Raw genomic sequence first — 67,303 nt, forward strand, 5'->3', positions numbered from 1 at the left:
TGACAGATGACATCTGAGGGGGGAAAAACTGTAAATCTCATTTTTCAACTAATTTCTTCAAGTTGCATTTTCCCTGTCATGAAATACTGACGACTGCGACAGTCTTGAGGGAGTTGGGTAATGAGTGATACTGCCTTCTGTTGTCTCTGTTTGGAGTGTCAATCTTCGTCACTGGATCAGACATCAGCACATGGAAATTGCTGTCTGCAACCATGAAAGCCTTCAGGATATTTTGCAGAGAAACTGATGCACTTTTCAGTTCCAGCTCGCCTCCTCCTCGCTCTATCTTGCTCGTCCCCCTGAATGTATTGACTCATAATTTGATTATTTATTTGGCATTAAAACATTTACGTCAAAAAAATTTGTTGCCTCATAATCTGACTCAGACCATTCAAATGTTATCACATTTTTTTTATAATGTTCGCACAATTACATTGTCCAGGGTGGTTTAATGTGGAATGTGGAGAAACTTTGAGTCAGGACTGCTCACAGTGGAGGTGATAGGAACCAGACATCTGAAGAGTTTAATGCCTTTAAAAGCTTATTCAAGGAAAGTTATTATACAAAATGACATGGTTTTTTGATAGTTTTAAGGTAAGGGTTTGACCTAAAAGTTATTTCAATATACCCCAATTCCAAAAACGTTAGAATGCTGTATAAAATGTAAATTAAAACAGAATGCAATGATTTGCAAATCTCATAGAACCATATTTGGAAATTGCACCATCTACAGTATATAATACCAATAAAGGATTCAGAAAATCTGGAGAAAACCCTGGGCGCAACTGCCCAGGCTGACGGTCAGTACTGGATGCTTGTGATCTTTGGGCCCTTAGGTGGCACTGCATTAAAAACAGGCATGATTCTGTACTAAAAATCACTGCATGGGCTCAGGAACACTTCCAGAAATCATTGTCTGTGAGCACAGTTTGCTCTGCAGTCCATAAATGCAAATTAAAGCTGTATCATGCAAAGAAGAAGTCATATGTCAACAATATGTCAGAGACACCGTCTTGCTCTCTGGGCCAAAGCTCATTTAAAATGGACTGAGGAAAAATGGGAAACTGTTCTGTGGTCAGATGAATAAAAAATTAAAGAATTAAATTCTTTTTGGAAACCATGGACACTGTGTCCTATGGACTAATGTCCATGGTTGCCTGCATCTCTGATGGTGTGGGCGTGGCATGGGCAGCTTATACATCTGGAAAGGCAGTATTAATTCTGAACAGTATATAGAGGTTTTAAAACAACATGTGCTCCCATCCAGATAAAATTTCTTTCAGGGAAAGCCTTGCATATTTCAGCAAGACATTGCTAAACTGCATCCATCACAACAGCATGGCTTTGCAGAAGAAAAGTCACTGTGCTTAACTGGCCTGCCTGCAGTCCAGACCTTTCACCAATGGAAAACATTTGGCGCATGATGAAAAATCCTAGAATCCTACAGCAGACAAGAATGGGACAACATTCCTCTCTCAAAACTCCCGCAACTGGTCTCCTCACTTCCCAGATGTTTACAGACTGTTGTTAAAAGAAGAGGGGATGCTACACAAAGGTAGACATGGAGCTGTCCCAACTTTTTTTGTGATGCATTGCTGCCATTAAATTCTAAATGAGTTAGTTTTTCGTGAAATGGTAAAATGTCTCACTTTCAACATCTGATATGTGTTCTATGTTCTATTGTGAATAAAATATGAGTCTATGAGATTAGCAAATCATTGCACTCTGTTATAATTTACATCTACATACGGGCATTTTAAAGCAAAGTAGTGAATTTTTTCCTAATTTGTCACTCTATTACTTTTACCAATAGACTCAGAACAGCAGTTTCGGTTTTTGTTTCGGACAGCAAATGAAACAGTTATATTTGTATTGTAGACATAGCAAACCCTGGTTCTTATAAACTCCACTGTAAAAAATTCTGTTGGTTTCTCTGCAATACACCATTTTATTTCAGATCACTCTAAATGACTGCTTACATCAATAACTGAATTAAGCATATTAAAAAATTTACTAAATTACTAATTATCACTGCTCCCACTTCTCCTTCTCTTAAAATGATCATTATTCTGTGTTTCTCTCTAGGGACTAAGGGAAAGGCTTCAGCAGGTTGGATCATGCTGCTTGCCTGAGGCAAGTTGTAGGGAAGTCTTCTTTCACTCAGAGGCTCCATCTCCTCATCACTGAGGAAATGGCAGACGTGCTCATGGCTAATGCTGGAATTATGTAAACCTTTCTCTTAATGGGCAGTTTTGCGTTTGTAAGAAGTATAAGGGTTTACTTGAGTAGCATTACGGGCCTATAGCAGCTAATGGAAAACTAACTGTGTAAGGAAACGGAGTATTGTGAATTAGAGGGAGAAAGTGGATGAATCAATACACAGCCCCATTCTGCCATCTGCTGCTTATATCTGTACTGTGCAACTACAAACTGTTGCTCAGTGCATTTAAAGTTAATATCAAAGAACTAAAGCATGTAATTTGCAAATGCATTTATCTTGTAAGATGATATCATATAATATATGATATGAAGATCTGTCCTTTTTAAGCACATGTACGTAGCTCACACTGTTACATTACAATCCTAAATGTCAGCTTAACTAGGCCCTAATTTTAGTTCATTTTTAATAGCTTGACAGATGTATCTTACTTGCTAACCTTGAGATGTCAGAAAGGGGGAGCTGCTGTCGAGATCCTCCAATAGCACCTTTGGACTATGACTAGGTCTCTGCATTCTGGTGACTTTTTATGTATGAAAATCACAAAATACACCAACAGCAAATGCTTTTTTCCATTTATTTATAAAGAAAGCAAGAGAAGCCATGTAAAAAAATGTAAATGTAAAAGCCAACTTACTCTACTGAGATTAAACATAAAATGGTTTCTTCTCACAAACGCCACTACAACTCATACCAAACATGCCGGATGGTGTCCATCACTCCAGAGAACACAATTCCACTGATCATCAGACCAGTGATGAGGGGGCTGTCAGTGATGGTAGATGAACTCATTAATAAGAAGAGGTGTCTGGATACTTTTTTACACATAACTAGTGGAGTATAAAGCAGCTCAGCATGGGCTATGGAGTAATGGAATTCTGATCTCTTGAGTGATGGACTTTGTGATCCAGAACTAACTCATGTGGCTGTAATTAAATCCATGTCTCCCAACATGTAGAGTAAAGCCCTCCCAGAATGGGTCTATATGGCTCCCGAAAAGGTACGTTTTTTATTAAAAGCTTGTCATCATAATCACAGAAGAACCATTTTGGGTGCCATACAGAACCATCTGCAGCACATTCTCTATCAATCTGAAGAACCCTTTTATAATACAAAGTTTTTTTTGAGTCGTCATAGTACTTTACAGAACCATTTTCTTTACTAAAGAACCCTTGAATCACCATCTTTTTTCAGAGTGCGCTTATATTTCACACCCACATTACCATGGTAACAGGTCTTGACAGCTGTGGCCCCGCCTCTTTGTTCCAGATAGTTTTCGGGTGGCCTGAACTGAACGCATGTGCTGCCTGTAGTAGGGGCACAGCCGCTGGAGTTCACCCGGATACGGCCGAAGCTGACCCTCCTCATGGCCAAAGTACACGGCGGCACGTCGGGCTGTAGGGCCATCGTAATGGCAGGTCAGTTTTTGTCGAAGCCCTCTCCGCTCGCTCAGCAGCAGAACAGCGGACAGCAGAGGTTCGCGAAACTTCAGCGGCGCATGATGTCGGCTGGCACTGCCGGGCAGGGCAGCAAGACCCCGGTGTGGACTCAGCAGGAGGCGCCCAGCTCCGTTGCGCAAACAGACCGCAAGGCTTGGTCCAACCGCACGCTGATATACCGGGACGTTAAGGCTTTTCTCAATGAAATTGGCGGAGATCCTCGGGAAGCTCGTTACTGGCTGACGCAATTTCAGCGAGCTAACCGGTCGGTGGCGCCTGCTTTCGCCGTGGTGGAGGTGAGCGGTTAGCTCAGTTAGCTAGGTTAAGTTAGCTTCGGCTCCCGTGGAGTAAACGAATGAATAAACGGGTTAATACATAGATGAAGCGAAGTTGCCGAGAAGTTAGCCTGATAGTGGAAAATACAGCTTTACTTTATGATATATATCATAGTAGCTTGAAATCTGTATAAATGTTCTATTAAAAATGATTCTGTTGATCAGTCATTTTTTGTATGTGTGATCCTTGACACTGACCAAGGGCCCCACTGGGCTGGTTTGTAAGTGATACCAAAGATAGACAGATGAACCTCAATAACATTTTGAACTGTCCTGTCAGATTGACCCCTCAGTGTTCAAGAGTCGTGAGATGGTGCAGGGACTGGCCTTCGGTCTGTCTTTCCTGCAGCGGATGGATATGAAGTCGGTGGTGGTAATGGGCCTTCCTTCTGAGCTGATGCAGAAGGACAGTGGAGCAGATGGGCCTATTTCCTCTGACTGCAGGAATCTGTTGGTGAAGGATTGCCAAGCTCTCACTTTGGCCCTTCAGCACAACTCAGCCAGTGTCATGCCTTTCTTTAGCGCAGAGGCGCTGCTACAACTTCAGGAGCCTCAGCATGGTGGTAGGTAAGTCAGCCCACCCATCAGGGACCCAATTAAAGATGAAAAACAGGCAAGCTTGTGTCTTTTAATATATCTGTTAAATTAGATGTCAACTTGGTGAAATTATACACAGTGTTTATTGTCATAATGCAGAGTAGGAAAATCATTTTTGGGGCATGTTATACAACCCCAATTCCAATGAAGTTGGGACGTTGTGTAAAACATAAATAAAAACAGAATACAATGACTTGCAAATCCTTTTCAACCTATATTCAACTCAATACACTACACAGACAATATATTTAATGATCACACGGATAAACTTTGTTGTTTTTTGCAAATATTCACTCATTTTGAATTTGATGCCTGCAACACGTTCCAAAGAAGTTGGGACAGGGGCAACAAAAGACTGGGAAAGTTGAGGAATGCTAAAAAAAACGCCTGTTTGGAACATTCCATAGGTGAACAGGTTCATTGGAAACAAGTGAGTGTCATGTTTGGGTATAAAGGGAGCATACCTGAAAGGCTCAGTCGTTCACAAGCAAGGATGGGGTGAGGTTCACCACTTTGTGAATAACTGCATGAGCAAATAGTCCAACAGTTTAAAAACGTTTCTCAACGTGCAATTGCAAGGAGTTTAGGGATTATCATCATCTACAGTCCATAATATCATCAAAAGATTAAGAGAATCTGGAGAAATCTCTGCAAGTAAGCAGCAAGGCAGAAAAACAACATTGGCCCGTGACCTTCGATCCTTCAGGCAGCACTGCATTAAAAACCGACATCATTCTGTAACGGATATTACCACATGGGCTCAGGAACACTTCCGAAAACCATTGTTAGTGAACACAGTTCGTCGCTCCATCTACAAGTGCAAGTTAAAACTCTGCCATGCAAAGCGAAAGCCATATATCAACAACACCCAGAAACACAGCCGGCTTCTCTGGGCCCGAGCTCATCTGAGATGGACTGGCGCAAAGTGGAAAAGTGTCCTGTGGTCTGATGAGTCCACATTTCAAATTGTTTTTGGAAATCATGGACGTCGTGTCATCTGGACCAAAGAGGAAAAGGACTGTCCGGAGTGTTATCAGCGCAAAGTTCAAAAGCTCTCTGATGGTATGTGGGTGTGTTAGTGCCCATGGCATGGGTAACTTGCACATCTGTGAAGGTACCATTAATACTGAAAGGTACATACAGGTTTTGGAGCAACATATGCTGCCTTCAAAGCAACATCTTTTTCAGGGACCTCCTGCAAGACAATGCCAAGCCACATTCTGCACGTGTTACAATAGCGTGGCTTCGTAGTAAAAGAGTGCGGGCACTACACTGGTCTGCCTGCAGTCCAGACTGTTCTCCCGTTGAAAATGTGTGGCACATTATGAAGCACAAAATACGACAACAGAGACCACGGACTGTTGCGCAACTGAAGTTGTACATCAAGCAAGATTGGGAAAGAATTCCACCTACAAAGTTTCAACAATTAGTGTCCTCAGTTCCCAAACTCTTATTGAGTGTTGTTAAAAGGAAAGGTGATGTAACACAGTGGTAAACATGCCCCTGTCCCAACTTCTTTGGAATGTGTTGCAGGCATCAAATTCAAAATGAGTGAATATTTGCAAAAAACAATAAAGTTTATCCATTTGAACATTAAATATCTTGTCTTTGTACTGTATTCAATTGAATATAGGTTGAAAGGATTTGCAAATCATTGTATTCTGTTTTTATTTATGTTTTCCAACTTCATTGGAATTGGGGTTGTACAAAAATGAGGGCACTTTGCAAAAGATACTGGAAAGCAGTAAGCCTCTCAAAGCCGTGCATTACTTTGATTAACAGGGAAGTGGGTTTTAGACGCTCCCTTTAAAATATGATAAAATACACAATTTATTTGAAAATTATTCACATTATTGTTACCAAAAATCAACATAAACAAAGATTCTGCCAACACTTGTAGTTCTTTTAAAGTATGGCTGTTGTTGTCAAACAAATATGAACTGCTGAATTAGGGAAAGAATGTTCGGTCTCCAACTGTATATTGCAGTCATTTCATGATTGCTGTAACATAGCACTATTTAGTGCAAAAAACATTGTTTATAAGTACTTTTTGGGCACCAAATTACTTCCGTGAGTCCTATATAGTACCAGTCCAACAATGCTCCTCTTACCACACTGGGGCTGAATCTCAAATAAATCCCTGCTCCTTATGTAGTGCACCACAATAATGTCTAATATAGCAAAAAATTAGTCATTTGAGATTTAGCCACATCCATAGTCAACAATTCATAGACTGTTTGACTATAGAAGCTAGAATTTCAGAACTTACAAAGCACACTATTTAGGGACTATGGTGCCATTTGAAATTCTGCCTGAAACATGGACATTTGAACTACTAATGAAAGACATTCAAGTGACATTCATTAGTACTTTATACTGCAGTTTTACAGTGAATCATATCATAAGTGCTTTAATTCAAGCCTGTGATATTAATGATGGAGTTGTTTAGCGTGTTAACCATCTTTTGTCTCTGTACAAGAGACAATAGCACTTATGAATACATTCTTCAAAATATTTAGCTACAGTCAACTGGAGCAAATCTATAATTCTGCCAATCTCCAAAGGTGGCCGTAATGGTGTACCACAAACCCTATTCCCTGCCTTCACCATTAGCAACATTAAATACCTAGGCATCACTATATGCTCCAAACTGTCAGAGCTGTTTACTCTTAATTCTAGACCACTCCTGAAAACCATATAAGAGATCTGTAACGTTGGATGCACTTACTCATTTCATTACTTGGTAGAATAGCAACTATAAACATGTGCATCCTCCCAAAAATAAATTACCTATTTACAATTACCCCTGTTCAACCACCCACTAGCTGGTTCAAGTCACTAGATTCTGCAGTAACAAAATTTTATTGGAAAAATAAAAACCCTCTCTACAGTACAAAAAAGCAAAGAACTAGGAGGACTTGAAGCATTCATTTTCTATACACATTATCTGGCAAGCCAACTGCAATACACACACGCACATACATACATACATACATACATACATACATACATACATACATACACACACACACACATATATATATATATATATATATATATATATATATATATATATATATATATCACACACACAGGCCACTTCATTAGGTACACCTTGCTAGTAAAAGGTTGGACCCCCTTTTGTCTTCAGAACTGCCTTAATTCTTCATGGCATAATTTCAACAAGGTGTTGGAAACATTCCTTAGAGATTTTGGTTCATATTGACATGATACCATCACATAGTTGCTGCAGATTTGTCGGCTGCACATCTATGATGCGAATCTCCCGTTCCACCACATCCCGAAGATGCTCTATTGGATTGAGATCCGGTGACTGTGGAGGCCACTGGAGTACAGTGAACTTATTGTCATGTTCAAGAAACCAGATTGAGATGATATGAGCTTTGTGACATGATGCATTATCCTGCTGGAAGTAGCCATCAGAAGATGGGTACACTGTGGTCATAAAGCGATGGACATGGTCAGCAACAATACTCAGGTAGGCTGCAGCATTTAAACAATACTCAATTGGTACTAAGGGGCCCAAAGTGTGCCAAGAAAACATCCCCCACACCATTACACCACCACCACCAGCCTGAACTGTTGATACAACGCAGGATGGATCCAGGCTTTCATGTTGTTTAAGCCAAATTCTGACCCTACCATCTGAATGTCGCAGCTGAAATCGAGACTTGTCAGACCAGGCAACATTTTTCCAATCTTCTATTGTCCAATTTCGGTAAGCCTATGCAAATTGTAGGCTCAGGTTCCTGTTCTTAGCTGACAGGAGTGGCATCCGGTGTGGTCTTCTGCTGCTGTAGCCCATCTTCTTCAAGGTTCGACGTGTTGTGTGTTCAGAGATGGAATTCTGTATTCCTTGGTTGTAACAAGTGGTTTATTTGAGTTACTGTTGCCTTTCTATAATCTCGAACCAGTCTGCCCAGTCCTCTGACCTCTCCCATCAACAAGGCATTTTCGTCCACACAACTGCCTCTCACTGGATATTTTCTGGACCATTCTCTGTAAACTCTAGAGATGGTTGTGCGTGAAAATCCCAGTAGATCAGCAGTTTCTGAAATACTTAGACCAGCCCGTCTGGCACCAACAACCATGCCATGTTCAAAGTCACTCAAATCACTTAAAAATAAACTTTCTTCCCCATTCTGATACTCAGTCTGCACTTCAGTAAGTTGTCTTGACCACATGCCTAAATGCATTGTGTTGCAGCCATGTGATTGGCTGATTAGCAATTTATGTTAACAAGCAATTGAATTGTACCTAATAAAGTGTGTATATATATATATATATATATATATATATATATATATATATATAAAAAAATCTGGACACATCCCAAACAAAAACTATCATTCATGGTTAGAAATAGAACAAAAAATATCTTTATCAGATCTTCCATTTATCGCATCTACATCATGTTTTTAAGGATAACACCTTTATCTTGTTTGAAGATTTGGTTCAGATATTCAGTATCAGGAAAGATCAATACTTAAATATTTACAAATAACCATCTTCACCCACCCAAACTAACTGAAGACATTAATAAAACAAAAACTAATAAGAAATAGCTGTCAAAATTCTATAAACTTCTCGCTAATTTGGAAAATACGGTTGTACTTCCAACTCTAAAATGGGAAAAATCTCAGAATCTCTCCTGGCATTGACTTCTGGACAACTAATAGTAATGTCCAGCTGATTCAATATAAAGTAATTCACTGATCACATATCACACAACATAAATTGTATAAAATGTACAAACGGTCACAGACATATGCTCATACTACACTATAGTCACATTTTCAAGCTCAACCTGTACAACGATTTTCAAGCTCAACCTGTACAGCGATTCTGGCACTCTGTCATCGTCTTTATATCAGTCACTCTGGAGCATTCCATTATCCCCTCTGCTTTGTTTGCTGGGTGACTGCACCATTTTGAACCCCCACAACCATTACACCACCTCCATACTCATTGCCCTCACTATAGCCAAGAAAATTATCCTTATACACTGGAAGACCAGGAACTCTATAAACATTACACAATGGTAAAAACTACTTTTAATGCATATATCACTGGTGAGATTAAATGCTAAAGAAATATTCAACAATTCATGGTTACTGTTTATTAAAAATATCGACCCGTTAGCACTGTAGCACTCCACCCACCACTGTCTAAGCCTGTAAATCAATCTCATTTCAGTAAATACGTAAATACTTGCAGTAGTTAGTTCATATATCACACCAACTTTTATAACCACACATATGACATGAATATGAAATATTACATTTTGTTTAAAGCTTTCTTACATGATTACATTGAAAACATTCAATATACATACTGCCTACTCTTTCATCTGTCACACTGACAATACACACACACACACTTGCACTGTCCATCTAACCCCACTCCTCAGTTGTTTATTATTTTTGATTATGATCTTGGTTATACTTGTTAAAAATGCTATAAGTTTTAAAAGTTGGTAAAAGTTGAATGTTATCCTTTTTTAAAAATGTATTTATTTAAATGTAACTGTATAACAAAAAAAAAAGTTGTCCTCCAAGGGGGGGTGTGTGTGTGGGGGGTGTGTGTGTGTGGACTATCTTTTAGCCTGTTAGCTAGCTGACCAGCCTAGTTCTAGTTAAGAAATGAAGTTATCAGTCGCTCAGTTTAAACAAAAAAAAGATTCTTACTTCATTAGTACACCCTGTGGTCCGTGCCAGCGGCATTAGTCTAGGATTAATCCGTTAACAGCACAACAATTTTTCATGGTGCAGTAATACAGAATTCAGTTATTGTGAAGCTGTGATAGATATGCAAATGCCATGTATTTTACAACAGCTTTGAACGCAGCTCACTCAATAAAATCTTTGGAACTATCAGTTTAATAAAATATGTTATTACTTATTTTACAAATTACTAATGCTAACACTACCTAGCAATTTCATCTCAACTGCAGAAAACATTTTATCTCACAATACCAAGTCTTTTTTAGTTTTTAGGTAGTTAAATTACAACCCCATTTACAAAAAGGTGGGGCACTGTGCAAAATCTAAATAAAAACAGAATGCAAATGTGCAAATCATATACACCCTATATTTAATTGACAATAATACAAAGACAACATAGCAAATGTTTTTTGAAAACTGTATGCCCATTTTGAGATTGATGCCCGCAACATTCAAAAAGGTTTGGAAAGGGGCAACAAAAGCTGCATAATACTAAAAAACACCTAAAAACCATCTCACAATTAGCTGGGTTAACTGGCAACAGGTCAGTAACATGAGTATCCCAGAGAGGCTGAGTCTTTCACAAGTTAAAATAGGGAAATGGGTAAAAAACACAAATTTGCAATATAAAATAATAGAGCACCTGGCTATTTCATCATCTACATCACATTTCATCAATTGTGTGTGCAATAACTCAGAGGGACACTAACTTAATTTAAATAATTTTAATAATTGTAATTGCTTTATACCAGATGTTTCACATTACTATCACAATCACCGCCACCTTACTATATTCTGAAGTACTTAAATCTGGTGTACATACTGTAAATTCTCTATATTGTCTTAAATTATTAGTAAAGTGTTTGTTTTTACATAAATGGCTGCAACTGTAACAACTGCAATTTCCCCCTGGGATCAATAAAGGAATCTGAATCTGAACAGACTATCATTAAAAGCTTCAGAGCATCCAGAGAAATCTCTGTATGCAAGGGACAAGACCGAGACCCAGTATTGGCTGGCTGTATTCTTTGGGCAGCACTGCGTTAAAACAGACACAATTCTGTGAATACAGTTCGTCACTGCAACCACAAATGCAAGTTAAAACTCTACCCTGCAAAGAGGACACCGCATATAAACCGGATCCAGAAACGCTGCCACCTTCTCTGGTCCCGAGCTCTAAGATGGACTGAGGTGAAATGGAAAAGTGACCTGTGGTCTGATGAATCAAAATGTGAAATTCTTTTTGGAAATCATGGACACTGCATTCTTCAGGCTAAAGAGAAGAGGGGCCTTCCAACTTTTTATCAGTGCACAGTTTAATAGCAAACTTATGTAATGGTATGGGGTACATTAGTGTGCATGGCAGGGATGACTTGCACATCTGTGAGGGCACCATCAATGCTGAATGATATATATACAATATACAGGGTTTAGAGCAATATATGCTGCCATCCAGACAAGGTCCTTCTCAGGGATGGTCTTGCTTATTTGAATAAGAAAATTCCATAACACATTTTATACAATAACATAATAATGCATCCGGGTGCTAAACTAACCTGCCTGCAGTCCAAACCTGTCACACACTGTAAACATCTGCCACATTATGATAGGGAGAATACGACAAAGGAGACCCTGAATGGTTGAGCAGCCAAAATCCTTTATCAAGCAAGAATGGAGAAAATGTTTCACTTTTAAAAACTACAGTGTGGTCTCCTCAATTCATGCCCTGTCCCAGCTTTTATGAAAAGTGTTGCTGGCCTATGGAAAATGGGCATATATTTTTCAAGAAGCAATATAATTTTACAGTTTCAACACTTGATATGTTGTCTTTGTAGTATTTACAATTAAATATATGTTTTGAATGATTTGCACAACTTTGCATTCTGTTTTTATTTACATTTTGCAAATTATATTTAACCCGTCTCACTTCCAATTCTCAGCAGTAGCTAGACTGCTTTATTTAACGTTTGCAGTATTGCATTGCACTGGTGGTAACTTTGGCTGCGTTTACATGCAAAGATTTTTGCTAATTCGATTGAATACATTCTGATTATAGATTAATTGAGGTGTTTATATGCTCACTCTGCCCAAAAATCATAAACTTCGTCCTCTCTGCAGACCAGTTACTCCTCCTGCCATGATGAACATTATAAACTCTTGGAATGGCACAAACATACATGCGCAGAGCGTACTTAAACTTTCCAATAGGGAATGTAATCAGATAGATGTGTTTACATGGCTATTATTCTTTTATTGTTCAATCGAATAGAAATTGTATGCCAACTGGCCTCAGTTGGACTAGTCTATTCCCGATTGAGGTGTATACATGGACACATTCTATTGTGATTGAGCTATTAGTCGAATTATTAACAGATTATTATTCTGAATGTAAATGTGGCTGTTGTTTTTGTAGAGGTTTCATTTCTCTACAGATGGGCACATTTCTCCTGTTACGTCAGGATTAGAGGGGTATGAGTACACCCCTCACATTTCTGCAAATATTTTAGTATATCTTTTCATGGAACAACACTATAGAAATGAAACTTGGATATAACTTAAAGTAGTCAATGTACAGCTTGTATAGCAGTACAGATTTACTGTCCTCTGAAAGCAACTTAACACACAGCCATTAATGTCTAAATAGCTGGCAACAGAAGTGAGTACACTGTGGGCAAGAGACAGTTGTCTTGGTACTCCTCACCAGGGCGCCGCCACACATGCTGGACACCATTTTAGCCAAACAAGTTTATCTTGGTCTTGTCAAACCACATGACATGGTTCCATTAATCTATGTTCTTGGACTGCAGCAAACTGTTTGCGGGCTTTCTTGTGCATCAGCTTCAGAAGAGGCTTCCTTCTGGGATGACGGCCATGCAGACTGAGTTGATGCATTGTGCTGCGTATGGTCTGAGCACTGACAGGCTGACTTCCCACTTCTTCAACCTCTGCAGCAATGCTGGCAGCACTTATGCATTTTTTTTTGAAGCCAACCTCTGGATATGATGCTGAATACGTGGACTCAATTTCTTTGGCTCATCCCTGGTGAGGCCTGATCAATCTATAACCTGTCCTGGAAAACCACTGTATGATCTTGGCCACTGTGCTATAGCTCACTTTCATGGTGATAGCAATCTTCTTATAGCGTAGGCCATCTTTGTGGAGAGCAACATTTCTGTTTCTCACATCCTCAAAGTTCTTTGCCATGAGGTGCCATGTTGAATATCCAGTGGCCAGAATGAGAGAATTGTATTCAAAACACCAAATTTAACAGCCCTTCTCCCCTTTCACACCTTGATCTCTAACGAGTCACATGACACCAGGTAGGGACGACGACACAATTGGGCTCAATTTGGACATGTTCACTGTGAGGTGTACTCACTTGTGTTGCCAGCTATTTAGACATTAATGGTTGTGTGTTGAGTTGTTTTCAGAGGACTGAAAATCTGTACTGTTATACAAGCAGTACACTGACTACTTTAAGTTATAGCCAAGATTAATTCCTATAGTGTTGTCCCATGAAAAGATATAATATTTACAGAAATGTGAGGGAGTTTTATGTATATACATATGTAATTACACACAAACACACATATGTGTGTGTAATTACATATGTATATACATAAAACTGAGTACACCCCTCACATTTCTGCAAATGTGTGTGTATGTATGTATATGTATGTATGTGTATATATATATATATATATATATATATATATATATATATATATATATATATGTGTATATATATATATATATATATATATATATATATATATATATATATATATGTGTATATATATATATATATATATATATATAAATGTGTATATATATTAAAAAATAGCATCTGCTAATAAACTTTAGTTGTAATTGTTTGCTATATGTGTCTCACTGTGTGCATTCGTGTTGGTGGCAGTCCCTCTGTTATGGTGAACACAGCCCTGTTGCAGTGGAGTCTGGACTGTGGAGCCATTCCCCTGGTCTGTCCTGTGGGCCATGATACAGCCGGCTGCTCCATACTACTGGACTCAGTCCAGGTCACAGCGGCCATCTCACAAGCCATACAGCCCCTCAAAGTCATGTTCCTCAATAGCGGGGGTGGCCTCCGTAACCAGAACAAAAAGGTGAATGTGCATGTATTCATGTGAACTGAACACCTGTTAACCTGCAGGTTTCTGATTCGGCTGTTGTAAGTGTAATGTGTGTATAAGTCATGTCTACTGCCTAATGTTTTGGTAGATTACAATTCATAGTTTACTTTTAATAAATGGCTGTTTGCCCATGTCAGTATTTTAACTAACAAAAGTGCCATCTCTTCTAATTTAACACTTCACATTCAACAACTTAATGTGTTTATTAATTGGTAACTTTAGTTTGTTATTATGTATCGATTCGTTATTAATATAGTCAAAACTTAGCCTAATGTTGTTTGTCAATTTAAAGCTCTGTTTCTAGTAAATGGCAGGTTGCCAAAGGCAGGATTTGAAGAAAAGAAACAAAAACAGATTCACACACACAAACCCACCCCTACCCACCCAAAGGAAAGATCTAACATTGACTTATGTCCTTCAGTGTCCTAAACTTATCATCTGTTGCTTATTTAAACTGATGATTCCTAAGCAGAGCTGCCTAAAGGACAAGAGTTTAGGTCAAATCAGCTTCTTGCTTTGCAGCAATGTATCTTAACGGAGTCTGTCAGGTCTGTCAGGTGCTGAGCTTAACAGAAACCTATCAGTATAGGTATTGTCCAGGTTTTATTAACTTGGTGGCAAATAAAAAAAAAAATGAGTTCCAGTACTTGTAATAATTAATAAAGGAATAAATGCTCAGTGTAATTGCATTCCAATAACTATCATTACACTCACTTTTCATTTAGATAACCAGCCAAAAGCTTGAGGTTCAAGTACATGCATTATTCAAATATAAAATATATAATTATTATACAGGGAGATTCACTCGAAAGAGGACTTGAATATTCTGTAATAACTCTTGCTAGGACGAAGCAATCTGAACAAAACAATGTGCAATGTGCTCCTTAGTATATGAAGCTTTGAACAAGCCTGGATGCCCAGTAATTAATCAGAATGTATTTCTGTTAAAATGAGCAGTTCCATTAGCGCAGATCTGATAACTTGAAGTGTTGAATTGGTGTGTTCGTCAGGTCATAGGGACAGTATCGCTGCCAGCTGACCTGTCAACACTGTGGTCAGCTGAGTGGCTGTGTGCTCTGGAACGCAGACGAGTCAGTGCTATTGCTCAACTCCTCAACCAGCTCCCACCTGAGAGCTCTGCTGTAGTCACTTCAGCCAACACATTGCTGACAGAACTCTTCAGTCACAAGGGTGAGAAACACACACACACACTTGCTATACTTGAAGGTTTTTTACTGTAGCTAAACAGTACTATACCTAAACCTCAGCATCCAAAAGGCAGTTTTTCTGCTCTTCTATTTCTTCAAAAAAATAAAAAAACATGCTCGAGTGAGGACCAGAAAATGTTCTGACTTGAGAATAAAATGTTATGTTATTCTATCATTTTGAGACGTGGTCTTCTGAAGTAAATCAAGACAAGAAAACAAACACACACGCACACACACACATACATAGCACACTTTGATGTTTGTCCTTATTACTATACACTTATTGTATTAAAAGCACGTCATCATGTTTTACTTTTGTTTATTCTTTTCCTCATCACAATATAACATCTACAGGCTTGGCTTTTATTGTTCTGGAGACCAAGAAACCTTTCTGTTTGGGTCTTCAGCCTTGTGTATCTTCCATTATTAGTTTCAGTGCTTATCCTCTCACCTCCGAGTCACCGCTTGGCAGCTGCATTTCCCTCATGTATCTGTACTGATAACAAAAATGCATTCCTTTGACACCAGTCTTAAATGCGGTCAAGCTCCATCTCTGATCACCTCTGAATGTGGTTTGAGTGATCAAAATCTGATCACCATGTGTGCTGGGGGATGTTTACACCTGGTTTTTCATGCAGTCAAATGAAATCCAAAAGTGATTCGACCACCAAAAATGCATGTTAATGTAAGGTTTAAACAAGCTTACCACAGTCTCAGACTTCCTGTGTAGAGGACAATTGTGACTACATCCAGAAACCCTGAAAGTTATCCTTTGTTTCATTTACTCAGTTTCTGCTTCTCTCCATTCCTGATCCTTTCTTCTCCTCAGTTCCATTATGTTTTTCCGGGGGAAGGATAGGAACAGCAAGCAAGCAAAGTTTATTTATATAGCGCTTTTTACAACAGGTGTTGTCACAAAGCAGCTTTACAGAACAATCAGTATTATAGAAAGAAGAGAAAAGAAAAGAAAATCCGGGTCCGAGCCCCCATGAGCAAGCCAGCGGCAACGGTGGCAAGGAAAAACTCCCTAAAAGAGGAAGAAACCTTGAGAGGAACCAAGACTCAGAAGGGGAACCCATCCTCCTATGGTCGACACCAGATAGCAAACATTATTAGTATGAAGTATTATAGTACAAAGTGGGAAAAGAAAAGATCTGAGGGTGAGGACTGCACAGCGTTGTAAAGCAAGAAGCTCAGTGGTGGTCAAACCGGTCCAGAAGGCTGGTGAGCAGCGGCACCAATCGAGGCAGAAGAGGCAACAGCATCAGACGCACAGGATGGCCAGCTGATCAGCTCGGCAGAGAAAGGAAAGAAAAACACTGAGTCAGTTCTGTAAAGAGTGGCTGACCACAGATTACAGTATAACAGAGCAGCAGAGACTTCAGCAGGTCTAGACCTGACAAGGAAGACTAATCACCAAAGGCTTGACTGTACAAGTACGTTTTTAGCCTAGACTTAAAGACTGAGGCTGTGTCTGATTCCCGAACACTGACAGGAAGATTATTCCAGAGCTGGGGGGCTTTGTATGAAAAAGCTCTCCCCCCTGATGTAACTTTATTAATTCTAGGTACCAGTAGTAAGCCAGCGCCTTACTACTGTAGGAAGAGTAGGAAGAGAGGAGGAGAACAGGAGCAGTAACAAAAGTTGCTGATGATGCTTTGGTAGCTGGAGTACCTTCTGTTGCCTCCTGTGGTATTAAGACAGTCAGGAAGATGGCATCACTAAATCACCTTCCATGTCACAGGAGAGGGGGCAGGCTGGTAGGAAAAAGCAATAACCATAAGGGTTTTTGGATGCAGCCATGATTTTGTCATTTTCTAGTTACATGAGTGTCCAGTCTTATCCATAAAGGGCTGCTGTGGCTGCAAGTTTTCATTTCACAATTCCATTCCCTTTGTGGATAAGACTGGACATTCCTGCCTGGCTAAGTTGCTTTTTATCTTGCCCAGTCCTACCTCTGTTGCTCCTCTCTAGCTCCATGGCCTTATGTCCACTGTGTTTTGTTTGTAAACCTGCCCCTTATTCATTGTCCCCGGTTGTGTCTTGTCTGTGTTCAGTATGGACATATAGTCCATTGTTTGTCTTTGTTTGGTTCCTTTGCCGTTTGATTTCCACAAGTCTTTCTTGCTCTGTTGTTTTCTAGTTTAGTAGTGATGGCAAGGTGAAGCTTAATGAAGCACTGAAAGTTTCCAGTCATTTGTGTCAAAAAATGGTTCATTTCTTGGGGACCCTAGTGGTCAAATGCCTAAAGTAGTGCATAAATGAAGCTTCATCTCACCATTTATTAAATTAATTGAGAACACACACATTCACATGAGCTTCAGTTGAAAGTGCTGTACCTTCTTCATATATGTAAACTCGTCAGCTTTCAGCAAACTTTAACCTGTTGAATGATGAATGTGTCTTGTCATGTGAATTTAGAAGGTTTGATTAGTTTTTCAAATTGAGTGGGGGGTGGGGGCATTACCAAATTCTGAGAGAGAATCCCTCCATTGCCCCAAAACTAGCACAGCAGCAGCTCGAGGTCATGATTCAGCCAACCAACAGGCATTATTTCACTTTTTTTGGACAATCAAAACTAAGAAAGGCCATCTGTTTTTACTGTTGACATGGGAAGTCTTTTTTTTCTGGCAGAAAATAGTTGAAAAGGTAAAACACAAACCTATAACACTCTTACCAAAAACTGTAAGCCAGCCAGTTAAAGAGTTGAAAGGACCGGCCGTTTTTGGTCCGTTCATGAAGAGGAACCAGAGAGTGGATCACCTGTCCTGTGGAAAGCCTCAGTTGCAGCGGGAGCGCTCGGTGCAGGAAGACAGAACGACTCTCTTAATCAATCAAAGAGTTTATTAAGTCTTCTGCACAAAGAAAGAAGGGCACTCCTTCTTTTATACAAACACGTCCTGCCCTGTTGCGTACAAGCAAACAGGGTGGACCCAAATAAGTTGTCTAACAGTCATGAAATGCTAAGCTGACACTCACGGACCACCGGAACTGCCCAAAGGAGGGGGGCTTCTGCTCTGTGTACGATAATCTTACCTACGAAAGAGAACAAATGGTTCTGGACAGAATGTTGTCCCGATAAGAGGAGCAAGTTGTTTGTGCAAAACTGCCAAGGACAGTAGCTATGCTTGCTGCAAAGTCTGCTTAGAGCAGAGTTAGAGCAGAGTTAACCCTTTCAAGAGTTCAATTCTGTTTTAAAATGATTCAAATCACCATGTTCTTTGTATATTTTTGACTTCTTTTATTTTGTTTTATGCAATTGCTTTTGTTTTTTCATATTAAATGTATTTTATATTTTTTTTCATCTTTTTCTGAAGGATTTTCAGAAAATGTTTTTGAGGCTTTTTGAAGTGTAAAGCTCTTTATGCTTTATATTACATGTATGAAAGGTGCTTTGTAAAAGTACACCTCGAGAACGTGCTTCAATTTTTTGTGTCATGTTTAAACATATGACATCCTGTAACTGAACTGTACCTGTACCTGTTCTAAAGTACACATGGTTGTTGGTCACACATGGTTGTTGTTGAAATTAACCACGTGACTTGAATTATTCTCAAACATGTGGCTGTCCAGTAAATACACCAGATTTTTTATACAATCCCAGAAACACATAAGGAGATATGGGGAATTTTTATTTACTTGTTCGTATTTACATACACATATTTAAGGTTTACAGTCGTAAACCTTACGACTGTAAGTATTCTATTCTAATGTCATTTGAGCTTCTTCATGTGTTTTTCAGGTTCTGGCACCTTGTTCAAAAATGGAGATCCCATTCACAAGTATGTGAATTTGTTTCATTTTTTTATTATTATTTAAAGATTTTAATAAATGTATTTATTTATTTTCAGAATATTTGAATGGCTGACAAACCAACTGTGGACACTTTGTGCTCCTGCAAAACACTGATTTTTTACAGTTGGACACTGTTTACACCAGTATTAGTGAAATCTGTTATTTTTCATTAGGCAAGTAAAACCAGGTTGTCTATCAAAATCAAAATGTTTTAAAATGAATTGGCTCACAGTTAAACAGAACATAAAACGTTTACTCACTGTCACGACAAAAACCTCCTGTGTCTCCATTTTGTAATTTTTTTAGTTTCGCACAATTTGAAAACTTTCACATGTTTTGTTCTAAGTGAAAATAAGTTACATCCTCCAGAGAGAAGACATTTTAAATTACTGTTTATTTACTGAATTTAAAATATAGGAAATAAATAAAAATGTGGCCAGTGTAAAATTACTGCACATTGTATATTCTACTTTTTCACCCAATATATTAAACTTGGCAGATAAATTGTGCATTAAAATTTGCAGAAAGATCACATATGTAAGTGTGTTCTTTGTAGAGGATGTGCCAAGTTATTTTCACTTAGAAAATCAACGAAACATTTGACTGGGAATGTTTGCATATCACTGTATGTATGTGAACCTTTAGGGGCCACGTCTAAGTGAAGATTATTCTCTGACAGGTACAAAAGTCTCAAGGGCATAGATGTGGATCGTCTCCTGGCTCTCATCAACAAATCATTTGGGAAGAAACTGAAGGAGGATTACATTACCTCTCTTAAGGGAAGACTACATTCTATCTATCTGTCAGAAGGGTAAGAACAGCCTCAACTCAGCAGGGTTAGACTGTTTAGTAGGTTTTATTGGTAGTTAATTTTCTGTTTAAACATGATGAACTGAAACAAAGTTATAATAAACAGCTGGCCATGAGCTTACTGCAATTTGACAACTCTAAGATTATTCTACTTATTTTTCCTGTACTGCTGCTTTCTGTTCTGTAAGTATAAAGGCCATAGTGTATTACATATACAGTAGTTGTGTTACGATTATTGGGTGCAGAAATGCAAGTTCACTTGCTTTGTGCTATTCAGGTATAGTGCGGCAGCCATTATCACCGCTGAGTCTGTGAGCAGTGGCACTCTGTATTTGGATAAGTTTGTGGTGAGTGGCAGTAAACAGGGCCAGGGCACCAGTCAGATCCTGTGGGAATGCATCCGCCAGGACCTGGGCAAACTCTTCTGGAGATCCTGCTCAACCAACCGCATTAACCCTTGGTGAGTTGGAGGACACTGACATAAAACCAAATTTAAAAGCAAATTATTGATAAAATGGGGCACAGATTTCCCTGTTCCTGGAGGACCCCCTGTCCTGTATGTTGTACTTTTTTCCTGGTCTAACATCGACGTGATCACAGGAAGGGCTTGTCTATTAGCTGATTAGTTGGAAAACACTCCAATGTGTAGGACAGGCCTGCTCCAGGACCAGGGTTGAACCTCTAAATGAATTAAACGAATTCTAAGTTATTAGAACAGTTTACACAGAACTGTTTACATTATGAAGGTAGATGGATGATGGCAAACTGTGTATTCCATGCTATTCAGTACACTTTTCCCATCAGGTATAATGGTGTTTACATGGTTGCAGGCTGCTGTCAGTTGCATACTGTTGCTGATTCTAACAGTACTGCCATATGACATGAAATGACATTTTTTATGCAAATATACATGCACCAGTGGTAATAGTTGGCAGAATGGCCAAAAATGTATATCCTAGTGTATTTAACATTTCTGATGCTTTCAGTATATATCATTGTATATTTATTTTTCCAAATAAATACATTTTAGTTGCTTAAGTACACTTATTTTTATACGTTAACAGTGATTGTTATTCTGGAATGTCCTTTGAGCTTTTAAGGAGAAGACTTTTCAACAAGCAAGTCTTTTTGTTTTAATTTTCTGTTCCACCTAAATGGAGCGGCATTTACTGCGCAGGTGCCCTAATGTAACTGCTGTACCATTTAAGGTGGAGCAGGAAAGTCAAACAAGAAGCCACCTTTAGAGGTTTGTTACATTTATGCTTCAGTATTAGCTAGACTTATTTGTTGCAGCTGAATGAGCTAGGCAGCTCCTTAGGCAGTACAAGAAGCACTCTGGTGTTCATGCTACACTAATGCGACCTTCTGGACAACCAGGAGCTCGAACAAACTCAAAGGTATGTTTAAAAAACTTAAAGCATGCTAACATATCTTGTTAGATTGCTCATTCTTCATGACAACTTTCAACTTGTGGTATACCAGTTCATCTGGTTCATCCGGTACATCCAATGCCGTTGAACTGCTGCATTGTGACCTCAAACAGCAGCACTGTCTCTGCAAATATTATTGTAAGGTTTACCTGTTACAATAAAGAGCAGAGCTGTTTTTCAGTTGCCTCTGTTTAATCTGTGTTTTATTGCCTTTGTTTAATCTGGCTGCTAGTACTAAAAATACTTGACCCTCTTTCCAATTCCTCAGGTACTTCAAACACTGTGATGGGAGTTTTGTGAATGGCCGCTGGATCGTCTTCTGGTTTGGTCTGTCAGATATCCGTGAGTCCTACGAGCTGGTGGAGTATGCAAAGCGCATGCCAGATTCCTTCTGCCTGGGTGCAGAGACTGAGTCAATCCCCCAGTAGCTCCCATCAGGTTCCTGAACCTCACAGACTCTCAAGCTATTACACTTAAGCATTAAAACATGCCAGAGTGCCCTTCACACTCCTTCGGTGTCTGCCATTATTTTTTAAAGCTTGGAGTGATGAAAATGTAGCTTTGGGTTGTGTTTACCAGTTTTTGCTTAAAGGAGTATTTCTGTGAAATTTTCAGTTAACACATTTTTTCACTTACACTGGATATACTGGCTCAGCCAAGATACACTATATTGCCGAAAGTATTTGCTCATCTGCCTTGAAACACCTGAAACCGAGTGAGATCCCATTCTTAATCCATAGGGTTTAATATGATATCGGCCCACCCTTTGCAGCTATAACAGCTTCAACTCTTCTGGGAAGGTTTCCACAAGGGTTAGGAGTGTGTTTTCAGAAGCGCATTTGTGAGGTTAGACATTGATGTTGGATGAGAAGGCCTGGCTCGCAGTGTCCACTCTAATTCATCCCAAAGGTGTTCTGTTGGGTTGAGGTCAGGACTCTGCAGGCCAGCCGTTCTTCCACACCAAACTCACTCATCCATATCTTTATGGACCTTGCTTTGTGCACTGGAGCGCAGTCGTGTTGGAACAGGAATGGACCGTCCCAAAACTGTTCCTACAAAGTTGGGAGCATGAAATTGTCCAAAATCTCTTGGTCTGCTGAAGCATTAAGAGTTTCTTCACTGGAACTAAGGGGCCAAGCCCAACTCCTGAAAAACAACCCCACACCATAATCACTCCTCCACCAAACTTTACACTTGGCATAATGCATAGCTCGGGTTTCTCTTCATTCACACACAAATCTTTCACCTTTTACTAAAGATTTCCGTGGAGGGGAACATTGACGAGTTCTTCTTATTTTTGCCATCGCAGAGCTAAATCTGGGGCAGTCATGGGCTGGAGGTTAGGGAACCAGCCTTGTGACCGGAAGGTCGCCGGTTCGATCCCCAGAGCCGACTGCACATGACTGAGGTGTCCTTGAGCAAGACACCTAACCCCCAACTGCTCCCCGGGCGCTGTGGATTGGGCTGCCTACCGCTCCGGGCAAGTGTACTCACTGCCCACTAGTGTGTGTATGCTCACTAGAGTGTATGTGGTGTTTCACTTCACAGATAGGTTAAATGTGGAGGTGAAATTTCCCTGTTGTGGGACTAACAAGGGTCTCTTAATCTTAATGCAGTCAGACAAGTACCCCTCTCCTGGCAACTGCTCAACACAGATCCTCCGTAATCCATCAGATTGCCAGACGGAGAAGCGTGATTCGTTACTCCAGAGAACACGTCTCCACTGCTCTAGAGTCCAGTGGCAGCGCTTTACACCACTGCATTGACGCTTTGCATTGCACTTGTTGATGTAAGGCTTGGATGCAGCTGCTCAGCCATGGAAACCCATTCCATGAAGCTCTCTATGCAGTGTTCATGAGCTAATCTGAAGGCCACATGAAGTTTGGAGGCGGTTAGCAATTGACTTCAGAAAGTTAGCAACCTCTGCGTGCAACACGCCTCATCATCCTCTGACCCCCTTTTACGTGGCCGACAACTTCGTGGCTTCCACTTTGTTATAATACCAATGACAGTTGACCGTGTAATATTTAGTAGTGAGGAAATTTCACAATTGGACTTGTTGCACAGGTCGCATCCGGTACAATGCTGGAATTCACTGAGCTCCTGAGAGCGACCCATTTCTCTTGTCTAATATGTGGGTGAATGAATACTTTTAGAAATATAGTGTACATCTGATGTCCAGATTTTGCTTCTTTAGCTGTTGCGGCCAGGGTCCTCTCTGTGTGTGGAGTTTGCATGTTCTCCCCGTGTCTGCGTGGGTTTCCTCTGGGTTCTCCGGTTTCCTCCCACAGTCCAAAGACATGCAGTCAGGCCAATTGGACATGCTAAATTGCCCCTAGGTGTGAGTGTGTGAGTGACTGTCTGTCTGACCTGCGATGGACTGGCGACCTGTCCAGGGTGTATTCTGCCTTCCGCCCGAAGACTGCTGGGATAGGCTCCAGCATCCCACTGTGACCCTGACGGAGAAGCGGCTTAGAAAAAAATGGCATTCTCAAGATGCTACAAGTGTTGGGGGCATGCATTATGGAGTTTTCAGATAGACGTGCATGTTAAAGATGTCTTAACTTTTTTTTTTTTCATGAGAAATGTTTACAATAAAATACAAGGAAGCACATGTCTGATGTTCAGAAAAGTGTCATATCACCTTTTGGTATTCTGTGGATGTGCAACTTTGACAGAAGTGCCTTTTATAAAACTGTCCATTCATTATAAAATTATCCATTCATTATAACCTCAAAATGTACTTGATTGTGTTCGACTTTGCCAGTTTATACCTAAGCCATGCCCACAAAACCAGTTTACCCCATGCTTAAATCTTGGACTAAACTGCAGTGTGAAAGATGTTTTGCTATGAAAGATCCTGTTTAATTTCAAAATAAATGGTAATAAATAAAAACAATAAATGGTAAAATAAATAATAATTTACCACTGAAAAGTCTTTTTAATTTACCCTTTGCAGTTTAGATTGGACAACACTGGCCTAGGATTAAGTTTAATCTAGGGGGAAAGGCCCCTACGTTGTTTTTTGCAACTGTACATGTTTTTACACAGGAAATCCCAGTATTACATAGGGTATCAGTGCTGTATAAACTGGCCTTTAAGCCCCATTTCTGCATTCTGTATTTGGGGGTAGGGTTAGCGCATTTGTATACTAGAAGAATGGTGTGTGGGTTTGTATGTGAAATAAATAAACAGTACTTGTTGGATTCTATGTAGTGTTCACTTATGGTTTAAGATTTTGTGCTGATTTAAGATGTTTACTGGTAATTTACCACATCATAACTAAATGAAAGATTTTTTAGAAATGTATGAAAACATCAATGCTTAATTTCTGTGATACAATATACCCCAAAGACTAAGAAGAGAAGACCGCACATTGAATTTCAAGGGTAATTGAATAAGAAACATGTTTTTTTCAGGATTACAGGAACCTGGAAAAAGGAAATATAATTAAAAACTGGTCAGTGTTCTATAACTGCCTTCATGTAGAAAAGTTCTGTTGATTGCTAACATAAATGCAGTTGTATAAAGAAAATTCACATGTATTGAAATGCCCAGGCTGCAACTGCTAATGCTCAGCAATGGCTTATAGATGCAAAGATGCAGTATATTGCCAAACATATTCACTCACCCATCAAAATTATTGAATTCAGGTGTTCCAATCACTTCCATGGCCACAGGTGTATAAAACCTAGCACCTAGGCATGCAGACTGCTTCTACAAACATTTGTGAAAGGATGGGTCACTCTCAGGAGCTCCAGCATGGTACTATGATAGGATGCCACTTGTGCAACAAGTTCAGTTGTGAAATTTCCTCGCTACTCAATATTCCACAGTCAACTGTCAGTGGTATTATATTGGAATTGGAAGCTCTCGGTATTAAAATGGAAAGCTATTGGGAATGACGGCAACTCAGCCAAGAGGTTGGCCATGTAAAATGACAGAGTGGGGTCAGCACATGTTGAGGCACATAGTGCACAGAGGTCGCCAACTTTCTGCAGAATCAATCGCTACACACCTCCAAACTTCAAGTGGCCTTCAGATTAGCTAAAGAACAGTGCATAGAGAGCTTCAGGGTATGGGTTTCCATGGCCATGCAGCTGCATCCAAGCCTTACATCAACAAGCGGAATGCAAAGCATCCATTGCAGTGATGTAAAGTTCTGCCACTGGACTCTAGAGCAGTGGAGACCTGGCAATCTGATGGAAGAGCCTGGGTTTGGTGGTTGCCAGGAGAACAGTATTTGACTCTACTGTGCCAAGTGTAAAGTTTGGTGGAGGTGGATTATGGTGTGGGGTTGTTTTTCAGGAATTGGGCTCGGCCCCTTAGTTCCAGTGAAAAGAACTCAATGTTTCAGCAGACCAAGAGATTTTGTACGATTTCATGCTCCTAACTTTGTGGGAACAGTTTGGGAATGACCCCTTCCTGTTCCAACATGACTGCGCACTAGTGCACAAAGCACTCTGTTGCAGGAATGAACGGCGGTGGAGTGGACAGAGAGATGTAGTGAAGCTTCTTTCCTGTTTTATTTATTTATTCTCTTTTTTCTAAAACTTTTCGTCAAATAGAGAAAATACAGTGCAACAGGCTTCAAGTTTGCCAGGCTAAGTCAAATGAATGACCCTGAACACAACCACTTTAAACAGCCAAGACACAGTACCTTCTCCCAAAGCATCTACACCAAAAAACCCTCTGCTCTGGAGTAGTGATGTGTCGTTCGCGAACGATCCGGCTCTAAGAGCCGGCTCTTTGAAGTGAACGATTGGAACCGGTTTTAAGATCCTATTTGGGAGCCGTTTTTTCCTTCAGTATCTCGCTGTCTCTCCGCCTCCCTGTCGTTGCGCTTGTGCTCTGCAAGTGCCACAGAGCCGACAGTTTTTTTCCAACGTCGTTTTTTTTGTCCTTCGGTGCCTCGCTCTCTCCCCTCCTCCTCCCCCTCTCCTTGCGCGTCTTGCTCTGCTTCTGCCAGTGCTACAGAGCGGAGAGGTTTTTTTCCTCAGTCGGTGCCTTAATGTCTCCACTGCCCGCATGTCAAGCGTGTGCTCCACACATCTGACAAATCACACGCAGCTTTCAATTAATAAGGTAACTGGGAAACACTGAAAAAAAAAATCTCCACTTTTTTGTGGAGGCAGGCACTTGGCCAAGCTGTATTGCGTTCGTGGGCAGGTGTTAATACAGACACTCACTCACATACAGCGGTCAAGAAGCACGACAGAAAGAAGGGGAGTCTGTGTGAGAACACAATAGGCCTAGGCGTGAAAATGAGTGACAGAAAACGTAGCAAGATTTGGACTCATTTTAATGCAACGTCGAGCTCCAGGGCAGAGTGCAGACTGTGCAAAGGCAGCATTTCATATAGAGCAGGCTCGACATACAACTTGCACAGGCACATGAGGACATCACACTCATCAGTATTGCTGGAGGAGTCGAGACCAGAAAGGGAACCTTCTGACAGTGCAAGTGCATCAACTGCAACTACTTCTTCAGGTGCAATAATATCAACTCTAACTGCTTCTTCAGCTGCCACAACGTCTGCCCCCATTCCTACATCCCAGCCTTTTTGTCGAAGTGGTGCTATTTTGTGATAAATTAATAATTGGTTATAATAAAAGTTTTATTTATAAAGCATTGTTATGCAGCATTTTTACTCATCACAAGTGCTTAATAATGTCAATAATGAAACAAAATGTTATAAAATTAGGTTTAAGCTATTAATTAATTAATAATGTAAAAAAAATATATATGGGGAGCCGTTTGGGAGCCGAAAGAGTCGGCTCTCCACAGTAAGAAGAGCCATTAGAGCCGCATCTCAAAATAGAGCCGAAAATCCCATCAGTACTCTGGAGCCTCTACTGGGCTTCTATACCCGTAGCCCCTCCCCACAGATGAGCCCAATTGCACAAGTAAATCAATCAACTAAATAACAACATTCTAAATGAAAAATAACAACAGAAAAGAATAAACACAAAATACATAAACAGCCAAAATAAATTTCACTAAACAAAAATCCCCACTACACATTATCAAATACATTTCCCCCAAACTCAGTAAAACACCCCCGCTAAAATAGTCTGCGCCGCCCGGAGCGCACTGACTCCCCCACAATAATTGTAGACTGGACCAGTCCCTCGGGTTCGTCCGAGGAAAAGAAAGCGTTTGGCATGCTGGCAAACCCACCGAACCCGTGGTATTTGTAGAGATCACTACAACCATTAAACTAAAAAAAACGGACATGTGTAAGTGTGGTTACTACTGTCACTGGTACAATGTTTTAAACAGATGGATTCAATATTTAGGACTGTGGCGCGTGTTGAAAATGCGAGTGGTTAAGTGAAAACAAACAAATGCTACGAAGTGGCGGTAGGCCTCCCTGCCCACTGTAACAGATGCGAAAGAGATGCTATGGCGAAGGGTGAAATATGAAATGCTTAAACCGGGTAAGCCAAGACAGCAAACGGGATTAAAAATGCAGTGTTACTCTCGCAGTAGGTCAGCTGGAGTTTTAAAAATGCCGGCAGATAGCTGCCTCTGCCCCTGTGCGCTTGCGTGAATGACAGGGTGTATGAGTGTGTGTATGTGATTGGCGTAAGCGTCACGGCTGCTCCGTGACACACTCCATAAAGACATGGACGAGTGAGAACTTGAGTGGCCTGCACAGAGTCCTGACCTCAACCTGACAGAACACCGTTGGGATGAATTAGAGTGGAGACTGCGAGTCAGGCCTTCTCGTCCAACATCAGAGTCTGACCTCACAAATGTGCTTCTGGAAGAATGGTCAAAAGTTCCCATAAATACACTCCTAAACCTTGTGGAAAGTCTTCCCAGAAGAGTTGAAGCTGTTATAGGTGCAAAGGGTGAGCTGGCATCATATTAAACCCTATGGATTGAGAATGGGATCTCACTCAAGTTCACATGCGTGTGAACGCAGACGAGCGAACACTTTTGGCAATATTGTGTATTTTTGCATCCAGGGAAGTGGAATTCTTCTGAGGGGATTTGTAGCAGAGAGCTAACAGTAATATGATTTTTATTTCCCTTCCCCTCAATGAAGGTGTAAGAAAGGCTGCTACTTTTGACATCTCTTTTTTGGCACTGCAGTGTGCAAAGTCTTGGAAGCGATACTTTACTTGAATCTGTATCAAAAAGACTGAACAGTGACAGAAAAGTCAAAACTGTCATTAGTAACTGATGACAATTTAAGGGCATAATACATTTCTGTCTTATCAAACATTGTGCTAACTGTCAACAACGATGAGCTCCTCCAAGCTGCTGTCTAAGAAAATTAAGCAATTAATGCCTACAAAGCAAGGGAAGACTATAAAGATATCAAAGTCCTTCCAGCTCCCAATTTCTCTCAAATGTCTTTAAAAAATGGGAGTTAGGGGGAACTTTAAAGGTCAAAACAAAATTTAGAGAACTCTTAGATAGAACTGCTTGTGTGCTGGTCAGAAAGGCAAAGCTAAACCCCCATATGATAGCAAAATACCTGAGTAGACTAACAAATCGATGTCATGATTAGTTATTAATCTCAGTGTTAATGAGCTCTGCTGAAGCCTGAGAAGATGGTTAAGTTAATGTGATGATCATTTATTTATCTCAGCTTTAGAAAAAACTCATTTGAGGGATGAATGAACTGAATGGTTTCCTCAGTAGCAGACATGTTCACAAAAGATAAACTTGCTATCAGTGGTGTACTGGACATACATACATGTCATTACCTTAAAATCACATAGCTACCCATTTTGTAGTCAAATTCGCAATAGACAGCAGTAGATGGGAGGTGATGAGAGCCAAAATAATGTTGAGAGTTTTGTAACGCCATTTAAATTTAAGTGTATATTTCAATTCACTTTATTTCAATAAATAGCAATTATAACAGTGTTTCCCCTCATATGCCTTAAAAATATGTATTATATGTAAGTAAATAAAATATAAAAAGTAAATCATATTTAAATGTATTCTGAATATATTACTTTTTATGTATTGTAATGAACTGTTACTGAATACTTTAGGACAGTGTATTGAGTATTTGGCCACTACTTTTTCAAAGCAATCTCTACCAAAAGTGAAATAAGTACACACTGCCTATGTTGTACTTCTGCTGGTCCACAGCATCCATTTTCATATTCAAATATGTGGGTTCATGTCGACCCATGACAGGTGAGTTTCCTCATAGCAGAATGGATAAAAAGCTGGAGAGACAGCATATCAACAAGTGATTATAGAGGTGGGGCTGGGTGCTTCCCAGGTAACAAGTTCTGCCCCTCCCACATATTCTTGTCGCTGCATCACAGGTTGACATTTTCCTGCTCTGAGTGGAAGCAGTCGCTCAGGAAGTTGGTGAGATCTTATATATTCTTCAAAACCAGGACAAACTCTTCAGAAGATCCTGTGGAGTAAATCACGTTAACCGTGGGTGAGATACAACTACTTACAAATCACTAATGTGGAAAGGAATTGAACTGAATCTAGCTCTTAACTAAATATCTATTGAATGAAACTGAACTTGGGGTTGAGTGTGATAGATTCTACTAAATCTAATCCTGATCCTAGACCTAACCCTAACCTTACTTTAAATGGGTTGGTAATCAATATGCATATGATTGAAAAGCAGGGGTGGAAAGAATACTGAAAAATCTCTACTTGGGTAAAAGTACTGTCGCTTTAGTGATATTAATAAGGGAAATTACTCAAGTAAGAGTAAATAAGTAGTGGATTGGAATGCTACTTGAGTAGTCAAGTCACTTTTTGTGCCATCTGCCATCACAACCTGAAAATATTCATTAAGCTATATGCATTTAATGGTAAGATGATTTTATAAAGCTTTTTAAGTTTATCTGTTTCTAAAAATTGTTTAGAGTCTCTAAGAGGCTCTGCAGTTTGTGACGGTTTAATTAAATCTGTATAAAAAGGCTGCCTGATTAAGAGTCAAACTTACATGAAGATTTCTCCATTAATAATGTATTAGTGACAATCCAAGCTCCCTGTATGTTTGCTTACATTAAAAGGGGTAAACCTCTACAGACAGTATTTTTACTTTATTTGATAGATAAACAACTAAACACCCTGTCCCCAACAAACGCTGTTACTACAACGTTAAATATCATAAGCCAACTACCCACTTAGCAACATTTCATGGAGTTCCATGCACAATATAATGGAACCTACCATTCTAGGAGGCTGTGACAACTTTGACAATGTTGACTTCTTTGAACGTTGCCAGACATGTCCACATGTTACTGTAACATAGTCAAACGGTGGTGCTGTGTATGCTGTCTGAAACAAGGTTGTCACAACCTCATTATTAAGTAAAACTGCTGTGTGGTGTCATGACTACCTGTTGGCAAGTGGGTGCTTAAAAGTTGGCAAAATTACACCAAGTTCCATGCACAACATAATGGAGCTTATTAAGGATTCTAGGAGGTTGTGACAACCTATGACAACATTGTCACCACTCTGTCACAACATCCTAGAATGTTGTCAGATAATATTAAAACTTTCTGAGAAACACATTATTTATAATGTGACTACGTTCTGGGCACCAAAACAACAGGTTGTCACAATGTAACTGTGTTTCCTGGGGAGGGGCGTTTTAACACAGAAGTTTTTTTTCCATACTCTGGACCACTTGTTTTACGAATTTGGTATGTTTGGTAAAGTGTGAAAGCTGTTGGAGTGGTCTAGAGAACTGATCTCTGTTCCTCCTGAATCCTGGGGTTTGTGAAAGCTTGGATTGGCTCATTCTTTAATGTGCCTGCTTCAACTTATCACTTCCCTATTCAAATTTCATAATGGTGCGGCAAGGATTGTTGTGGACAGCAAAAGAGATGGAAAGCCTTATAGGTATATGGAGTGAAGAAGGCATTCAAGCACAAATAGCCAGAGCTCGTAAAAACTCCATTGTTGTGCTAGAGTACTTCTGTCTGAAAAAATGATAAAAAGCAGCAAAAAGGCGACATTGGTGCCTCCCATTCTGCAAACCAGTGCACAGAAAAGTGGCACATGGAATTGCGCAGTTGATCCATGGTTAAATGAGCCCAGAATCCGATCAATTTTGGTACAGATGGCTGTTTATCTCCAAAATTACAATAAAACTGTATTGATGAGTGACCGTAAGCTATGAGTGGGCAGGCACTCGCAATAAAACACACAACAGATTGAAAGTTTAATAAATAGCCACAATTGTATTCTAAAACAACAAAGTAAGAAGAAAATCATAAACACAGAAGCTGTTTAGCTAGTCTTAGCCAGGGAGCTGCTCTCTCAGGCTGCAGTTGAGTTGTGAAAAGCAGGAATCTTGACAGATTTCATATTTAGCTACTGATAAAGAAAATGCTTTTTCCATTTGTTCATTTGAAAACGAATGGATATGACTGTTTGGATAAAGGATGTTCCTCGCATGTGCTGGTAAAGGTGGTAAAGAACCTTTAGTCAGTTTCACTGTTAATTCTACACCGTATCATGTAATAATTAACAAGTGAGACAATAAAAATGCACTTTGTCACTTTACTGTATGTGGAACAAATCTAGGACGGGTTCTTAGATTACAATGTTTGAGAAAGCATAGACTGTTGATGTAACCATGACAGGCACTACAGAGGTGTAAAAAGTAATAAACAGGCAATAATGATGGTACAGAGACACATACTCAACAGTGAAAATCCTGAAGGCCAGCCAGAGATTAAATTCAATGCAAATTTCACAGATTAAATAGCATTAATATTCAACACCACTGCTTAGAATTGAGCGCAGACTCGAATTACATCTTGAGTCGTCACTCGGTTTAGAATTTTGGTGGGATCTATTTCATACAAAGGTGACCCATTTCACATAGTAAATAAAGGGTTCTTGACATGGGAACAACAGAACAAGAGTTTTTGGTGCTGTATAGAACCATTTTAGAAAAGGTTCCATGTAGAACCATCTGCAGCACATTCTCCATCAATCTTAAGAATCATTTCACAATGCAAGGAACCCTTTTATCATGTAAAGTCTTCATGGTTCTATATAGAATCATTTTCAATGCTACTTGTTTTCAATCTCGACAACAACCAATAGTAAATTAATGTTGTTGGAACATTATTAAGCTTTCAGTTTAAGTTGACATGGCAATTTAAGATAAACTGTCAAAAAGTGCATAAAATCACACAGTGTGGCTGCTACTTACAGGTTGTGGTTGGGGTTGTGATGCTATCAAATTTGGACCTGCCCCTCGGTTCAGGGTCAAGCGCTGAGTGAAGCCTTGCTCGTTAGAGTTTACTCGTGCAGAGTAAACCAACAACTTTGATTTAAAGCTGTCAGGAATAGTATTAAAGATGTTGGCTTCCTATTCGCCAGCTTGTTGTTTTCGTTGCACCTTGATATTGATATTCCACCTTGCTGTGGTTACATTCTGGTGCCCATACAAGCCGTAACATCAGCGCTTAAGGTAAAACGAAGTATTCAGTCAAGAAGCTGACCAATAGGAAGCCGACTTCAGCCTTGTTAAAAGATGGACAATAAGCCAAGCTTGCAGACAGTTCTGTTCTTTGAAAAATAACCTTCGACACGCCATTCACAGCCTGGAAAGGTGCATTTCTGCACATATCTTCCATTTTCATTTAACACTTTGTTGTTGTTTTCTGCTGCTCTTGAAGTTGTATGTAAATTTTGGGTGTATAAATATTAATGAGCCAACTCTGTTATGCTAATAGTTTAGGATTTTTTAATTGTCCCATTTTACCACCCTCTTTCTCAAATGTAGGATTGGCATTTGAAGGAGGAGACAACAGCGTGTGAGGTTTGCAGTTCCATGTACCAAACTCTCCTTGTTCAGCTGTGCTAATGTTCATACAGTTTTCCTTAATAGGGTATTCTGCTCTACTATAGCAACAATAACTGGTCTGTCTTTCTGTGCCCTCTATTCAATTTCCAGCTTGTAAACCAGACTGTGGATGTATTTCTGACCTCTGCAGATCACTGTCCATCACGATGCAGTGCCTGCTGCGTGCCCTGTGTACTTGGATTGTCATTGCCATCATTGTGACAATCATCTTGTTTACATTAAGTGATGAAAAATTATTCTCAGTGTACGTATTTAAGATTTTCAAACAAAGCTAAATAATTAATAACACATTTTCACATTATAGTAGTATAGTATAGTATAGTAGTTTAAGGAAAATGAGAAATTTTTCATGTACGTTCCTCTCTTTTAGGTTGGCTATAGGTGACGTATTTAATTTTTATTCATTTATTTTTCCACAGAACATCATATCCATTTAAATGGATCAGAAACATGGATTGTTCTGAAAGCTTTCATTTAAGAAACCAAAGGTATTTCACTGATTTATGGTTAAAAAGGTTAAAAATATTTAAATTTTACAATATAAAGTATAAAGTATAACACCATTTGTGAAGCATGAAAAAAAAACAAATTTCAAAACTTTCTGGAATGATCTCTGAATGTTAAACATGTTGAATTTTTATTCTTTATCATTATAAACCTACTTTAGAGTACAGTACACTTACTTGTTCAGGACTGGTGCCTGTTTTCACTTCTTGTTGTTGTTTTCCTTCTGTTGTCAGCAAGAGGCTGCTTCTCAGTGTAAATCGTTCCTCATGCTCCTGTGAAGGGGATCATCTTAGCAGTAAAGTGCCACAGGAAAGTCTTGGTGCTGTTGAGAAACGTCGGGCAGAGGAGTACAGGCAACACCAGATTAGGTTTTACAGATTTTATTATTGAAGTAGGCCCATTATTATTGAAATGCTTTTCTGGATGTAGATTTCTTTTAGCCTTAAATCAACTTAGCATTCACCTTTTAGACTAGATTTGTCCTTTTTTTCTCAAACTTTCATTGTTAAGATATAAACAAAATAATTCAGAGTAGAGAATGAGATCTCTGAACAGCATAACAGCTCTGAAAACTTGCACATGGAATGCTATTACTTTGAAATGAAATGGTTATGAATGGGCTGTTTTATAGTAGTTTTGAGATAAGGTTTTATCCTAAATGTAAAATTATAAAAAAAAACAAAAAAGATCACAGACATGAAGCAACTGCCCATTTTGTGAAGTATGTGTGTCACTGTGAATCTTTTTTTTCTTCTAAATACAGAGAAATTTGCTGAAATTATTGTCTTAATTATTATCTTGGGGCAGTCGTGGGCTGGAGGTTAGTGAACTGGCCCTGTGACCGGAAGGTTTCCGGGTTTGATCCCCAGTGCCAACAGTCCATGACTGAGGTGTCCTTGAGCAAGACACCTAACCCCTAACTGCTCCCCGGGTACAGTGGATAGGGCTGCCCACCACTCCGGTGTGCTCACTGTGTGTGTTCACTGGTGTGTATGTGGTGTTTCACTTCACGGATGGGTTAAATGCGGAGGTGGAATTTCCCTGTTTGCGGGATTAAAAAAGTATCACTTAACTTAAATTTTACACGTGGCAGATTAAGAAAACAAATACTAGAGTATCCCAGTAATTCAAATATTTTTGTATTCTGCCTACCCAGGCATTCAGTAGGCTGTACCAGATTGGTAGTGTCAGTCTTTGGTCAGAGATCTCTGAAATAATTATTCTTTCATCATGTGTCTTTATTAGGACGGCAATGAATTTGAACAAAATTATTCTCGCTCTACCCAACTCGCCTCTTCAATACCCTATTCATGGATTAACAGTCATTCCCATGAAGAAAAGTTTGATACCAGGTAAGGGGTACATGCTTTACCTCAGCTTTATTCTTTAATGATGTTGAAGTTAAAATCTTTGTAATGCCAGGCTGCAAGTGATGGTTTGTGGTAAAGTGATATTTTGTTGTAGGTTTAGCTTTACATGCAGACAAGAGGGCCAAATATAAGGTATGATTATACAAAACACTATTGCTTGGAACAGAATGCATGTGGGAAGCTTGGTGCTGCTTGCAGGATACTAAAGGTGGAGGGGCTGGTTTCTTTCACACCTGTATTCTTTCCTGTATATTTACAGTAGAATAGGTCACACTGAAAAGTCACTGAAAGCAACATTAGCAAAAGAACTGTGCTTTAGGAGCTTCGTGAAAGTGGTTTCCATGGCTGAGCACACAAATCTATTTTTAAAAAATACAATGCCAAGCAAAGAGGGTGAGTGGTGTAAAGCATGGTGCCACTGGACTCTGGAGCACTGGAAACATGTTCTTTGGACTGATGAATAATGCTTCACTATTTTGCAGTCTGAATTTGGATTTGGCAGATGCCAGGAGAAGGCTACCTATCAGAATATATAACGCCAAGAGTAAAGTTTGATGGAAGAGGGATAATGGTCTTTTTCAGGGTTTGGGCTCAACCTCTTAGTTCCAGTAAAGGGTAATGTTAATGCTATAGCAACGACAGGTTAAACAGTTATATGCTTTCCAACTTTATGGCAGCAGTTTGGGGAACGGCCATTGCTGTATCAACATGAGTGTGTCCCTGACCTCAACTCCACTCAACAACGTCAGGATGAATTGGAACATGAATTATGAGCCAACATCAGAGCCTGACCTTATAAATGCTATTTTGAACAAATGGGCATAAATTCCCATAGACACAATTCCAAAATGTTCCCAAAATAGTGCAGGCTGTTCTTATCTTATCTTATCTTATCTTATCTTATCTTATCTTATCTTATCTTATCTTATCTTATCTTATCTTAGTGTATCTCTGGTCCTGACTGACTGTTATTATAAATACTTTATTTTTAGTTTTAGTTTAGCTTTAGATCTGTTAGGGTTGCTGACTTTGTAAGTGATAATTCATCCCTGCTAATAAGTTTTGTTATTACAGTTGCTAAGACAGGAGGCTAAGTGATTTAGCAAAAATGATTCACTAAGATTTGCAAAAATATGCAACATTTAAATGTGTTCCATTTAAAGTATGTGTTAACTTTTCACACAGAAAAACTAAAGAGTAATGCTTCCTTCAGTGTTTTTACTTGAATGCAGGACTTGAAATCATCTGCCTATCTGACTGATTTCAGTTTGTTTTCTGGGTGATGGTTAAAAAGCTGCAATATAATGCTGTCTACATTTAGACCTATCAAGACAATTGATGAATTCAGCATTCAGCTATTGTAAGGTGCACCTGTTGTTGACACAGATCTTCAGTTACACTCCATTGCTCCATAGAAAAGCATTTCTGACAGAATTGGATGCTCTGGAGCATATAATGTCACGATTCCTAAGTGTAAGTAATTGCTTTCTCTGGAGTTATGGTGCTGCATCTAATACCTTTTGGCGTTTTTGATCCAGACCTAATCATCCAACATAAGTACTTTTATGTTACTAAGACTAATGCCTTTCTAGCTACTCACTAATGCCCTTCTAGCTGAATGCAATCAAACCCTCACAGAAATGTTCCAACATTTAGTTTAAATACTTTCTGGAACTTTTGATTTCAGATGCAATGTTGGATGAGTAGGATTCTAGAACCTTGGAAGTACAAATATACAGTCCCAGGCATGATAAAGGCTAAATTATCAGGCCTGGTTCTATTTTTGTCCTACTGATCCTAAAGCCCACACCTCTGCCACATTCTGCTAGTGTCATTTTAACACTTTGTTCTAGAATAGTGGCATAGAAAAACTTTTACGATTAAGCAAAAATAAAAATACATATTTGCTTTCCACGCTGCACTACAACACACCTGAAATAAACTGTGTTTACCCTGCTGCTCGTTACTCCTGAAATGAACCTGATCTGTGTTTATCTGCCATGCTAATAGGTGTCTCTGAGTGTGCAGAAAGGTGTGTTATCAGTGAATAATGATCTGAAGAGAGTGCAGGTGGATGGGCAGGACCAGAACACATTAACCATTTCCTCCACTTGCCTTGACCTAATCAACCATCTGCTGAGTGGAGTGATGTACAGCAGTACTGTCTACCACATCAGGACAAGTGACATGGGTAGGGCTCAATGTTAAGCAGAGTAACACTCAAAGCCAAGTGTGAGGCATTTTATTGCTGCATTCGGACTATCTTCGTAAACATTGTGAAGTCATAAATATCAAAAAGTGGTTCCAAATACTCTGTAATTACATGAGCCAGTATTTTAAGTCAAGACAAAGTTTATTTATATAGAGCTTTTTACAACAGGCATAGTCACAAAGCAGTTTTATGGGAAAATCCGGGTCCAAGCCCACTTAAGCAAGCCAATTGCGACAGTGGAAGAAACCTTGAGAGGAACCAAGACTTATAAGGGGAACTCATCCTCCTCTGGTCGACATAGGATATCAAACAGTAACACAACAGCAGCATGAACAGAGAATAAGGTTTTAACATTTGTATAAAATATTAAAATACAGAAAATGGGGAAAAGCAGGTGAAGCAATGGCGATGATTAAATAGTTTGGGTCTGTGCAGCAGTATCATCAAGAGGGTCAGTGGAATGCAGAAGAGTTTTGCTTTGACTAGGCTGTTGTGGATATATAGTACTGTGCAAAAGGCATAGACCACTCTTTCATTTATTGCATTTACGGTCGAAACACCCATTAATTAGAAGTTATTTATTTTTTTCAGTGTCTGGAAAATATTTTTTCAAGAAAAAACGTCAAAGCCTTAAAACTAAATAAAATATCAAATTTATCAGTATTTCATTTGTCCACTCTTTACTCTTGTGCCCTTAAACCCAATGAGTTACAGCTGTGTCTTTCCATCAAAAGCTCTTCCCAAAGCTCTTACTAACATTATGCTTCCCTTTAAAGAGACAATAACATTCACACAAGCATTTACTGATTTCACATTTCTTTTTCATGTGCACTAAAAAGGGTAAATGAGATTATATATCAGATAGCTAATGTACTTGCATAAAGAAGTACATCAGGCAAGTACTTTAATAAATGTTAAGAAAATAAGTGAAAAAATTGAGTTTCTGAAACTGGAAAAAAGATACAAAGAGTCAGATTCTGCAGGGAAGTCAGAATTCGGCACAAAACAATGTTCACTATGCTGTGAAGTTTGTTTCTTTTTATGTTTTACATTAATAAGTCTGTATGACTTGACTTTCATGAAGACCTAGATGTGGTTCAAACAGGTTGAGAGAAGTTTTGGGTATGCGTTTTCAGCAAAGATTTGGGTGACTATTGACTTCTAGTGTTAGCAGGGTTAGCTAGTTCTATACATACATTAAATACTGTGTATCTACTAACTTAAAGATTTCTATTTTCAGTTTCCTTCTCTTTCGAGGACTATGAGGCAATATTCCCCATCACAGTCCGCAGGCCTTCAGTACCTGTTCTCTATGATCCTGGAGAAGGTGAGAGCACTTGGTAAATCCTTTGTTAAAGCTTCAAAGAACAACAAGGCTTACCTAGAGGTTCTGTGTTTACATGGAGCACATAATTATACATACTCTTCAATAAAAGTTACATCAGTCCTTGCTCATATATATAATGTATGTGTGTGTGTGTGTGTGTGTGTGTATAAAACACATTTGTCTCCAAAATGGAAACTTTTCAGGAGAAGGCAGACATGTTCTCAACTTTCTATGTAAACTAATGTAAAGAGATTTTACAAGCATTTTTTGAAGCATTTCTATTTGTGCATTCATGATGAAGTGTCCACACACTGTAAAAGACTGCTGCTGTATTCAGATGAAAAACAAAAATCTCTTTTTTTTTCCACCACATGTGTGATTTTGGTGAAATGTTTATGGACTTTGCTAATACTAAAATGTAGCATGGTTATTGTAATTATGATGCACTGTGTATTAAATAGAATATCCAATCTGTCCAAAGCAAACACTTGAATGAAGAGATGTTTTCCTACTCTTTTTCATTTCTAGACATCAACTCCTTGGTGACCATAGCCATTAAGACTTTTCTCAGATACGCTGAGCTAAAGGTTCTCATAAAGAGCATCCGCCGGTTTTATCCAGACATTAAGATCATCGTCGCTGATGACAGCCTAAATCCTGAAAATGTTTCAGGGACCAACATAGAACATTACATCATGCCTCCTGCACAAGTAAACACACTACACTCACCGGCCACTTTATTAGGTTCAATTGCTTGTTAATCAGCTAATCAGCCAATCACATGGCCGCAAGTCAATGCATTTACGCATTTAGAGGTGGTCAAGACAACTTGCTGAAGTGCAAACCGAGCATCAGAATGGGGAAGAAAGGTGATTTAAGTGGCTTTGAACGTGGCGTGGTTGTTGGTGCCACGTTAGTTAGAGCCTATCCCAGCAGTCAACGGGCGAAAGGCAGGATACAATATAATGTATATAATACGATATAATAATCCATCCATTTCCTAAGCTGCTTCTCTGTCAGGGTCGCGGACGATATAATAATGTTTATCATAATTTTTTAAAATTTGAAGCGTGTGGTTGTACTGAAAAAAAATAATTACACTTTTACTATAAAGTAAATATTACATTTAATTAAGTAGGTAGCCAGTATGGTTAGTATGTAGCAGCAGTACTAGGGATGTTTGCATCATCACTGAAGACTGCCAGTTCAGTTCACCATCCTGACAGTTAAATGCTAGTTTCACTGTATCTCCAATTTTTTACATGTATTCCTTTCATTTCACATCATTTCATTTTAACACTGAGCTCATCTTATTATTTGGGCCTTTAACTGTCTTTCTCTGTTGAGTAAATGTGATTATAAATGATGCTCCCTCAGGGCTGGTTTGCAGGCAGAAACCTGGCCATCTCACAGGTCACCAGCAAATACTTCCTATGGGTAGATGATGACTACGTGTTCAATGGGAAGACGCGGATCGAGAGCTTTGTGGAGGTTATGGAGGCTGTTCCAGAGCTGGATGTGGTGAGTAATTAGAAACAGGTGGAGGTGATCATGGTGAGAAAGTCTGTGTTCAGTCCTTGTAGTTTACTGGACGATTTATGGTTTGATCATGAATTCCCATCTGTCCTTTCTCAGCTTGGTGGAGATGTTGATGGGAACCAGTTCTACTTTAGTCTCATGTATGATGTGGGGGATGAGAATGAGGGTGGCTGCATGAGTCGGTTATTCATGAAGGTGCACAGCCCATTGCCCGGCTTCGATGGCTGTTACCTAGTAGATGGAGTGGTCAATTTCTTTCTGGCCCGGACAGATGCAGTGCGGAGGGTTGGTTTTGACCCATTCCTGAAAAGAGTAGCTCACACTGGTAAGTTCTTCTTTGCTGTTTATGCAGTTTTACACCCATGACTCTTAGAAAGATACAATAACTTAACCTACATTACTGCTGGGGGTGTGAATCTCTAGGCACCTCATGATGATGAAATTTGATTTATTGTGCTAAGATGTAATTAGCAAATGATTCTTGATGCATCATGAATCATTTCAATCCACATCCATCTTTGATTTCTATAGCAACATCAGCATTTTTTATATGATAATGTGAGCTATAAACATTTGCTTAGTTAACATTAACTAATTTAATGGAAATCATATATTAAATAACGTTAAACTAAGTAACTGTAAAGGGTCAGCCTATGCTGCCGGCTGCATGCTGAGGGCGATGGTAATGAGGCACTGTTACTCTTGGAGACTCAAAATTCCAGAATACCAAGGTTTAATCAGTGGCAACAAAGTGCACCTGTGAATACCAGCATTTAAAGCTCTAACAAACAGCATACCCTTGTCACACCTTTGTAGAGGGGCGACCAGAAGAATAAAAGGTAAACAAAGGGAAAAGCTGAAATATAGTCAGCTCCCCATCTCTCATTTTGTGAGGTGTTTTGGTCTGGCCATTTAGTCTATTTCTTGAATTTATCCTTTATTTGTGTGACACCATATTGGTGTCTTCTCTGTGTGCTTTTTCCACCTGTTTTTCCCCACCATTAAGAGGAGTGTAATTCTGCTTTCCACCTGTGCAATGGTAAGGCACTGGGCTTGCAAAACTTGGGTTGTTGGTTTGAATCCAGCTGGGTGTTACTCTCCTCCACCAGACACAGCACTGTCTTCACAACATTGTTTATTACACCCTGTCATATTATGGAACTACCAAGAATGTGAATAAATAAGTCCATATTTGATGTATTATTTTCACTTATCAGTTTTACGACCCATCCTCACAGGTTTTCCTCTCTGTGCTTGGGTCTGCTCCCTGCCCATCCAGTCACATTAACATCATTTTTCAAACCTTATTGTGAAAGGTTTGACTACAAGCTGTTTCTTCTCTTCAAATGATGTACAGTAAAGTGATCTTCATATCTAATAATGCACCTGCTGGTGAAACTGCCATGCATGGGTGCATTCAAAAGCCACATCCATGTGCTTTTACATTTTAAAACATTGTTTTCTGTTATAGCAGAATTCAGCTATAGAAACTTGTGGGAAACCATGAAGTATTACATTTTCACAATTTATCTGAACCATTCAGGACACTTAAACTGTACAGAAAAAGAGAATAATTTTCTGCTGAGTATATATCACTCTCTGGGAAACCCTCAGCATATGCTGAAGCATTACACGTAATCTTTCAGTAAACGTTTCTGAAACATATCTGAATATTGCTGGATTAGCCTGTTATCTGGTAGCACCTCCTGAGCCAGCTGTTAAACAAATCTACATTCCTATGCAGGGTTTATTATGGTTTTGGGTCTTTGACTTCATATTTGTGAATTTGTAACCAAATTGTGTCTGCAGACATGCAAGCATTAGTGAGATGCCACATGAATTTCCTCCTCCAAGCTTTGCCACAATATCCTAGTTTGTAAAGTCTCTGCGTGCATGTGAGACTTCATAAAGTTGGACATTTGTATAGAGGTAGGAGAAATGCAGAGCCTACATGAAAATCTGATTGATATCTCGTGAATCGATTCGGAATATTTAAGGGGAGAATCATGATGCATCTAAGAATTGATTTTCCCCCATCCCTAATTAGCGCACTAGCTTGGTTAAGACTGAACAATAATGAGTAAACAAGCTGATTATTTTTTTAGCCTAGATAATTGTTCAGATGGAGGGCCTGTTTATTTGTGTGTACAATAAATCCCATTAGTCTATAGTATGTTGTGCGTACACAGGAACAATCTGCATAACACATCTCTTTACTTGGCACTCTTCTTCTCTCTGTATCACTGTCCTTTTTTGTTTTTTAAGAGTTCTTCATTGATGGACTTGGAGCTCTGATGGTTGCAACATGCAAAGGATTCTCAGTTGGTCATCAGAAAAAAAGGAAGATGTTTCCTAAGTATAATAAATACAGGCGCCTAATGAATGATGAAAAGGGAAAACTGGCCCATCATTTCTTTAAGAACCATCTCAAGTGCATCAAGTACTGAAGCAGGAGCTTTCAGGAGTTTCAGGACTTTGCTAATACTGAAATGTAGCATGATTATTGTAATTATAATGCACTGTGTATTAAACAGAATTTCCAACCTATCCAAAGCAAACACTTGAATGACAAGATATTTTCCTCCTTTTTTCTTTTTAGACATCAACTCTAGTGTTCTTTTGACATGTCTCTCTTAAATGGACCTAAAGAAGACCTTTACCTTAAGTAAGTTAATAGAAAATTCCATAAAATGCTCTCAAGAGTGGTTAATAGGTTGTTTAACATGTCCTTTGACAAAGAACAGCATGTGCTTTCCTCTTTGGTGTTCAGCAAATAACCGCATGTTGAGAGCATGCATTAACCCACACAGCTGAGAAGTGGAAAAGCATGCATTATATCAGAGTCACAGACTGTACTGAAGGTTTTATCCACAAGGCGGTGATGGTGAGCTGATGTTGTTCAAAGGTGGCCTACCTTGTGGGTTTTTCAGCAGAGGACAGCCATTATATCCACAATGATTCTGTGTTTTTGTGCTGGTGACATTGTTTCTGCACATAATTGCACAGTTTTCATTTAGTCTTTTTAGCCTAGTGCCACCTTTTCTCAATAAACTTCCCCAAACTAGTCCCTCCATACTAGCACTTCACCGTGAAGTATCACTTGTTATAGTTACCCCTAAGGAGAGCACAGTTACGGAAGAGGGTGTAAATAAGTGAGTAAACTGTGAGACACCCTTGCCAACGTTCAGTGGAATCAGGAAACTGTTATTGCCTGTTATTAAACTGTATATATAAACTGTTGTTTATATGTGTAAAATGTGTTGTGTGAGCACTTAAGCATTTGTAAGTGGCAAGAAAACAAACTATTTCTAGCTATATGGTTTCACTTTATGGTAGACACACTAATCTACACTGTGTGCACAATTATTAGGCAAGTGAGTATTTTGACCATATTATCATTTTTAGGCATATTTTCTAACTCCAAGCTGGATAAACTTGAATGCTTAATGGATTTAAGCATAGCAGGTGATGTGTATGTGTGTAATGAGGGAGGGTGTGACCTAAGGAGGTCAACACCCTATATCAAGGTGTGCATAATTATTAGGCAGCTTTTTTCTTTAGGCAAAATGGGCCAAAAAAGAGATTGAACTGACTCTGAAAAGTCAACAGTTACCAAAAGTCTCTCAGAGGGATGCAGAACTCTTGAAATTGCTAAGATATTGGGGCATGATCCCAGAACCATCAAACGTTTTGTTGCAAATAGTCAACAGGGTCGCAAGAAACGTGCTGAGAAAAAAAGATGCACATTAACTGCCAAGGATTTGAGAAGAATCAAGCGTGAAGCTACCAGGAACCATTATCTTCCAGTTCTGTCATATTCCAGAGCTGCAGCCTAGCTGGAGTATCAAGAAGTACAAGATGTTCAGTGCTCAGAGACATGGCCAAGGTAAGGAAGGCTGAAACCCGACCACCACTGAACAAGACACATAAACTGAACTGTCTAGATTGGTCCAAGAAGAATCTGAAGACTTTTCTGAAGATTTTTCAAAGGTTTTATGGACTGATTAAATGAGAGTGACTCTTGACGGACCAGATGGATGAGCCTGTGGCTGGATCAGTAACGGGACAGAGCTCCACTTCGGGTCAGACGCCAGCAAGGTGGAGGTACTGGTATGGGCTGGTATTATTAAATATGAGCTGGTTGGACCTTTTCGGGTTGAAGATGGGCTCAAAATCAATTCCCAAGCCTACTGACAGTTTTTAGAAGACACTTTCTTTAAGCAGTGGAACAGGAAGAATCTGCATCTTTCAAAAAGACAATGATTTTTATGCAGGACAGTGCTCCATCACATGCATCCAAGTACTCATCTGCATGGCTAGCCAGCAAAGGCATTAAAGATGAAAAACCTATGACGTGGCCCCCTTCCTCACCTGACCTGAACCCAATTGAGAACTTGTGGGCAATTCTTAAACGGTGGATTTACAGTCAAGGAAAACAGTACACCTCTCTGAACAGTGTCTGGGAGGCTATGGTTGCTGCTGCACAAAAAGTTGAACGTCAACAGATCAAGAAAGTGACAGACTCCATGAATGGAAGGCTTATCACTGTTATTGAAAAGAAGGGTGGCTATATTGGTCACTATTTTTTTTTTTATTTCTCAGAAATGTTCATTGGAAAGCTTTGAGTTGTTTGTTTATAATTCTCACTTGAACAGATGAAAATAAAAAAGTGAGATGGGATAATGTGTGTTTTTCATTTAGCTGCGTAATAATTCTGCACCATTATAGTTTCCCAATAAATATGTACATATAGATATTCTCCTAAGAAAGCCAAAACTTCACTTTATTTTTCTTAAACATTCATGTTTGAGGTTTATTAACATTTTGGATTAACCAAGAGTAGTAGTTGGTCATTAATAAAAATAATCCTCAAAAATAAGACTTGCCTAATAATTGTGCACACAGTGTATAACACACCATCAACACCATAATCTCAAACTAACAACAAAGTTGTTAGCAAATTAAGAACAATAAGCATCTTTCTCTGTGCTCGTCTCCCAAGCTGCATCTACAGCATCTTTCATCTTATCTATTTACAAGAAGTAACCCATCTAGAAATAAGATAACTAACCTTATAATATTTCTAAAACAGTCTCATAATAGTATTTATAGTACCATGCAGAAGTTGGGAATTACTTGCCATTTTAACCATTTTTGTTATACACAACAGTAACTTAGTTTTAAATATTACAAACTATTCTCCAGAAGGCGTGTTTAGAAGTTTTATTTAATATTTCAGGTGAATAAACTGATGAATCGTAACCCTGTCTGCCTATCTGCCTTGAGATTTGCACACCAGTGAAATGTGAGGATGTCTGGATATTAATTTTATTATAACATTATTATATTTATATTCATATTTTTCTTTTCCTTTTTACCTGAGTTTTATGAGTGTAGAGAAACATTTACTATGTGTATTGTAGTGAAAATTCTCAAGAGGAGAGTGACAAGATACAGTGCCTAATCTCTGGGATTAAGACAGTACAAAGGCTGCAATGAGATTAGAGGAGGTGACGCTTCCAAATCAAGATGCCTCTGCAATAAATGGGTCATTAATCAGCACAGACAGCAAGAGACCAAACATAAGAGAAGTTTACAGATTAAAGGCCATACTGTCTGTTTTAAACATTTGAATATGACAGGTTCTGCAGTCTGTCATTTTTATGGTAATAAACACAATTTTGCCCTGAAACCATAATGTAGCTGCTTTTTATCTTTTTATCAGAATAGGAGGAAATTTCACATTGTTGATTTATGTAATACAACATAACAGTTGAAGTGTGAAATCACCTAATGCTTAAGGCCACGTAAAAAAGAACAACTTCATGTATTCAGCCACATCTAAAAATTAAGAAGAAATAACCTGTTGTGAAGAAAAGTGTCAGGATTATTTCAATAAGGCATTTAGGCCTGCAATGAGTGGACCTTATTTGAACTGAACATGGAAACTAACAAGTGTCTTAACTTCTCACCACTATAGATAGTGATGGCGAGCTATTTTAAACGTGTTTCCAAGGAAGCCGCCTGTTTCCTTCCCCCTGCCTGGCTCACCTAAACCAGCACCTGCAGTAAGGGATCAGATCAGAGGGATCGTAGTGTTTACCATAACTAATTAAGGGGTAGGGTTTGACCCTGCTGTCTAGCCATCTAATAAGATAGGTCATAGGTTACTGTAGTTTCTTTCTGGACAATACTGTCTACCTACACATGGTATAAAACTAATGCTTACCTACAGAAAGTAAGCATTAGTATTCAGCACTGCTGCTGCATCTCTGAAATAGTAACATTATATAAGGAAAAATGTCAAGTTTAATGGATGTTAATGTAATAACATTTTATTGTGAGTGCCTTTGAGCCATTTGTATAGGTCCACTCAGAAAATGTTTACATCATGTAAAGAATAAGGGCTGCTTTCAAATATCGGGAAACATATTGGTGGCGTGACATGAACCTATAACCTCTTAGCAAACCACAGTCTAAAAATAAAACACATTTTAAGTCTATAAGGTAAAACTGCAATTAAGTTAAAAAGGACTAAATTGGTCTTTTAGTAAAGGTGTTTAAGAACGGGTAATGGGTCATGTTCAGGCCACATGATCCCTGCTCCCACTAACTCACTAGGTTTAGTGCTCTTTAAGAGGTCATGGCTTTAATCTATTAGATTTCTTAAAGCTGGATGAAACCCCACCTTGCCAATTCCCACAGGTACAGGCAGAACCTGTGCAGGTGTCCTAAGGTTGCAGAGCACAGGAACTGGAGAAAGTTAGATGTAAGGACTTAAGGTTGAGCCTTGAAGAACTCCATTACCCTGGTTCCATGATTTGACCTTTCAAATTACTAAGTTGGCTTAAGCTAATCAGATCGGGACGGAGGGGTGTTTGTTGGGGAACAGTCTCCTCCCTCCGCCACCCCTTACCATCTGGAGGTGCTCATGAAGAAGCCAGTGCTCAAGTCAGGAGTGCCCAGTACCTCTACAGAAGTCCACTTGCATGGTCCCTTAAAGGAGAAAAAAACTAGCTAGTCTCTCCATCATCTGCCCACCTCACCAATAGGTAAGTGTAGCACTTCAGCTGCAAAGACTTAAAACAGCAGATAGTTCTAATAGATTGTTACTTGATGTTTTTTTCTTTGTTTTTCAAGTAGAATTTAAAAGACAGGTTGAGGGATCTAAAGGATGAGAACTATATTTAATAACTGCAACACACATAAAAAAAGCAATGCATTTTGTTTGAATGCGTCTGTTGTAAAGACATGGACATCTTTTCCGCATATATACATTGTATTACATCAACACTGTTATTTCCAAAAGTAAGTAAATTAAATGACAAAGTTGGGTCGATGCGTAATATATTCGTGTGGAAGTGGTGCACTCATTTTATAATAATAAATTCAATACATCGATTTTTTAGTGTGGTATAAAAAAATGTTTATGATGGTATAAATTAATATATAAAATATAATGGTGTAGTATCAGACTACTTTTAATCTCAGCTATACTACATTATCATTAGTAATGATTTATAAAAAATTCTCAGGATGTGTACATATCCCTTATCAAAACCTTTAGTCATCAACCTACTTCAGTGTTTTAACCAAAACAAATGCCGAAGTCTATTGAACAGACTAGGACCATGCCGAGGAATATGGCTGTAAAAAATGACATTATTAAATTTCATCATTTATCTATGGAGAGGAATCATTATCAATAATCATTTTATGGGGTGTTGGGGGTACTCATGGCCTAAACAAACAAGTTGTGATTTAAAAGTGAAAAGGGCTGTCGCACTGTCAAGCTGTCCGAATGGTTTTAATGGTTAAAATGACTTTGACTGCTGAAATGGTCTGCATGAGTAGTTTCACAGAAGCTATCAAGATGTTTCAGTTCTATCAATGAATTGTATGTGTCTTCATAAAGTGAACTCTCTTCTTAGGGCAAGATGGCACGGGATATGTCTGATAAAGACATCCTGAAAATGGAGATTGAGCAGCTTCAGAAGGAGGTGAAGAACACGAGAGAGCCAGTGAGTATCTCTATACAGAAGAGAAAAAAACAGAAGGCAGAAGAAAAGAGAAGCTATAACCATTAAAAACTGAATTCAGATTACAAAACGGTTCAGAAATGTATAAGTAGAGCCACTGTAAAATACTAGATATACACAAACATATGAAAGTGTAAGTCAAAGATATTCTGTGCTCAACAAATAGGTAAAGTTATTAAACCACTGTCCTTTTCAAGGAATAATCTAAACGTATACTGCTTGGCAACCATGGCATAGTGTTATAGAATTACTTTGCTTTGCAGCAACAATTGTGTAATGATAATCTAAATTATTTATTAAATATGGATGTAATTTATCATATTCTATTTAATTATCATTTTATAAAAGGAAAATGCCTTGTGTCTCATCTTAAATCATGTTAGTGCACAGGCTCTCCTAACTTATTGTTTTATTAACTGATATTTAACACTGATGTTTACTTCTTCTGGCACTTCAGTTTCTGAGTCTCTCTCTCTCTCTGTCTCTCTCTCTCGCTCTCCCGCTCTCTCTCCAAAGGTCTCCAAAACAGCGAAGGAGCTTTGTGAGTTTGTTGAAGCTCAGTCAGCTGAAGATCCTCTTATTAAAGGAGTGCCTGAAGACAAGAACCCCTTCAAGGAGAAGGGTGGCTGTATAATAACCTAGCAAAGGCTGTGCAGTAGCTCTGTGAGAACTCAGTATAGGGACCTTTTGTGTCAGCCTTTCACCCCATTCACAATTTTCCCTCATGTACAGGTTCAATGGTAGTCATTCATGTAGTTTTCTGATAGAGTTCTGACTGTTTCAATGCCATTTCAAAGAAATAGAGTGTAAATAAAAGTATGTATACTGTAACAAATGGTCTGCTTTGGTTTGTGTAAAAACATATTCGTTAAGTTCACTTCCCTGAGACATGCAGTACAGTGCCTAGGGGCAATTTAGCGTGTTCAGTCAGCCTGACTGCATGTCTTTGGACTGTGGGAGGAAATCCACTCAGACACAGGGAGAACTTGCAAACTCCTCACAGAAAGGACTCTGGTTGCCCAGTTGGGGAATCAATCCCAGGCTGCTGCTCCTGCTGATGATTATGATGATGATAATAATAATAATAATAATGATAACTATTTATAGTATTATTTCATACCAGATGTTTCAAGTTTCAAATTTATTTGTCATTTGCACAACATGTCAGGGCAGTTTTATCATAATTTGAACATGCCTGTTGACCTTTACATTGTGTGTAATTTTCATGATGAACGGACTAAAAGAAACAGCCCTAAATGACTTATGAATAATTCTGGTTCCATTGACTTACATTAAAGCTTTTCTTCTGACAACAGCGATATATATATATATATATATATATATATATATATATATATATATATATATATATATATATATATATATACATATACATACACACACACACACTATATATATATATATATATATATATATATATATATATATATATATAAAATATAGTGAAATATACACAAAATATAGACACAATACACACAAGACATAGAGACAATATACATTAAAAGTGACATGGGTGACTCTGCTCTGTAGTTCTTTAAAGTGGCTTAGTGTTAAACTGTTATTGTCCATAGCAGAGATGGTATGATAAAATAATAATACTGACAGAGTGACTGAGTGAAGTGATAGTTGGGGACAGAGCCACAGCTTTACAGCTTATTCAGAAGCCTGACAGCCTGTGGGTAGAAACTGTTCATTAGCCGGGTTGTTCTAGCCTGGATGCTGCGGAATCTCCTGCCTGATGGCAGGCTGTGTGCTGGGTGACCGCTGTCTGACCAGATCTTTTTGATTTTCCTGAGGCAGTGGGACTGGTAGATGTCCTGTAATCAGAATCAGAATCAGAATCCCAGAGGGAAATTGCAGTTGTTACAGTTGCAACAATTTATGTAAAAGCATAAACACTTTAATAATTTAAAACAAAGTTAAAGAGAAATTTGCAATATGTAGACTATCTGTACATGAGATTTAAGTTCTTATGAATACAGTAAAGTGGCGGTGACTGTGATAATGAATTTTAAACATCTAGTATAAAGCAGTTCAAATTATTTAAATTATTACATTTACTGAGGGAGGAGCTATAGAGTTTGATGGCCACAGGTAAGAATGACTTCCTGTAGCGCTCTGTGGTGCGTTTCGGTAGAATCATTCTTGCACCAAATGAGCTCCTGTGTCTCATCACCATGTCGTAGAGTGGTTGGGAGCCATTGTTCATAATGGCCTGCAGCTTAGACAGCGTCCTCCTCTCCGACACTGCCTTCAGCGAGTCCAGCTCCACACCCACAACATCACCGGCCTTGCAGATCAATTTTTTGAGTCTGTTGGCATCTGCCACCCTCAGCCTGCTTCCCCAGCATGCAACAGCATAGAGGATAGCACTCGCCACCACAGACTCATAGAAGATCCTGAGCATAGTCCTGGCTGGTAGTCTGTTGCATATGATGTCCTCACCACTTCTCTAAGGGCCTTGTGGTCACAGGCAGTACAGCTGCTGTACCATACAGTAATCTCTATGGTGCACCTGTAGAAGTTGGTGAGGATCTGAGGAGGCAGACCAAACCTCCTAAGCCTACGCAGAAGAAGAGATGCTGACGGGCAGATCTCACAATAGTGTTGGTGTGGTGGGACCAGGTGAGGTCATCAGTGAGTTGTACGCCGGGAAACTTCACACTGCTGACTATCTCCACTTCATTGATCCATTGATGAATAGGGGAGAGATGGATGCATATACAATGATATTTGGAAGTTTGGATATCCTGGTCAAATGACATGTTTTGTCAGTTTTCTAAGTGAAAATAATATGCTCTACAGCAGTGGTCCCCAGCCCTGGTCCTGGAGATCTGCCTTCCTGCAGAATCTAGTTCTAACCACAGTCTGCTACACCTGTTCCAGTTCATTAACTTTTCCAGAAGTCCTTCACTGGCTGGATCGGATGCATTAATGTCAGGCAAGATGCAGGTTAGAACTCAACTGCTAAAAAAGTATATCTCCAGAAGCCGTGTAATTAGGTTTTTGTTGTAATCTGTTTAGACACACCAACGTACCCTTAAATGTATATAAAAATACACATAAATTAACAGAAGACAGTTCAGTTTGGAAGAGTACATGCTATTCAGAAATCTTAATTCATTCCAATCGGATGACACAGTGTTTACACTCATTACCAGATTCTCATAAAAAATGACTTCTTTGAATGGCTAGTCAACAATAAAAACCAATAGTCAAGCAAACTCTACCTTATAGTGTTTCTGATTACTTTATTAATGATTGATACATTTCTTAAAACCTTTCATAAGCTAGGTAGACTGAATTCAGGCCTATGTCGAGTAGGCTAACGACAGAAAGTGAACCTCTTTCCCATCAGCGTTAATGAGGCTGCTCATGATGCATGGGAAGGGAGCTTAATTAGCTACAACATTCACTCTGTGTCCTTCGTAAAACCATTAGATTATCTTTTATTGCAGTGCCCATTATGCTCTTGAAACTGTTACTGCAGGGTTGGATATTTTCATATAACTTCATGTTTATCTTGTTTAACAGGTAACCTAAGCTGTTTCTCTGTTGTGCCAATGATAATAGAGAAGCAAGATGAAAAACAAAGTTTATATTCAGTGATTCTCCAAAATATTTACACACACACACACACTGCCACCTAGGGGCAATTTAGCGTGTCCAATTGGCCCATATAATATTAGCCTGAGCTAAACTAATTCTGTATTATGATACTTATTATGATATTTGTTTTGCAAGCTTTAATGAAGCAGTAAACATATCAACCAATGACAGGCCAGTAGTCATTATGCATTAAAGGAGAATTCCACTGACTCTGGATTTTGAAGTTTCTGCATAATTTAATCATTAATATATAAACAAACTCATACATAGTGGTTTGATGCAGAGACAGAATTGTTTGCACTGCTGAAGACAGGAAACTCTCAAAAGAGGTTAATGACTCTAAAAGATTCCTCACAGAAAGTTTTTACATGAAATCATTATTATTTCACTACCCAGTGATATTGATTTTGAGATCAGTTTCTGCCCTAAAATGTATTTTTTTTATATGTACATGGTGGAGTGGTACATGCAGGGTGTATAGTTATTTGGATTTGCCATTTTTTTACTATCATCAACACTGCATATAAAAAACAAGAAGATGTGTACGTTCACCGGTTGTTTTGAAAAGTAAATGAAATGGCTAAATTTGTGCTGTACACATTGTGATCACTACCACTGTAAAGACATCCAAGCCATAAAGATTGAATGCCATTCTGAATGACTTTGCATCTCAACATTTAAATGATGTAGCAGTTTTGAGAATTGCTCCCTTTTAAGAGCTGTAAATGACATCTCACCACAAGAGAGCAGCATTGGCACATTAATAACCCAGAGCGATGAAGCCTGCATAACACAGACCAGTTCAGAGGCAGGGTTTTTAAAAAGCTGTGCAAAAATGCAAACATTTTGGTGTTTAATTCAGCAACTAAAACTATGGTCATGGATGAACAACTTAATGTAGCATAACTTTTTAACAGATAAAGCCAAAACTTTCCACAAAATCATTGCATGTGCACAAAATATATGAAGATATATCTATCAGATGAACAGTCATAACTGCAGAAGTGTGCTTTCCTCCAGATCTTTACTGGAGATTTTTATAATTCCATTCAATTCAGATTCAGATCAAACAGTTCAATTAAAAAGTGACTGTGTTTTTTATTGCTTTTTACTATATTTATTGGAGTAATGCACTGAGCAGTCATGCAGTAGAAATGAGCAGATATTATTGATATTCCATGATGAGGCTTCTTGAAACAGCCTAGATTAGATTAGACCCAGAATGAAGACATAACACAAAATTTGATACTTATTCAATTAATTATCTGAGACATTTAAATCATATAATTCAGCATATTTGAAATAATGCTCATAATGCTGTTAATGAAATGATCTCCTCTGGAAGTAGCACCGTCTGAAGATTCCACCTTAGCGCTACTAGTTGGCAGAATTTCAACATTTACTCCTTTTTTTGCATTTGTGAACAGCACATTACTTACATTGTGAATCTGTCTTAAATAACAGCTTAACTTAATCATTTCACACTCCAAAGGAGCAGTTGATAATTACAATCTAAATCCTTTTTAACCTGCTTTATAGACCTGCAGGAGTAGGGTATTATAAATGTGGGTTATGAACACTTTTATCAAAAATTAACCGATATTATGAATGTGATGGAAAGCCTAATAGTTAATGTACCGTATAATGTTTTAAAAATTACAACAAATGTTTTATATATTTACCACCCTACAAGGTGGGTATTATATTTTATAAATGTAATGATCTAAAGCAAAAGAAGTTGTTTCTAATCACCTGTAATTTGTTGCTGACTCATCATTTCCAGTAGTTTGTAGCTGATTCTGCAAATAATGAAAGCTATTTTTCACAAAGCAGTGACAGGTGTTTCATTTTAAACGGTGGTTTTCATTACTTTTATTGACTAAATACTAAATACTAGTTATGAAACTATGTTATTTGACAATGTAATGGCTGTTGAACTAAAACAAATGTTTGTAGATGTTGTCTTTTACATTGTCCTTAAATTTCTTGATGTATGGACCAATAGAAACAGCCCAAAATGACTTGGAAAAACCTTTGGTTTCATTGCCTTACATTAAGAGTTAAGTAGGTTTTTTCCTTCTCCTGTAAAGTTACCATTTTGGAGATATGAGGTTTTGTCATATATGCTTTGTCATATATATATATGTATGTATGTGTGTGTGTATGTGTGTGTGTGTTTGTGGTGAAATACTGGGGTGAAATATTGGTTTAAAAGCAATTGTACCTTATGCCTTACCTTATGTAATACCTTATAATAGAGCCAAAACTTTTTTTTTTTTTAGTAATGAGTGATGTAGCATTCAAGCAGTATATCTTAAAGCTCTAGGAGATCACAACAAATTGGCAGACAGTTAAGAACTAGTGGAGAAGACTGTATATAAACAAAACTACAAAAGTAAGACAAAAATAACTTTAAATTTGTTAAAGTTATTATTTCTAGAAAGATCTCAGTTTTACCTTTAACAAGGTTCTTTGTGTTAAGGCTTTTTTCTCAATCTCGCTCACATATTTATGGATCTTTAGGCAATTCCGACCTTGCAGCTGCCTCAGAGAGACTGTAGATGACGAGCCAACATTTAAGCTGGAGCTGTGTCTGAAGGCGTGTAGGAGGGATCTTATGACTCATTCCTCAGTTAGACTGCTCTCCTCAGACCAGGCCATGTTTATGCAGGCTGCCCCACTTCAGAATCTTTGCTAAACTAGGTAACTGTTTTATACTAGTGAGAAACAGAGGAAGTAAATGTACTAAATACATTGTATATAAAATATACACAATATACGACCAGTAGGGGAGTAACGGTGCTCCTCTAAAGGTTACTAAATTGTTCTTGTTAGATTCTAGGATCAAATTTTGATTGATAAAGATCCTTAAACACATGCTAAGTTTTTAAGTACACCCAATTTACAAAACTGTTCCTTTGGGGGTACCAAAGTGGTTCCTCTATAGTATTGCTCCAAAGAAGGTGTCTTTTTTGCAAGGTACCTTTTTTTAGTACCTTTATTTTTGAGTGCACATACAGTACTGTGCAAAAGTCAAAGATCACCGTTCATTTAATTCCCAGTAAAGAAGACCATTAAGTTGACTATTTTTTTCAGCATCAGAAAACAGCTACACAAAATACTCAACATCCATCCATTTTCTAAGCCGCTTCTCCGACAGGGTCGTGGGGGGTGCTGGAGCCTATCCCAGCAGTCATTGGGCAGAAGGCAGGATACACCCTGGACAGGTCGCCAGTCCATCGCAGGGCAGACAGACAGACAGACACAGACAGTCACTCACACACTCACACCCAGGGGCAATTTAGCATGTCCAATTGGCCTGAGTGTATGTCTTTGGACTGTGGGAGGAAACCGGAGAACCCGTAGGAAACCCACACAGACACAGGGAGAACATGCAAACTCCACACAGAGAGCACCCTGGCCACCCGGCCGGGGATTCAAACCCAGGTCCTTCTCGCTGTGAGGTGACAGCGCTACACACCGCGCCACCATGCCACCAAAATACTCAACAATTAAATATATTTTTTTTCAGTATTTTGTGTGTCCACACTTTACCTTTATTACATACTCTTTAGGAGACTTGCTTTCAGTTTTCCACAGAAATCTGCAGGGACGTACCTTCAAAGTTCAGTCTTAGAAGTTGGTTGTATTTTCTGTTTCTCACAATTCAAGTAATTCCAAACACTTCCATTGATGCTGAGGTCTGGACTCTGGGGTGGTCAGTCCATTGTTCTAAGAACACCAGCAGAGTCTTTGTTTAATTTTGCAAAGTTTCTTATTATTATCTATTTCCTTTTCTCAGTAAGGCAGGAGTGCCCAATTCTGGTCCTGGTCTATTCGTGATGCCTCCTCTCTTTCCTCATTTAAACCTCTTTGTATTTACTTACATCGATCTGATCTTATATCTAATCTTCTCAGAAATATCTCCTGAAAAATAAGTATCATAATTTTGATTGAAAGTTAATGAAGAATGGTGTACAGCATTGTATTTTCTGGTTTAATATTATATTAATTCTGAAGTCAAGATTTGATTCATATTTAAATGAAATCAGAAGAAAGATGATAAATAAGAGAGCCTAAGAAGGAGGGGGTAGCAAAACAGTTTTAAGTTCTGATACACTGTTCCATTATTTTTTCATTGTTTTAGAATACTTTCTGGAGGTCATCACACACATTATGTTTGTGCTTGTTATTTTTTCTTATTACATTGCTTCCCATTGGCAAGGAAGGCAGAACAGGCAAGAGAGAAATATTTACTTCCTCTGTAGAAATCTGAAACCATGTTGTCATTCTATATTAAGAACGTGTAAAGTGAGGTTGTGCTAAGCAGAGACCTCCAACATTAAATAGTTTAGAGAGAAAACAGCTTATCTGGCAAGGTGTCAGAAGCTTGCTCCTTTCAGTTTGTGACTGGGTTGTGGGTTTATTTACCTGTGCGTAGCAGGGACTGATGCTCACTCTCACCACTCAACTGTTGCCCTGTAAAATCTTTGGGTGAGTATTTGAACAAGGTTGAGAATCAAAGGTGCTGCAGAGAGGCTCTGTGGTGAAGGACTAAGTGGACATTTCCTTGGGAAACATGGAACAGATTAGTGTGGGACTGAGGGACCTGACATGAATGAAGGCTTTTGTAAGAGCTGGCACTCTTTGCACCCCTCCTTTCACCCCTCCTTTCACCTCTCATTTTCTCTGTTTGACATCGGGTCTCGCACCTTCACCGCCATCTCTTTGAATTTCATAAATATTGTGATATTCATTTGAAATCACAACAGTAAAATTACATACAATGTAAGTATAATTAGGCCTGTCACAATTATTACATCCCCTTACATCACAATTATTTGAGATGATCGCAATTACTTGAGATGTTCACAGCTATTTGAGATGACTGCAGTAATTTTCCACCATCGCTAGCCATATTATACTGCAACAAACAAATGTAAATTGGGTGCACTGAGTTAAGGCAAATAAATGTGAATAAAAGAAAAAGTAAATACAGTCATCAGTCATCTCACCTGCTCCAAGAAGATTGACCATATCAGCTCTATCCTTCAGTCTTCACTAGTTACCTATTACATTCCATCATCAGTACAAGGTTCTCCTTATTACATCTAAAGCTCTGCACGTTGTGGCTCCTCAATACCTGATCAAGCTTCTTCATCTACATGTCCCATACCGTACCTTAAGACCACAAAATTTAGGCCTTCTTCATATTCCAATGTTTAAACTGACCCTTATGGGTGGTCAATCATTTAGTGTAATAGCTCCCAAAATATGGAACACACTTCCCAGGTCTATTCAGAATGTCTCCTCTCTATCTTCATTTAAATCTCTGTTAAATATTTACTTGTTATGTTACTATGTTATCATTGTTCTGTCTGTACTTGAATGGTATACCTGTATTGTCCTTTTGTTGCTAATTGTTTGTGTTCATGCTCATTTATTGTAAATAGTCCTTGAGCATAGGAAAGATGCTATATATATAAAAGTAATGATGATGATGATTCATAGAGACACACCATTGGGCTGATAAAAACATAAAAAGTGTTTGAGCACCGAGTTAGAAAGAAATTAGGGGTGGGCGGTATAGTAAAAAGATTATGTCATAATACTTCAAGAAATTTTCATGACATATGATACGCATGACAATATTTTGTTTTTCTGAGATTTATAAGTTGTAACAAACAAAATAGAACCTGTGTTGGCGTGTATAAAAATAGACAAATATTTAATGAATACACATGAACTATACTGCACTAAATCCAATTAAACAGGCCTATTATGCTCACTTGAATGGAACAGTATGAAACATTGTTAGTCAGTGTTCTTTAAGAACTGACCATATCCACAATATGCTCAGAAAAGTTTGTAGTGATATAATTTGTCCCATTAATGCTGAATATTATATTGCTCACCCTACTAACATGTTGTGAGGGCAGTGTGAGTAATATTTGTTTATTTGTTAGCTGTGTGGCTAATTTAGTTTGTACGAATGTTGGCAGAGTGAGTGATTTTTGCAAAGATTTTTTTGATAATTATATGTGATAATTAATCATCTGTTGTAATTTCATGATTGTGACAGCCTTAAGTATGATATAAATTTTATATAATTTAAATATAATTTACCTGCATTAATAGTATTATACTGTGGTATAATCTCAGTTCACTAGTATAAATGCATAGGATGCTGTGCCATTTTTCGATGGCAGAAAACTTTTGCCTGCTCTTTAGTTTTGTGCGCCTAATTGCTTTTAAACCTCCTCCATGCCTCCAATCTCAAAACGAACCAGTTCTCCAAACAAAAGGTGTTTCAAAAGATGTCCCTGACATTGTTATGATTCAGTTTCAACATACACACAAGCAACTACCCAAACACACCTTAGCTGCGTTACAGATTTCTCTCACATGTCTATAAAATGGCTAAAGGAGATTTTTCTGAGTGTTAGATGTGAGATCATCAACTTGCATGCAGAAAAAATTGTATGAAAAATAGACATTTTCAAACCTAGTGTTGAAAAATTGCTAAAAATAATAGAGAAAATTGGTCTCCTAACGACTTTATGAGACCTGGTAGACCACTAAAACTGTCAACATCACATAAATAGTACTTAAAAGCTTTCATCTTTTAGAGATTTGAGAGTTTCTGCCCATTCCTCCCTATGCAGTAGAACACATAAATTGAACATCTGAAATTTGTAATTGGGATGACTTGGATCAGGAGAAGCAGAAATTGCAACCAACATCTAAGACTGAACTTTGAAAGCAAGTCTGCTGAAAAGACTAGAATCTCTTTTAAATATAATGCTTCTTGATTTTTTCTTATATTCAATTAATGGCTGATTTGACTGGGAATTATATAATTGAAGGCTTATGATTTCATTGCTTATGACTTTTGCATTACATACATACATGCATACATACACACACACACACACACACACACACATATATATATATATGTATATATGTGTGTGTGTGTGTGTTTGTGTAGACGTGGTATTTGTGGTATATTGTGCCATTCATTCATTCTATTACTAGCATTATCTTAATAGCCCTACCCAAAATAGCTCTATTTTTTGTCACATTTCACATCAGCTGAGGTTCAGCACCATTTACACCTGTATTTAGCCTAATTGTTTCATTGTAATTGTTTAAAAAATCTTGAACTCTTTTGTGCATGTGAGCTCTTACTGCTTCAGAGGAAGGAGAAAACAGAAGCAGCAGAAGAGGGCCAGAGGAGGTAATTAGCCAGGCTAAAATAGGCCTATGAGTGTGCTTAGCCCTCAGTTGCGGTTTGAATGGTTTTCTGTCTATGGAGCTCTGCAGTCTTGTTTCTGTCCTCTCAGTCATACTGTAAGAATGGAGGGTGCAGACTTTTTAAACTCTGTTCTTTTTCTCATATCTCAAACACAAAGTTCTTATAAAACAATTAGAAATCAGAAACTGGTGAGCAGAAAGTTAATAAATATCAACCCTTTTTTCCACATTTTGATGTCAGACGCACTTTGTATGTTTGCATTGTTTGTTTCCTTCATTTGACAAATGTATTATGACAATGTGAATGTCTTATAGTTGATAAACAAAGGCTAAACACCAAGAGCAGTTTAGCTTTTTCAATGATTTTTTTTTCCAGAGGCTTCAAACTACAGTCGCATTTTAAGGCAGTAAATCTGACAATTTGTGAAAGAAAACGTCTATGAAGACTTTGCACCAAACTCATTTACTTGAGGTGGCTGAAGCAATTGCATACTATTGAACAGAGGTCAGATTTATCATCAAATCAGGTTTACATACTAGAGCTCAATACCAACAGCAAGGCTTTTTTTCTAAAGACATTGATTGTACCACTCAGTTGTACTTGTAGTGGGTCATGGCTGTAGGAATTTCTTTTGACTGACACTCTTGCATACTGCCGAACCGGGGTCAGTTTTTTTTTTGTCCTGACATAAATTCAGGTCAGCATTTGGGTCAAGCTGGTCTTGAAGCCTCTCTGAAGTTCTATGTGAGCTGTGAGCAGGGCAGTTTTTTTCTGTATCACAAATCCTCAGCAGACTTCCTGTCCGAGGTGAACTTTCACTGAGCATGCTCAGTAGAGTCAGAGCGTGGGTGGTAGAATGCAGCCCTGTGCTTGGAATGGAAGAGAGTTTGCCTGACCGTTGTGTGCCATGCACATCTAACTCACTGCAATCTGCAATTAGCCTGCCTTTGCTGGGCACTGCCAGGCTATGTATAGCCTTCTGAGGTTTATTCTAATGAGGGCTCTCTGTGACAAAGTACGGAGTCCTGCTGAGGGAGTCATATGTGATGTGTTGTCAGAGCAGTCGTGGGGCGGGATGGGGTGGGATGGGGTGGGATGGGGCGGGATGGGGTGGGATGGGGTGGGGGGATTGCAGACAGTGTGTCAAAGAAACATCCCTGTGTGACCCCTTGTAGTGATGAGCTTCTTAATAGTCATCTGGAGCTAGGCTAACTCGTGAATATTGAGAAGTGTGGATATAAGAAATATTAAATAGTATAGAAACTTCTGAAAGATAATGACTGCTGACAGAAAAACAGACCAGAGGAGTGATGTGATGACCATTAGATAGAGGCCTTCTGAAAGGCTCAATGTATGTAGATGTAGATCTCCAGGAGCAAGGTTGGTGACCCTTTTTGAAATCATTAGATTCGCTAAGTTTCTCTAGAATAGAGCCTTTCACATCAAATCACTCTGAACAACTTTACTAATGTCTCATCAGACATAACTAGCTGAATTCCAGTGGAATAAGCTCTTTCCTCACTATTAAAATCCATGGTAAGGAAACAGTACCGCTCAATGTCAAATGTCTATATACAGGCATTTATCTAGTTTTTAACCAGCCAGCTGTGAGTAAACAGACAAAGTTTTGGGCTTGGATTAAGTGATGCATTTTGCTAAGCGCATTTCGCCTGCAGCAAGTGTTGCACAAGATGGTGGAGTGAAGATCACATGTTCGTAAGGCCAGCTTCCACAGCAGATTTGGTAAATTTCCTCCTTCACACCAATGGAGGAATGCTCTTCCTTGTATGCGTGTGTGTGTGTGTGTGTGTGTGTGTGTGTGAGACTGAGAGAGAGCGCGAGGGGAGAGAGAGAAAGAGGGAGAGCGAGAGAGAGAAATACCGAGATCTGTCTGGGATCTTTTTCTGCACTCTCTTTTCCCCACATGTGTGTCTCAGTTGGCTAGTTTGACCTTCTGACGAGACTTCCAGCTGTAGGGAAGCCAAAGCAGCCACAGCTGCTTCCAATATTTGTGCCTTTCCAGCATAAAGTGGAGACTCAGGAACAATAGGACTTCAGCATAGATGCAACAAAAGCAATGCTTTTTGAAGACTTTTACAGTCTGTATTGGTTTAAATGGACTTTTACACCAATATTGTAATGAACTGCTTTCTTTCCAAAAGTTTTTGGTGTAGTTTGAGAAGTTCTTCCTCATGAAGCTCAGCTGTGTGTGTGTGTGTGTGTGTGTGTTTAAGAAATCCTCTGTTTGTGGGAGTGCTGCCTGTTGCCTGAGCTTAGACAGATCAAGACATTGAATTATTTCAGTGTTTGTCTTTATAAAAAAGACTGCAATTTTCTTGTATTTAAACCTGAGCTCAAAAAGGACTGTTTTTTTCACATTGTTAGTTCATGTTATACCATCATATCATAACATTTAATAGATCTTATGAGTTACTACTAATATGTTTCACCGCCCCTTCCAACCACTCCCACTCATCATCGAGAGAAACACTTAGCTAGCTCAGCGACACTCCCTGATACCACATTTCTTTTAGAAATGTGTCACAGCATTGGTGTAAATTCAGTGGGGGAAATAGGAAAACAGGCCCCCCCCCATTATTTGAATCTGAACATTTTGATGATGTAGCTAGATGGTTGTCAGTACTGCACTATCTTTATCAGCTAAAACAGAGAGAGTGTGTAAGTGAAAATGTGCCCCACGCACATTGAGCATTGCCCAAAAAAGTGGTGTTGTGCAGTGGCACTTAATTAAACAGGTCGCCTGTCAGCTAACACCACTAGCTTTTATTTAAATTTACCTTACATAATTATCTACATACACTACAATGTATCCACATGTACACTCACCGTCCACTTTATTAAATACACCTTGCTAATGAAAGGTTGGACCCCCTTTTGCCTTCGGAACTGCCTTAATTCTTCATGGCATACTTTCAACAAGGTGATGGAAACATTCCTCAGAGATTTTGTTTATTTATTTGAATTACAGCTGCCTTTCTATCATCTCGAACCAGTCTGCACATTCTCCTCTGACCTCTCACATCAACAAGGCATTTTTGTCCACACAACTGCCGCTCACTGGATATTTTCTCTTTTTCAGGTCATTCTCTGTGAACCCTAGAGATGGTTGTGTGTGAAAATCCCAGTAGATCAGCAGTTTCTGAAATACTCAGACCAGCCCGTCTGGCACCAACAACCACGCCACGTTCAAAGCCACTTAAATCACCTTTCTTCCCCATTCTGATGCTCAGTTTGCACTTCAGCAAGTTGTCTTGACCACCTCTACATGTCTAAATGCATTGAGTTGCAGCCATGTGATTGGCTGATTAGCCATTGGTGTTAACAAGCAACTGAACAGGTACATTTATTATGTACCTAATAAATTGGCTGGTGAGTGTATATTTACTGTTAAAAATCATTTTTGTTTTTGTTTTGTTGACATAGGAAGCATTAGATTTAATATGATTAAATATAATGGTATGTATGCTATGGCATCTCAACGTTGCTCCCCCTGCCCAAGCCCCCATTTCTTAGGTAAAAAGCTTATTGTAAAACAATGTCTTAGACATAAGGCAGCATATTCGCAGCCAAAAAAGTGTAATGAAAAACTTTTTCAGTCATTACAATTTTAAGACGTCTGGTTCCTATAGTGTATATAATGTGTACAGCTCCTATGTGTTGATCATCTTTAAGGACTTTTGCCCATAATATCATAAATGCCTACAGGATGTTTTTGTATCACCAGAAAAGATAACAAATGGATCATTAGGGCTGCTTTTAATGTTAAAAATGCATTTACAGAGCAGGTTACAAAACACATTAAATAAGTGCTCAGAGCTAGCAGTTCTGCAGAGAATGCAGTCATGTTGTAGCTTAAATAGTGCTTCACAATTTATGATTTGAGAGATTTTTTGCAATCTCCATATTTACTTTCAAACAGCTCACAGAGTTTGTTATTATGATCCAATACATAAGACTGCAACCCACTGAAAAAGCAATGCTGTGAATTCACTTTCAATGTGTACACCACAGTTGTGCTGATTAATATATAATAATATATAATTAATATATTTAATATATAATTTATTCCCATTAATATTGTGCAAATTCAATGTATTACTTTATTTCTGAGCGCTATCCTCCCACCAGACATGAACACACACATGTGCAACCTTCACTATCAGTGTGATTTTACTGTCTGATGTTTTCATTGTTGGACTCAAGGATATGCTGTGTGCCAAAACCAACAAACATGAACTAATAACCAACAAACACAAGAAAAATACAACAAAATGTCCCCAAGATTGTAATTGAACACACACAGGAGAAAACAGCGTAAACAATCACCAACCACTACATACTTCTGATATATAAGGATCTTTTATTATTTTTACAGAGAAGATTACAATATTATAGCCAGCATATGAATGAATGAAAACATAAAATCTTTAGTTTTGTTTTCTGAATTTTTCTGACTGCTGGGATAGTCTCCAGTACCCCTCATGACCCAGGAGGACAAGACACTTAGAAGATGAATGAATGAATGAATGAATTCATTAATGAACGGTGTATTAAAGTGTATGACCCATCATAAAATTTCTAAATATATATTTCACTCCTAAATCTGTAGCCTAAGCATTTTACTTGGAAGTGGGACCAACCCAGATTTCCCTCTCTTTCCTCTCTGATCCCCAAAAATATCACATAATGCCGGATTGTAGTATGCTAGTTAATTAGTCTTTACCTGCTGTGATTTTCAGTCAGTTGGCATAGAAACTAACATTAGCCAGTAAATGTGAGGTTAACAATTATGGATTGTGTTTTACATTCACAATTGCCCTTTCCCCTCTGGTTATGATTATGGGATTTTCTATCAATTTAAATATAATGAAGTTGGCTAGGTGATGGTTGTCTTTCTCAATATAGCAATGTCTCTGGGTCTTAATGCTTGCTAGCTGGTCCCTAAACCTGTCCTGCTGAATGAAAATCTTCCACTGCTTTGAAGTAGAGCAAAGACGCACAAAGCAAACAACTCAACTAGCCACTGATCAGCTCTATAAATTCACTTGCAAAACATTTGACCGAGAGCAGCAGCAGCTCTTTGGCCGAAGTACAAGGGTTATGCACATAAATTCTGTCTGTTGTTCAACAGGGCCTAATGGGAAGAGGGAAGAGTTTGGACAGAGGCCTACAATGGGGAAGAAATGGTCACTGCTCTGCAGAGCTACAGTAATATAACATAAAAGATAGTACTGCAAACTTAAAGTATTCAATTAGAGCTGAAACAAGTCTTGTTCATGCATGCTTATGTTCATTAGGAAATGAAGTGTGAACTATTTTTTATGACCAAGTACTTACAGACTTCCGAAACCATTGAATCTCTGTATTGGAGCACTAAGGGTAAGGGGGATTAAAGGGTAAGTTAATGTTTGGGTATATTGGTAGAAATCATTTGACACTACATAAGTGGATTTGCTGTGTTTACTGCTACATTTAAAGCAACAGTTTGGCTGGAAATCAATTTAAACAATTGTTCCTTTCCTGTAAGTGTGGTCAGTAGGCTAAGATGTGTTAGGTGTCTGAATTGAATTCTTTACTTTTACTACAAGGCTAATGTAGCTAACAAGTGAGAGAAAAAGCTTATGTACACCAGTTAGCACTGCACAAACTGCTTGCCTAAATCATTACACATCACACTTGCCTCAGACCTTGGTAAGTAATCACAGATATACTTAGATTTTTAGATTTTAGAATTAGATTTTCTTGCCTGAACCATTACATTACAAGGGTTAATTTAGCACAATTTGTTGTTTAAAACTATATGAAACAGCTGGATAAATGAAAACCGTATATATCACAAAGATAGCAATAGGACTGTAGCTGTCTTGAGCAAGCCTCTGATTTCTTATTTGCTTGAAAAGCTTTCTTGGAGGGTGGACAGTCTCTATCCCCTGAGTGGAATTGGGGGTATGTGTGTATTTATGCTGGCAAGAGCTCAGTGGCTCTGCAGTCTTCTCGCCTTGTCTTGCTGCCTGCTCTAGACATGTCTGATCAGCAGGACAGCAGTGGCCGCTCTGTGGGTGGCCAGCGCTGCACACAGCTCCACTGCAGGAACACTGAAGATATCGCATGGAGATAACACAGCTAAAATACAATGGGATATTCATGCTTTTTCCTCTTGTTACCAACTCGGTTTGCCAAGGCAAGTTATTTGTACTGTTTGTCTTTTTAATAATACCAAAAAAATGTTTATTTGAAAATTAAAGATGAAGACAGCTGTAGTTGGCATCTAACCAATCAGGACAAGGAGGTGTGCCTACTTGTCTGTCAGTCACACAGCACAGCACATACAAGGAGTCCATATCCTGGCCTTAGCATTGTAGCAGTAAGCTACAGCCCTCAGCTGTGACAAGGCCTAATAATAGCAGAGAAAATAACATGACAGTTTCCAGTTGTGCCATTTTCTATGATGGCTTATACTGCCAAATACACAAAAAAGAAAAAAAACAAAAATAGAACAAAGACAAGCAGACTGGAGAGAGCTGAAGGACTTAAAGGCCATTAAGAGTGTTTCTCTATATCTACTAGATGGGTGATTTGCAGCTGATGTAGCTAGCTAGGTTAAATAGCTAATGGTAATATCAGTTAACTGTTTTGTTGCCAATGAATGTGTATGTCTGTCTGTCTGCCCTGCAATGGACTGGCGACCTGTCCAGGGTGTATTCTGCCTTCCACCCTATGACCGCTGGGATAGGCTCCAGCACCCCCTGCGACCCTGAGGGAGAAGCGGCTTAGAAAATTTGTGTGTGTGTGTTTTGTTGCCCACAAACTATGTGGCTCACTAATGTGATAGTGCTGGCTAAGACATTTAGCCAAAGATAGTAGCTGTAGGTTAAAAAATCTGTTTAAAAAACTCCCAGTATGTGTATTAGCTACCTTGCTTCTGTGTTACTTATATTAGCCAGCTTATTTGCTGTGCGATGCTACCTGTGCAGGATTTTCATGGAATGTCTTTGAATTTGGTGGTCCTTCAAGGAAAAAATTTGTTCAGTGAGCCAACATGTTCTGGAATCACAGCAGTTTCATATCTTAGCATTTCTTTACAGGGCCAAGGTAACAACCCTAGCTGTGTGGAGGGAATTTGTTTTGCTGTTGAGTTTGGAAACAGGACTGAAAAGGCATAGTTAAAATTCCAGACAAAGCCATTGCCTAGTGGTTAGCAAAAAAGATGCAATTTCTGTTTGATATTTCATGATTTCAGTATTTTTTATTCCTCTCTCTCACCTTGATGTGTATTTTTGCTCCATTTTTGAGCTGTAACAGACCTCTTATCCTCACGTTTATTAGAACTTGAGGTTTGATATAGAGACCATTGATAGCCATGAGTGATTCTTATCTGTCTCTTCCGAATGCCTTTCTTTGCCATGTAAGCTCCAGATACTACAGCTGAAGATGACTCACCTTTGAGAAAGATTTAGTCAGGAACACACCTCAAAACACTATGGCATTTCCTTTAGCCCACCCAGTCAGCAAGGTTACAACTGACTCCACCCAGGCAGGTGATGCCCTGAGAGCTTACAGCTTAGCTGTGGTATTTGTGTGTGGGGCTGAGGCAGTTTTTATTGCAGCACTGAACACTAAATAAATAAACTCTATATATAACCATATAAATTTATATCTATATGTGACATCAACTCAAGTTTACTTAGGCACTCTGAGAAGAACTGATGTACATTTACAGTGAAAAAGTGTTGCAATCTACCATGCTCTTTGCAAAAGATCAAAACGAGTTAAAATGTATTTTACAAAAATTCTGTTTTTTGCAAAGCATGTTGCAAAAAGTGAAACAGTCTCGAGCAGCCAGTTT

The 67,303-nt window shown here is 38.7% G+C and overlaps 3 protein-coding genes and 1 non-coding gene across 8 annotated transcripts; all 4 read left to right on the plus strand.

Annotated features, from left to right (window-relative positions):
• Nucleotides 1–3,466: 3,466 nt before the first annotated feature.
• nags (N-acetylglutamate synthase) lies at nt 3,467–22,237 on the plus strand. The gene is made up of 8 exons (XM_017685170.2): nt 3,467–3,953; nt 4,273–4,559; nt 14,250–14,457; nt 15,495–15,675; nt 19,435–19,474; nt 20,167–20,298; nt 20,575–20,757; nt 21,996–22,237. The coding sequence occupies exons 1-8, from the start codon at nt 3,585–3,587 to the stop codon at nt 22,153–22,155; spliced, it is 1,560 nt and encodes a 519-aa protein (XP_017540659.1). The 5' UTR covers nt 3,467–3,584; the 3' UTR covers nt 22,156–22,237.
• A 697-nt stretch (nt 22,238–22,934) lies between these two features.
• Nucleotides 22,935–23,050, plus strand: LOC119265168. Its single transcript, XR_005131453.1, has one exon. It is a non-coding gene; the product is annotated as a U5 spliceosomal RNA (small nuclear RNA).
• Nucleotides 23,051–30,019: 6,969 nt separating this feature from the next.
• Nucleotides 30,020–43,849, plus strand: LOC108412272 (beta-1,4 N-acetylgalactosaminyltransferase 2-like). Of its 5 annotated transcripts, XM_037544528.1 has the most exons (13): nt 30,030–30,146; nt 33,474–33,509; nt 33,645–33,798; nt 33,974–34,042; nt 34,295–34,429; nt 35,307–35,413; nt 35,526–35,563; nt 37,442–37,622; nt 38,884–38,970; nt 39,499–39,680; nt 40,348–40,491; nt 40,606–40,834; nt 42,775–43,849. In XM_037544528.1, exons 3-13 carry the CDS (start codon nt 33,701–33,703, stop codon nt 42,954–42,956), a joined length of 1,452 nt encoding a protein of 483 aa, XP_037400425.1. In that variant the 5' UTR covers nt 30,030–30,146; nt 33,474–33,509; nt 33,645–33,700; the 3' UTR covers nt 42,957–43,849. The 5 variants fall into 5 exon arrangements, with proteins under 5 accessions (XP_037400424.1, XP_037400425.1, XP_037400426.1 ...); XM_037544527.1 differs by lacking the exon at nt 33,474–33,509 and having other exon boundaries at nt 30,020–30,146; XM_037544529.1 differs by lacking the exon at nt 33,474–33,509 and having other exon boundaries at nt 30,042–30,146; nt 33,685–33,798.
• A 3,588-nt stretch (nt 43,850–47,437) lies between these two features.
• On the plus strand, nt 47,438–49,379 carry gngt2a (guanine nucleotide binding protein (G protein), gamma transducing activity polypeptide 2a). Its single transcript, XM_017684252.2, has 3 exons — nt 47,438–47,561; nt 48,441–48,530; nt 49,065–49,379. Exons 2-3 carry the CDS (start codon nt 48,447–48,449, stop codon nt 49,188–49,190), a joined length of 210 nt encoding a protein of 69 aa, XP_017539741.1. The 5' UTR covers nt 47,438–47,561; nt 48,441–48,446; the 3' UTR covers nt 49,191–49,379.
• The last annotated feature ends 17,924 nt before the right edge of the window (nt 49,380–67,303 follow it).

This window comes from Pygocentrus nattereri, chromosome 14 (assembly GCF_015220715.1).
Source record: "Pygocentrus nattereri isolate fPygNat1 chromosome 14, fPygNat1.pri, whole genome shotgun sequence".
Lineage (NCBI taxonomy): Eukaryota > Metazoa > Chordata > Actinopteri > Characiformes > Serrasalmidae > Pygocentrus > Pygocentrus nattereri.

Coding starts and splice junctions, on each gene's coding strand:
- nags (XM_017685170.2), top strand. CDS start 3,585: ATGGCCAAAGTACACGGCGGCACGTCGGGCTGTAGGGCCATCGTAATG. Junction 4,560..14,249: donor GAGCCTCAGCATGGTGGTAG/GTAAGTCAGCCC, acceptor TGTTGGTGGCAG/TCCCTCTGTTATGGTGAACA. Junction 19,475..20,166: donor AATGGAGATCCCATTCACAA/GTATGTGAATTT, acceptor ATTCTCTGACAG/GTACAAAAGTCTCAAGGGCA.
- LOC108412272 (XM_037544527.1), top strand. CDS start 33,701: ATGCAGTGCCTGCTGCGTGCCCTGTGTACTTGGATTGTCATTGCCATC. Junction 33,799..33,973: donor GATGAAAAATTATTCTCAGT/GTACGTATTTAA, acceptor ATTTTTCCACAG/AACATCATATCCATTTAAAT. Junction 39,681..40,347: donor ACATCATGCCTCCTGCACAA/GTAAACACACTA, acceptor ATGCTCCCTCAG/GGCTGGTTTGCAGGCAGAAA.
- gngt2a (XM_017684252.2), top strand. CDS start 48,447: ATGGCACGGGATATGTCTGATAAAGACATCCTGAAAATGGAGATTGAG. Junction 48,531..49,064: donor TGAAGAACACGAGAGAGCCA/GTGAGTATCTCT, acceptor CTCTCTCCAAAG/GTCTCCAAAACAGCGAAGGA.